The sequence below is a fragment of the Helianthus annuus genome, chromosome 13, assembly GCF_002127325.2.
Source record: "Helianthus annuus cultivar XRQ/B chromosome 13, HanXRQr2.0-SUNRISE, whole genome shotgun sequence".
Taxonomy (NCBI): Eukaryota; Viridiplantae; Streptophyta; class Magnoliopsida; order Asterales; family Asteraceae; genus Helianthus; species Helianthus annuus.
Window position 1 is genome coordinate 95,623,097 of NC_035445.2, and position 72,089 is coordinate 95,695,185.

A 72,089-nucleotide genomic window follows, 5' to 3' on the forward strand; every position below is an offset into this window, starting at 1 on the left:
AGCCACCACTTCAAGTTTGATAGTGCTCCGTAGCACATGTACTTATTTCAGTAGGTCACCTGAAACATGTTGTAAAAAGGTTTTGTCAGCGGGGAAATACTGAGTGAATCATTCATTTTGATAAAATGACACATAGTTATAAATTACAGCATAAGAGCGATTACTATGGCAGTATCTTAATTAATATCTGGCCTTGCCACCCGTGTGACGATGGTCATACCACTATTGGGTCCAGTCACCCAATTAGTGACGTTTTGTCACTGGTAGGTCTTATTAGCCTAACCCCTGTTAGGGCTTACTGCCTAACCGTGAGAAATTAGTAATGTGCACAATACCCCACTAGCCAACGGTCAAGATAACCACGACTTAATCCCTGTATTTATAACATTTTGAAAATAATTTGAGGTATTGTAAAACAGTTGATAAAAAGAGAATGACTCACATTGCAGATTTAACGGGCAAGGTATAAGCCTACTGATTAGCCTTGATTAAACCTAATTTGATAATAATGCACACACAATAGGTTAGTAACTTAATACTGCAGTTACGTCAATTCACGAGATTAAACCCTCACAATGATTAACAAGTGCAATACTTAATAATTCAATCGGATTTACAACGAATAACAGAGCATAGTCCGAATTCGAACAGCACTCAGATATTCAAGTCGAAATCACGACGAATAATCAAAGTAGAAGCTCAATTTGAGCAGCACTCGGACAATCGTTGGATAGTTATAATCGATCGGACGTTGAATCGTAATAGCGATCGAGTTATTACCCTGATTGTGGCAGTACTTCGTGATTAGTGTGTGTTTTTGTAGTAAACAGCTAATATCTCAACGTATACTTTGAATTTTTACGTCGAAATAGCACCGGAATTCAGGTCCCAGGCCCCTCTATTTATACCCAAAATTTGCATCTCCCGCATGTCGCGGAAGAATTCGTGGCACCTCCCGCGTATCGCCTGGGGTGACCAAGTAGGGTAGGGTAGGTTAGTCACCTGCCTAGCCTTGCTGAGTCGACAGTTTCGATAAATTCAAATTTTACAGCGAGTTATCTGGATAATCGTCAGCTAGGGTGTTACCCCCCTTGAGTTTTAGGGGCCCTGATCCTGATTCCAATTGTTTCAGAAATTTTAGGGTTTATGCAGAATCACTTGGGTGTCTCAATTAGGGCTTCCTTATTGGATAATTATCATCCTAATTGTTAATTTTAGTGAGAGTTGTTACATCCTCCCCATCTTAAGAAAAATCTCGTCCTCGAGATTTACTGGAATAGATGAGGGTATTCTCGCTTCATTTCTGATTCCAGTTTTTAGATATATTCGGGTCCTCCCTTTGAGTCCCACTTGACTTTGACTAATACTAGTCGTTTATGCTTAAGAAACTTGACCTTGCTATCTTCTATCTGTAGTGGTTTCTCTACGAACTTTAACTTTTCGTTTACCTCTACATCTTGAAGAGGTACTACCAGAGATTTGTTGGATAAACATTTCTTGAGATTGGATACATGAAATACATCATGTACTCCAGCTAGCTCTTCTGGTAGTTATAGGCTATTGGTTCTATAGGTTGAATTATCGGAATGGCCCAACGTACCTTGGGCTCAGTTTTTCCTTCTTACCGAATCGTACTACTCCTTTCCAAGGAGAAACTTTCAGAAAGTATTTTATCTCCGACTTGGAATTCTAATGGCTTGCGGAGATTGTCTGCCTAGTTTTTCTAGTTTTGGGTAACTTGGTAATAAAATCCATTGTTATGAGTCCTCATTTCCATACAGGGATCTTTTAATTGTGGTAGTAATCCTAAAGGTTTCTGGTGTTTGGCCTTAAATTGTGAATAGGTAAAATACTTAGATACGTATTTAACTACATCCTTTTTCATTTCTATCTATCAGGAATTGTTTCTTAAATCTTGGTATATCTTATTGTTTTCAGGGTGTATGGTATACCTAGATTTATGGGCTTCCTTTAAAATCCTATTCCTGGTACCCAACTTCATTTCTTGTGGAATTTCCAAATTCCATTACTTCCTTGTTCCAATTCTTTTGTTCGTCTTTTCATTCCTTTAGTATCATTCTTGATTGCTGTTGTTTGAACACTCTTTAATTGTTCCATTAAATCTAACTGTAGATTTACTCTAAGAGCACGAACTCGCTTTTGCTTCTCATGATACTTACGACTTAAGGCATCTACAACTACATTTGCCTTTTTCCTAGTGATATTGAATATCACAGTCGTAATCACTTATAATTTCCATTCATCTTCTGTGTCTCATGTTTAATTCTTTCTTTTGCCCAAATGTACTTTAAGCTTTTATGATCTGTATAGACTGTAAACTTACTTCCATACAGCTAATGTCTCCAAATCTTAAGGGCAAAAATTACTGCTCCTAATTCTAAGTCATGAGTCGTATAGTTTTTCCTTATGCTTTTTCAATTTCCTTGAGGCGTACGCAATTACCTTTTTGAGTTGCATTCACACACATCCTAATCTTAGATTAGAAGTATCACAATATACTTCAAAGTCTTCCGTTTCTTCTGGAAGTACTAAGATTGGTGCATTGGTTAATCTTTGCTTTAGAATCCTAAAGGCTTCTTCTTGTCTAGGACCCTACTTAACCTTAACTGTTTTACAGGTTAGCTTAGTTAATGGTACAGCTATCTTAGAAAAATCTTTGATAAAAACGCTTATAATATCCAGGTAACCCTAGATAACTCCTAACTTCTGCTACTGATTGCGGGGCCTTTTATTTGGTGATTGCTTCAATTTTGTGAATGTTTTCATGATTCATCATGTGTCCTAAGAATTGCACTTCTTGAAGCCAGAATTCACACTTTGAGAATTTGGCATACAACTTTTCTTTTCTTAACAAGGTTAAGAGTGCATGCAAATGCTTACAATAGTCTTCCTGATTTTTGGAATAAATAAGTATATCGTCGATGAAACAATTACGAATTTATCCAAATACGGTTTATATATTCTATTTATCATGTCCATAAATGCTACTAGAGCATTTTGTTAATCCGAAGGGCATGACTGTAAACTCGTAATGTTCATACCTAGTCCTGAAAGCAGTTTTAGGTATGTCTTCTTCTTGTACCTTCAATTGATGATATTCGGAGCGCAAATTTATCTTAGAAAAATACCTAGCTTCCTAAATCCTAGTTAATGGGTATCGATTCCTAATTGGAACTTTGTTTAATTCCCTATAATCGATACACATTCTCATTGATCCGTCCTTCTTCTTTGCAAACAACACTGGATCTCTCCACGGGGAGGAACTTGGTCGTATAAATCCTTTACTTATTAATTTATCTAATTGTTTCTTGAATTCTAATATTTCAGTAGGTGCTAATCGGTAGTGTGCCTTAGCTATCGGTACCGTTCCTGGAATTAGATGAATTCTAAATTCTATTTCTCTATTGGGTGATAATCCTGGTAGGTCTTGGGGGAAAATATCAGGATATTCCGATATAATCGGAATGTCTTCTATTTTCTTTTCTTTGGTATCAACAATTATCGATACCATATATATATGCTATTCCTTGTTTCTTTGAATAATTGGCCAACTTCATTACTGAAATTAAATTTCAGTGACTATTGTCGTTTATCTCCGGTTATTATTACTAATACTCTTGCGGTTCTATGGATTTCTATGGAACTTTTATTATAGAAAATTCAAGCATGGTTGGCTATTAACTAATCTACTCCTAATATAACATCGAATCCGGCTAAATTTATTAGTAACAAGTTTTGCATAAAATTTATATCCTAATTCTATCTTTGTTTCTCGCAAAATCTTATTTATTCTAACGGAATTCCCATCTGCCGTTTCAATCGTAAAAGTCTTCCTGAGGTTGGTTAAGGGTAATTTAAGGGCTTGGCAGAATGAAGTATTTATAAAACTTTGGTTTGCACCAGAGTCAAATAATACTTGCATAAACGTTTGTGAACTAAAACGTACCAACTATGATGTCAGGAATTAGTTCAGCTTCCTGCGTAGTTAATTGAAAAGCTCTTGCGTTTCTCTTGGTAGTTCCTTCTGCCGGTTTTGCCTTGTCGTCTGCTAGGTTGCCTAATTTCGGGCAGTTTGGTCTGAAATGCCCGGTTTCTCCACAATTGTAGCAGGTTATTGCCTTCTTTTTCTAGCAATCCTCTTCTCGATGTCCCGGAATTTTGCAGTAATTGCAGCATCCTTTGCATTTTCCAAAATGCTTTCCCTTGCAGTTATTGCAAAATGGGATAGTGGAAAATCGTCCGGTTCCTCTTTTTCTGAAATTGCTACTATTACCCACATGAAATTTGTTAGGGCTGGATTTTTACTATAAGTGATCCTTATACGTGATCCTAACCAGTGATCCTTGTTTCTTTGGCAGGCAGTGATCCTCAGCCGGACTTCAACATCAGGATCATGGGACGTTATGGTGATCCTTATACTAACGGTCACCTTTGCTTACTACAATATTGTTTTGCAGGAACATCTAGCAGGATATGCTCTAAAGATCATGATCCAGGGACGCGTCTTCACAAATATGGCAAGAGCTAAATCAGAGATAGGCGTTGCACAGGATATGGAAACATGGCTTAATTCATGGGCAGCGATTTAGGCTAGATTATCTTTATTTCTAAAGGGGTAATGAGCTGATATCTAGTCATTTTACCTAAAATAGGTCACCCACACATGTATAAGTACCACTCTTCTTCATTCGGAAGAACACACACGACATACGACACAACTCTCAAACACTTAGACACTCAGTGATCCTTGTACTCAGCTCATTATCATCCAAAGTTGTAACTACATTTTTATTATATTGAAGTTGGTGATCGGTAGTTGCCATCACCCGAGGTTTTTTATGCCGGAGATCATACATTGATCAAGGGCTTTTTCCTCGTATAAATCATTGTGTCTTTGCACATTTCACATTGAAGTGATCATTTACTTTCTCTACAAACCAAGCATCATACCCCGTTTACTTAAAGTTTGGTTGCATTATCCTTGTGTGATTTTTGACCAAAACAGTTTGGCGCCCACCGTGGGGCAATTGGTGCTTCATTCATAAGAAAATCTTTTGTTCGAAATCATTTCAAAGAGTTACATAGCTTCATCATTGAAGAACACGTCCACGGCGATGTCTGCGGTCACTTCATCACAGATCACCTTGCCTCCTCCACCGGCAGGATCTCAGAAAAATACTGAGAAGAGATCAACTCCCACTTTCTCTAAACCTCTATCTTCTTCTGCTATGAATTCTTCTATTCCCAGTACTAGTGATGTATTTGCTTTGATTTTGCAGATGAAGGATCGTATGCAGCGGCAAGATGAAACTAACGAAAGGATCCTCAGGGAAATTGGAGATCTCAAAAGACAAAAGAAAGCGGCAGAGGATCATTCTCCACTAATGCCCAAATCCTTGAGCTTTGATACTCCAATAATCACTTCCCAGTCATCAGGGATCCCGGACGTGCAAATCACAGGGGAGTCAAGAGGATCACGTCTCAACTCGGCAGCAATGACTCAGACATCAGATTCACATTTTCAGCCAATAGGATCCTATCCTCAGTACATGGGATCCTTCATGAATCCGGGAGCCTATCCGGGGGCACAGCAGTTTCAAGGATCCTACTTTATTCCAGGATCATTCCAGGGCCAAGGATCCTCCTTTGTTCCAGGATCATCCCAGGTTCAAGGATCCTCCTTTGTTCCAGGATCATCCCAGGTTCAAGGATCCTCCTTCGTTCCAGGATCATCCCAGATACCAGGATCATCCCAGATACCAGGATCCTTACAGATGCCAGGATCCCTAAAAAGTTTGCAAACAGGGAGTCTAGATGTCCATCAAGGGGACTTCATTCCAATGCAGACCATTGCTTCCACTGGTCCCTCCGTTGTTCCAGAATCCCAGCAATATGGATTCCCTAACTTGAACCCAATGGGAGGTAACACTTTAAATAATTATCCTACCACTAACCATGGATTCATGCAGGATACAGGTACCAATCACGCTATGGCCAGGGAATTACAGAAACTAAAGGACATGATCTCAAGTGTTCCAGGGGTAGTCAAGCCTATCCCAGAGATTGCAGATGGAAGCCACAAGGTATCTCGCTTTGCACCACCAATCTGTGATGCAGAGGTGCCCAAAAGGTTCCATATCCCTACCATGAAGCTGTATGATGGCACAACGGATCCAGAGGAGCATATAGCACAATACAGGGAAAGGATGGAAATCAATCCTATCCCAGAAAAGTTGAAGGAAGCATGCCTATGTAAAGGATTTGGATCCACTCTAACTGGATCAGCTCTTAAGTGGCTGCTAAGTCTTCCCCCTTACTCTATTACTTCATTTGCTAATTTAGTTAATTTATTCAATAACCAATTCTCTTGTAGTAGAAAATTTGAAAAATTAACTAGTGATTTGTACAGGATAACTCAAAATAATAATGAATCATTAAGGGATTATATAACTAAATTTAGTAAAGAATCCTTGGACATTCCCAACTTGGATATGGCTACGGCTGTTGAAGCCTTCAAAATGGGACTGCTTAAGGATTCATTATTCTATGATGATCTTGTTATGACACCATGCAGGAATTTAGATGAAGTAAGAACTCGAGCACTCAGGTTTATCCGGCTAGAGGATGACAAAAGGATCCAGGAGAGACAAGTAGGATCCTCAAAACAAGATAAGCAAGGATCCTCCTTCAAAAACAACAAGTTCAAATCCTACCATAGAAACGAGAACAAGAATGTGCATGCTGTCGACCAAGAAGAGGATGATGAAGAATATCCTCCCATCTCAGAATATTGTTTTTCCGTTGATAATCATGAACTAATCCTTGCAATGCAGAATCTAGGTGAAAAGGCTAGGTGGCCCAGGAAGAATGATAAACCATCCGGGACTAAAGACAAGTCCAAATGGTGTGCATACCATGAGGATTTCGGGCACCTAACTGAAGATTGCATAGCCTTAAGAAAAGAAATTGGATACCTGCTAAGCAAGGGGCATCTAAAAGAATTGTTGGGGAGAAAAAAGCAAAGGACCCAGGATCCTGAAAGGATCCCTGAAAAGGCTCCAGCACCTCCGGCAAACGCACAAGTGATTAACTTCATATCCGGAGGATCAGACATTTGTGGTACATCCTTCTCAGCGGCCAAAAGACATGCAAAAGAATCAAAAATGGATAATGGAGAAAGGCCTATTAGAACCTCAAGTGTCTCAGAAGGGAAGATGATAACATTTGATGAGGATGATCGCGTCAATGTTCAGGATCCTCACCATGATAGCTTAGTTATCACTCTCTTTATCTCTAACCATTTTGTCCGCAGGATCCTTATTGACGGAGGGAGCTCAGTGAACATTATCCAGCTTGATGTCTTGAAGAAGATGGGAATCCCAGAATCAGACATCACACCAAGATCCTCCATGCTTGTAGGATTCAGTGGGGAAACGAAGAAAACTCTGGGGGACATCAAACTCCCAATCTACGTGGAAGGATTACATAATTACCAAAAATTTTGTGTTATTGACTGTTTATCTTGTTGCAACGTTATCCTTGGCAGGCCTTGGATACATGACATGAAAGCAGTTCCATCTACCTACCATCAATGTGTGAAGCTCCCTAGCCCATGGGGGATAATCAAGATCGACAGTGATCAGCAAGAGGCTAAGGATTGCTATACCTCATCCATGAAGCCAACCTCGAAGCCAAGGGAGCAATAGCAATTACAGTATCCTCCGAGGAATGTCTTGGAGGCAAGGGAACAAGATGTAGATGAAATCCTCTTGGATCCTAGTGATCCTGAATCAAAAATCTATATCGGATCAGGGATCCTTGGCAAGATGAAAGAAGACATGATATCCTTCCTCAAAAGAAGAAAATCTACCTTTGCATGGAAACATGAAGATATGACAGGTATATCCAAGGATATTATTACTCACAAACTTGGCATTGACAGGTCTATCAAGCCAATCCATCAAAAAAGGAGGAAGTTTGCACCAGAAAGGAATGCCATTATCCAAGAAGAAGTAGAGAGACTACTTCGAGCAGGTATGATCAGAGAGGTAAAGTATCCAAAATGGTTAGCCAATGTGGTTGTTGTCCAAAAGAAAAACGGAAAGTGGAGGGTATGTGTCGATTTCACTGATTTGAATAAGGCATGTCCCAAGGATCCTTTCCCATTACCCCACATTGACTCCATGGTGGATGCAACAGCGGGGCATGAACTGTTAACCTTTATGGATGCATCATCTGGATTCCAACAAATCCAGATGGAACCATCTGACCAAGAGGATACAGCCTTTATGACCCCAACCGGTTTATATTGTTATATCGCCATGCCTTTTGGACTAAGAAATGCAGGTGCAACATATCAAAGGCTGGTAAATATGATGTTCAAAGATCAAATTGGAAAAACTATGGAGGTGTACATAGATGATATGGTGGTCAAGTCAAAGAAAGCTGAGGATCACCTAAGGGACTTGGAAGAAGCATTCGATATCCTTGATAGTTACAACATGAAACTAAATCCTTCGAAATGCCATTTTGGTGTTAAGGCAGGAAAGTTCTTAGGATACATGGTAACCCAGAGGGGCATTGAAGCAAGCCCGGAACAAATCAAAGCATTAATAAATATCAAATCTCCTGCCAATGCCAAGGATGTTCAAAGACTAACAGGCAGGATAGCAGCTTTGAACAGGTTCATATCGAAATCCTCAGAAAAGTGCAAAGAATTCTACGATATCCTAAGGAAGAATAAGAAGTTCGAATGGACTGAGAAGCATGAGAATGCTTTACAAGCCCTAAAAGAGTATATGTCCTCAGCACCAGCATTAGCAAAACCGGAAAAAGGAGATGTGTTATCCTTATATCTGGCGGTATCCTCAACCGCTGTAAGTGCTGTCCTTGTTAAGGATCACGAAGGTACACAATATCCTATCTACTATGTAAGTAAAAGTCTACTTGATGCCGAATCCAGGTACTCACACCTCGAAAAACTCATCCTTGCATTAATCATGGCATCCACTAAGTTAAGGCATTATTTTGAAACCCATACTATTGTTGTTAAAACTAATTTTCCAATTAAGAATGTCCTCAGGAAACCGGATATGTCAGGGAGAATGGCTAAGTGGGCAGTGAAGCTTAGTGCCCATGATATAAGATACGAACCAAGAACAGCCATTAAATCTCAAGCACTAGCTGACTTTGTGGCTGATTTCAGTAGTGATCTACAAAAAGAAGCAGAATTGGAGGTTCAGCAGTTGGATGAGACCAAGGATCCTTGGATCCTGCACACTGACGGATCCTCAAATATCAAAGGCACAGGGCTAGGGATCCTACTAAAATCGCCACAGGGGGACATAATACCCCACTCCATAGCCTGTGAATTCCAAGCAACTAACAATGAGGCTGAATATGAAGCCTTAATTGCTGGCTTACAGATTGCTAAGGATATGGGGGTAAGATATCTCGAAGTATATGTAGATTCATTATTGATCACCAATCACTTTAATGGATCCTATGCTGTTAAAGGTGAAAAACTAACCAAATATTTAGAGATAGTCAAAGAATTGGCACTCTCTTTTGTTTCTTTTAGCTTAACACAGGTACCAAGGGAGGATAACACGGAAGCTGATGCATTGGCCAACCTAGGATCATCCTTGAAGATTCCAGAAGATATAAGTATCCCTATCATCCATATCCTGGCTCCTGCTATTGAAAATCAGGTGGCCATGGAAATAGAAGAGGATACTGCAATGATCCCTAGTGAAGAAGCCCAATCTTATTCAGGATCATGGATCTCACCAATCATGAGATACTTGCAACATGGGGAGATTCCAACGGGAGAAAATCCTAGAGCCTTCAGGATTAAGGTATCTCAATTTGCAATCTTAAATAATGTGCTATATAAACGATCCCTTGCAGGACCATATTTAAGATGTATTGAAGATCCTGAAATTGAAGAAGTGTTGAGAGACTTCCACGAAGGAGATTGTGGAAACCACACTGGGGGCAGGGCATTATTCTCAAGGATCCTTAGAACAGGATACTACTGGCCAACCATGAAAAGGGATGCTATAGAGTATGCTAAGAGGTGTGATCCTTGCCAAAGACATAGCAATATCCTTCACCAACCAGCTGAATTACTACACCCCATACCATCCTCTTGGCCATTCATGAGATGGGGAATGGATATAGTTGGCAAGCTCCCTAAAGCACCTGGTGGAAAAGTATTTATGCTCGCCATGACTGACTATTTTTCCAAGTGGATAGAAGCTGAAGCCTTCGCTCAAGTCAGAGAAAAGGAAGTCATATCCTTCATTAAAAGAAACATTATAACTAGATTTGGCATTCCCTCTGAAATTGTATGTGATAATGGCTCCCAATTCATTGGAAGCAGAACCACTAACTTTTGTGACAGTTGGGGAATCAAGATGATCACATCAACACCAGTTCACCCACAAGCCAATGGTCAAGCAGAATCATCCAACAAGATCATCATCAACAATCTGAAGAAGAAGCTAGGATCCAAGAAAGGGAAATGGGCAGAAGAGTTACCTTATGTGCTATGGGCTGATAGGACAACTCCCAAGAATGCCACCGGTCAGACACCCTTCTCTTTAGTATTCGGGGCAGAAGCAGTGATCCCAACAGAGATGGTGATCCCAACTGCTAGAACAAGTGCTCGTGATCCTGAAGAAAATGCTACAATCCTGGCTCAGGATTTAGATACTATTGAGGAAAACAGGGATCTAGCCAGGATAAGGATGGCAAGCTACCAACAAAAGATGGCTGGTGCCTACAACAAGAATGTCAGGATAAGGAAGTTCCAAGTCGGAGATATGGTGTTGAGAAAAGCATTTCAAAATACTATCAATCCTGCTGACGGGAAGCTAGCACCAAAATGGGAAGGTCCCTACTTGATTGAAGCTGAAGCAGGAAAGGGGGCATACAGGTTGCTAACCATGGAAGGGAACTTGTTACCAAGAGCCTGGAATGCTGTTCACTTAAAGAAATATTTCATGTGAACATGATCCTTCCTGCATGTGATCCTTACATTGAAGTATCCTTGAAGGATCCTGGAGATATCGGTGATCCTTACTCTGGTAATATGCTTATCCTAAAAACTATTGCATTTTCTTACTTTTTGCCTAAGGATAAGGATCACGTATCCTTCATCCTCTACTCACAAACCATTTGAGTTATGATAGTTCAGGTATCTTCAGCAAATCATCAAAGATCTCCAAAAGCACCAAAGATCCTTGGGTACAACCCCAGTTATCCTTGGGATTATCCCCAGTTTCCGCCAGCAGCGCACGATGATCCTGGTATAGTTCACGTCTTTGGGACCAGTACCCACTTTCGGGGCTGACAACCTCATCGTACTGGCTATATTAGGGATCCTACGTATAATGGTGGACGCACCATACATCCGTTCCTAAGGTTTCTAACGTTTTCACGTTAGCTAAGGTTTTGACATTTTCATGTCACTAAGTTTGGATAGTTGCCAGAAAGGGCCATACTCCAGTTTACATACGATCCTTTGGGCTTGTCCCCAGTTATCCTATGGGCTTGTCCCCAGTGATCCTCCGGGATCGTCCCCAGTTATCCTTTGGGCTTGTCCCCAGTGATCCTCTGGGATCATTCTCAGTTATCCTTTGGGCTTGTCCCCAGTTACTAACTTATCTTTTATATTGGCTTAGTCCCAGGTTATGTTCCATTTTCTCAGGTTTTCGAAGTTAAACAATTAAGGATCCTTAATCCTTATTATCCATTAAAGTCTTACCTATGGTTGTTCCGATTAAAGGATAGGATCCTAACGTGGATCCTCAGGTATGATCCTTGACTATTTTTGATTATACTCTTTATCCTAACCAACCCTTATACTTTGACAACCGGACCTATGATCCTTGAACTAAAACGCTTTGAGAATTTTCAATATGAGGATATTTGATCCAGGATCATATCCTAAGTTCATTAAACACTTTGTCAACTCTTGTTATTTTAACAAACATATCAATTGAGAAATAAGAGGATTATTGAAGGATGACAACACAAGATAAGCCAAAAAAGTTAAGTTATATTATTAAACAAAAGGATCATTAACCCTTTCAAAAGATTGTCAAAATTGCCAACCCACATTTCTACCAGCAAAACGTGGCCCGTCCACATGGGTTGGCAAAGGGTGTCCATTGTCTATGCGGTCTTAGCATTTTTGCAGGAAAGTAAAAGCGGCAGGATCACAAAGGCTTCATCCCCCAAACAGAGGATCCCTCCACCTTTAGCAATCCTGCCCATTGTTCAAAGGATCCAGGATCCTTAACCCTAAGAAACTATTGTTCAGAAATTACAAACCATAATTGTTCACAAACACCACTACCACAAAAAACCACTACCAATCCTAAAAAATTGGGCTCCGGCCTAGTCTCGAAATATCCATCATCGCCCAATCATGCAGCCTACACCTTCGCTGCTTCATCACCACCAGCATCTCCACCTTGATCCTTCTCAGCATCACCACCTTCCAGCATGGGGATCTCCTCAGCCTCATCCTCGTCCTCCAGGTCTGCCAGCCTTGCCTTCCAACCTTCAACATCCCACGAGCCTTTGTCAAAGGTAGGATCCTGAGCCTCCTCGGCCATCTGAAGTTGAATCTTATACATAGCAATTGCCGCGGAGACCTTAGCATCTTGGGTGATCTCCTGCTTCTCGTTATCCATATCAATCAACCTCTGAGCAGCCTCAGCCTTCATGACCCGGAGTTCCTTCTCAAGATCTCCTATCTTGAGATCCTTAAGCACGCCCATTTGTTGAAGGTCAGCAATCTGGCTCTCCTGGTCCTCAACATTGCCAAGATAAGTTTCAATCTCAGCAAGTTTCTGCAAACAAGAGAATAAGGACAAGCTCAGACTCAGGTGATCCTCAAGAAAAGCAGGATACACAAACAGGATATGATAGGCGGATAACCTACAGGGGCAGTGATCCTTACCTCATTCACATAGTCAAGGAATTGCTGACGGAGGAGGGGAAATCCTTGTAGATCTTCAGTAGTCTTCCTCTTCTTCCCCTTGCCCCGGATAGACGCCTTGGGAGCTGAGACTGAAGGACTGGCAGCAGGAGCCTTCTTCTTTGAAGACGTGACATTGGCAAGATCACTGATCCCAAATTTGGAGGCTGATTTAACGGACCTGGCAGATTTTCCAGCACCTACACAATCAAAAAAAACAAGATAAGTTGCTTTATTAATCAAACAATCCTACATATAATTTATTTTCTGTAAGGATACTTACTTGACATAGTGGCAGATGCAGAGGATACTTCTTGAGAATCTTGGATGGTGACTTGGAAGCTTCTGACTTCAGGATCAAGCTTTTTAAAAGCTAACACTCTTTCTCTGGCAGCAGGGGTCAACTTTAAGTGAGCAACGGAGATAGCTGCATAAAAAAGACAAAAGAAAAAAGACATCAGTGATCCTCATCATATGAGAACAGGACTGATAGTGATCCTTCGAGGATCCTCTACCCTACCATGAGTGGCCCATTCCTTGGGCAGATCCTTCCCATCCGGGATGGAATCCCTCTTAACAAAGAAAAACCGACGTTTCCAGTTTGTATCATTCTTGGTAACTTTGAAGATAGGGTGATCCTCCCCAGCTTTCCGTTTCAGCAGATACCGATGTGATCCAAACGTAGTAAGATCATAGAGCTCAGCTAGCTCCGCCATCCCCAGGTCAATTCCTTCCTGCTCAATGATCCTCTCGAAGGTATAAAGAACCCTCCAGATCATCGGCATAGCTTGGATGTAAGAGATGCCGGTTAAAGAAAAGAAAGACTGGGTAAAGTCTGGAAAAGGATATGAGTAACCTATAGCAAACGGAGTAGCAGGAAAAGCCACCCAGACATCTGAGACAAAGTCGCTCAAAGCAGTAGGATCAAAGGATTTAAAAACAACATTCGCCGGAAAGCAATGGCGAATCTTGTCTATGTGGACATCAGTAAAGCAGCACCTCTCCGTAGGAGAATCCTTGATAATCCCCTGGCTTTTTAAGGGACTATCCTTCTTGGAATCATTGTGTGGAGAATTCCGGAGCAACATGTTTCGTGACGGAATAGAAACAGAGACGGAGTAGAAAAAACAGAGTAAAGAAAAGAAAGAAGGGAAAGAGAGAAGAAGAGGATACCTGGACAACCTTCGGTGCAGAATATAAGGAGAGTGTATCTTGAATTTAAACACAAACTGATCCTGACCCTATCTCCTATTTATAATGATGATTTGCAGGGATTGTCACATCTGTGACGTAATGATCATAACGGCTAGTCCGAGCATAACGGCTAGTTTCTTGGAGTCGCCCGTTAGAGATAAGATCATAACAAAATATAACTCGTCTATTTACAATTAACTCCTTATATTTTGGGGGCAATTGTTAGGGCTGGATTTTTACTATAAGTGATCCTTATACGTGATCCTAACCAGTGATCCTTGTTTCTTTGGCAGGCAGTGATCCTCAGCCGGACTTCAACATCAGGATCATGGGACGTTATGGTGATCCTTATACTAACGGTCACCTTTGCTTACTACAATATTGTTTTGCAGGAACATCTAGCAGGATATGCTCTAAAGATCATGATCCAGGGACGCGTCTTCACAAATATGGCAAGAGCTAAATCAGAGATAGGCGTTGCACAGGATATGGAAACATGGCTTAATTCATGGGCAGCGATTTAGGCTAGATTATCTTTATTTCTAAAGGGGTAATGAGCTGATATCTAGTCATTTTACCTAAAATAGGTCACCCACACATGTATAAGTACCACTCTTCTTCATTCGGAAGAACACACACACGACATACGACACAACTCTCAAACACTTAGACACTCAGTGATCCTTGTACTCAGCTCATTATCATCCAAAGTTGTAACTACATTTTTATTATATTGAAGTTGGTGATCGGTAGTTGCCATCACCCGAGGTTTTTTATGCCGGAGATCATACATTGATCAAGGGCTTTTTCCTCGTATAAATCATTGTGTCTTTGCACATTTCACATTGAAGTGATCCTTTACTTTCTCTACAAACCAAGCATCATACCCCGTTTACTTAAAGTTTGGTTGCATTATCCTTGTGTGATTTTTGACCAAAACAAAATTCATGGGAAATTTTCTGGGCTAACTCCTTCTTCCTATTTTCTTCCCGAGTGCGTACCAGTCCGTCAGTTAGAGTGTTGGCTAATTCTACCGCATCGTCAATCGTGCGGGGTCTCGCAGCTTTGACAATGTCACGAATCTCGCTAATCAAACCCCAGATATAGCGAGAGATAAGTACCGGTTCCGGCGAAGCCAGAGTAGGTACAATTCTGGCATACTCAAAGAATTTTGAGGTATACCCTCGACAATCTATATCTACCATTCGGTGACTTAAAAACTTATTCGCCATCCGCTCTTTTTCATATTCGGGACAGAATTTTCTTTCTATTAATTGCTTAAATTTTTCCCAACTTATGGCATAGGCCACGTCACTTCCTTTGGCTTGTAACACTGTGTTCCACCATTCTAACGCTTCTTCCTTGAAAAGGTGCGAAGCGTACATAACTTTATCTTCCTCAACACATTTACTTATTCAGATCACTGCCTTGGTTTTCTCTAACCAACGCAGTGCCGCAGTTGCCCCTTCATTGCCTGCGAACTCTACAGGTTTACAGGCAAGGAACTCCTTGTAAGTGCAACCAGACGTTGCAGCTTTCCTTTTCTTAGGGAGCGGAGCTTGTTGTGGTTCCTCATCATGATTAACATGATCATTGCCTCCGTTTACGCTATTACTGAAGTTATCTTCAGAATTACGTTTGCTAGGAATGATTGTTGTGGTTCTATTGGATTTTTAACAGCAGCAATGATTGCTGGAATAGCGTTGGCTATCCTTTGAGCAATTATTGTTGGAATAGTATTGGCTATCCCTCGAGCAACGATATTTTCTATATCCTGCCTAGTCATATATTGATCCCTAGGTTGTTGCTCAGATTGATTAACCTCGTTAACTGGTTCATTATTAGCGTTTTCCATCGGATAACTAATTTTATAGATAAATAATTAGTATACTGGAAGTAATCCAATATCACACTTAATTGCACACAATCACGTATACGAACAAAATTTATAAATTTTCTAAAATTTCATGCTTCTATGTTTTATTATTTATCTTACACGTACTGATTTTACTATCATAAATCCCCTATCATTTGTCAGATGATATTTTAGTAACGGCGTTCCTTCTCATCGTAATTCCAGGAGATCTGTCCCCTAATCTCTTGGATCCTATCCCCAGTATCCATTAGTTCTTCACTAAGGCAAAGTTCAGCCGTATTCTTGTTAAAGGTTCTAGATTGTACTAAGGGAAAAGCTTATAGGGATTGTTTTGTAACTGTATTTTATTAGTCAACCATTCGTCTATTTGTGAATGGATTGAAGGGTTTGGAATAGCTGGTTCTAAGTTTATTGGTAGTTGTGTTTCAAGAGAGCAATTAAAAATATTTTCATTAACAGGCTTAATAGTATTATAGCTTGTCATTATAAAATCTAACTCTTCCTGAGATGGTAACTCCTCAATTTTCCTAGAGCTTTCCCCAATTTCTATTTTCTTAGGCGTGGGTTTTTCGAGAGGTACAGCGTTGAATTCTATGGGTTCCTCTATGTCTATGTCTGGTATATATCTATTGAAATCTCTGGAAACTTCTATTCTTACTGGGTAGAGATTTAAATTCTGAGGGGCATCAAACAAGTCACTCATGCTGTTTAGCAACATACACACAATGACTAAATCAGAATTAATAATAAATTTGATAGAAAATTTTGAAATACTATTTCATACTGTTTAACAATCTAAACAAATGAAATTTAAAACATCCTAGGTTTTATTTATAAATTTATTTATTTACTGAATAAGATAAAGGTGCTAAAGCTTAGGTCAGGAATTGCATTATTTGCTACATTGGCTAGCCTATAAAGATCTGTCCATCCTATACTCAATTAATCAGATAATAAAACATATATTCATAGAATAATAGTTGGAAAGTTTAAATAAATACTTAATAGGCTTAAATCAGTGGCTTGACCAGTGGCTCTGATACCACCTTTTTCTGTCACGGCCCCCGTGCCCGGTTTGACCCGGTCCAGGAGCCGCGGGACAGAAAACCCGTGGTATTCATGTTTACAGCGGAAGTCTTAACAGGATCGTTTTAAATTTGAAAATATGCCCGAGTATTATTTATTTACACTTTGGGATAAACCCCGTAAATATCATAATTTCATTATTTTACAAACATGTTTATTTATTTATTTGAGCCACCACTTCAAGCTTGATAGTGCTCCGTAGCACATGTACTTAATTCAGTAGGTCACCTGAAACATGTTGTAAAAAGGTTTTGTCAACGGGGAAATACTGAGTGAATCATTCATTTTGATAAAATGACACATAGTTATAAATTACAGCATAAGAGCGATTACTATGGCAGTATCTTAATTAATATCTGGCCTTGCCACCCGTGTGACGATGGTCATACCACTATTGGGTCCAGTCACCCAATTAGTGACGTTTTGTCACTGGTAGGTCTTATTAGCCTAACCCCTGTTAGGGCTTACTGCCTAACCGTGAGAAATTAGTAATGTGCACAGTACCCCACTAGCCAGCGGTCAAGATAACCACGACTTAATCCCTGTATTTATAACATTTTGAAAATAATTTGAGGTATTGTAAAACAGTTGATAAAAAGAGAATGACTCACATTGCAGATTTAACGGGCAAGGTATAAGCCTACTGATTAGCCTTGATTAAACCTAATTTGATAATAATGCACACACAATAGGTTAGTAACTTAATACTGCAGTTACGTCAATTCACGAGATTAAACCCTCACAATGATTAACAAGTGCAATACTTAATAATTCAATCGGATTTACAACGAATAACAGAGCATAGTCCGAATTCGAACAGCACTCAGATATTCAAGTCGAAATCACGACGAATAATCAAAGTAGAAGCTCAATTTGAGCAGCACTCGGACAATCGTTGGATAGTTATAATCGATCGGACGTTGAATCGTAATAGCGATCGAGTTATTACCCTGATTGTGGCAGCACTTCGTGATTAGTGTGTGTTTTTGTAGTAAACAGCTAATATCTCAACGTATACTTAGAACTTTTACGTCGAAATAGCACCGGAATTCAAGTCCCAGGCCCCTCTATTTATACCCAAAATTTGCATCTCCCGCGTGTCGTGGAAGAATTCGTGGCACCTCCCGCGTATCGCCTGGGGTGACCAAGTAGGGTAGGGTAGGTTAGTCACCTGCCTTCCTTGCTGAGTCGACAGTTTTGATAAATTCAAATTTTACAGCGAGTTATCTGGATAATCGTCAGCTAGGGTTTTACCCCCCTTGAGTTTTAGGGGCCCTTATCCTGATTCCGATTGTTTCAGAAATTTTAGGGTTTATGCAGAATCACTTGGGTGTCTCAATTAGGGCTTCCTTATTGGATAATTATCATCCTAATTGTTAATTTTAGTGAGAGTTGTTACAGTGCTCGTAGAGGCTCACAGGTGACGTGGCACACGCGCAGGCACGCATGGACCTGAGTGAGTATGGCGCACGCGCGCATGGCATTGAGCCAAGTGGACGCACCGCGCGTGTGGGTGCAGACCTGCGCGCGCACCAGTGTGTCTTGCGCGCGCGCGCGGAAGCTTCCTGCTGCAGTTAATGCCAGTGCAGTTACATTCAGCATTTGAAACTGACGAAGTTAATGGGTTTGACTGAGAATTAAGTGACGAATTAAAGTGCATTAAAGACGTTTAATGCAGTTTAATTCACCCATTTAATTCGTTTTTCAGTTTCTTCAAGACCTGCAACTATAAGTAGGAGCATCCTATTGAAGACAAAATACACCGAAAAACACAAGCTCTCTACAATCTTCTCACTACAGAATTCTTCATCTTCTCTCAAGCAGCAAGGTACACCTTCGGGTTGGAGTCAAGACCGGCAGTGCAACTGCTTGCGGCTGTTGTATCCTGGAAACAAACATTTTCTCCTGGGAGACGCGAAATTTGTTTTAAGGGACCCGTGTCTAACACGATCCTCAGCCAAGAACAGTTTCTTCTGTTCGAGTTTCTGTTATTGTTTTCTCCCTTTTTCAGTTGTAATAGTATTATTCTTTCAGTTGTAATTCTGTTTTGTTCTTGTAATTCAAGTTAAGAAATTATTTTTATTTATTTTACACAAACAGATTCCTACAAACTTATCCTCTCACATAAGGATTCCTTCACACCTTACCTTCCACCAAAGATTTTTGGTTCAACTGTCTTTGTTTACATACCTAAGACGGATCGAACCAAGTTTGACCCATGTGCACGGAAATGTGTTTTTTTTGGTGTATGGGACTAATCAAAAAAGGTATCGGTGTTACCACCCACTAACCCGTCGCATGTATGTTACAATGGACTATGGCTTTGTTGAGTCGGAATATTATTACTCCAACCCACTAACGAATCAGGGGGAAAGTAGCACTACCGCTAATAATCCGCTTAGTTGGTTGTCCATACCCGACATGCCCGACTCACCTGAGGTGGTCCCAACAGAACAAATGCACGGTCCCGCCGAACCAACCTCTGATAACATTGTAGAACCAATTGAGCCAGTTCCATCTACCAATGAATCTCCTGAGGAAGAGACGACAGAGGTAATTAATCATGTCCCTAACAATACCCATGATCAAACTAACGTTGATATGTATCAGTCAGATGACACAACCAGTGACAACATAACACCAACAGAAACATCAGAAGTGGAAAGGGAAGAGCGATATGCGCTTCCACCAAGAACTACAAGAGGAATACCGGCAAAAAGATACTCGCCTGAACATGAACCAAGAAGCTCGAAATATCCAATTGGAAACATGGCTAAGGAAAACTTATCAAAAGATGCATATGCGTTTTCAACAGCCTTGCTTAGAGAAGACATCCCGAGAAATGTGGAAGAAGCCTTGTCTATTAGAGAATGGAAAGATGCAATGGAAGCTGAAATTAATGCCTTAAAAGATAATGAAACTTGGGAAATATGTGATCGACCGAGAGATAAGAAGCCGGTGGGGTGTAAATGGGTATTCACGATCAAACGAAAGTCAGACGGAACAGTAGAAAGGTACAATGCAAGGTTAGTGGCTAAGGGGTATACTGAAACATATGGGGTCGACTACTCAGAAACTTTTTCCCCTGTTGCAAAGATTGATACAATCAGGGTATTGTTCTCTGTTGCCGTTAATCAAGACTGACCCCTTCATCAATTCGATGTAAAAAATGCATTTCTCCATGGCGAACTAAAGGAGGAAGTATACATGGAAGGTCCTCCTGGATTTGTGAAAGAATTCAAAAACAACAAAGTGTGTCGGCTTAAAAGGGCTCTATATGGTTTAAAACAATCACCAAGAGCATGGTTTGGAAGATTCACTGCAACAATGAAGAGATTTGGATACAAGCAAAGTAATTCGGACCATACACAGTTTCTTAAGAAGAGGAGAAATTTGATAACATGTCTCATAATTTATGTTGATGACATGATTCTAACAGGAAGTGATTCAGAAGAAATCGCGGACCTCAAGAACAAACTGTTTGAAGAATTCAAAATGAAGGACCTTGGAGCCCTAAAGTATTTTTAGGGAATTGAGGTCCTAAGATCTGAAAATGCTATTTTCATATCACAAAGAAAATATGTCTTGGATCTTCTAGTTGAAACCGGGTTGATAGATTGCCAGCCAGCCGAAACGCCTATGGTAGTTAACCATGGGCTAAAGATGATAGAAGGAGGAAAACCAGCTAACAAAGGAGCATACCAAAGATTGGTTGGGAAACTGATATACCTTGCTCACACCCGCCCAGATTTGGCATATGTGGTCGGAATTGTGAGTCAATTTATGCACAACCCACAACAAGAACACATGGAAGCGGCTCTTCGAATTGTTAAGTACCTAAAGGGCACCCCAGACCATGGGGTAATCTTTCAGAAAAATGGCAATTTAGAGATACTAGGTTACATAGATTCAGATTGGGCTGGAAATCCAAATGATCGAAGGTCTACCGCAGGCTACTTCACCTTCGTGGGAGGGAACCTTGTTACATGGCGAAGCAAAAAACAAAAGGTCGTTACCTTATCAAGTGCATAGGCTGAGTTTAGAGGTATTGCTAAGGGAATTACTGAAATATTATGGCTAAGAAAGTTAATAGAAGAAATCGGCCTCCCATCTCAAATACCATGTAAGCTCTCGTGTGATAACAAGGCGGCTAAAAGCATATCAGAGAACCCTGTGCAACATGACCGAACAAAACACGTGGAAGTAGATAGACACTTCATAAAGGAGAAATTAGAAGATAAGTTAATTGAGCTGCCGTATACTCGATCTAAAGATCAGCTGGCTGACATTCTAACAAAGGCGGTGAACGGAAGAAGCTTCAAAAGTACACTTGCCAAGTTGGGTATCGGCAATCCCACTACTCAACTTGAGGGGAATGTTAGAATATGTTATTTTTTATTAAAGATTTAGTCAAATATTGAGTAATTATCTCCTTTGATACGTGGAGTAATTACCTACCATAAGTAGAGGTCCCAATGGTGTATGAATCAATTTGTATTTTTTCAGTAAATAATAACAATTACTTTCAGTGATTTCAAAGATCTTGAGTTTTTCATAATGATTACAATGATCAGAAAGTGTGGGTAGAAGAGAAGTGTGTAATGGAGAAGGGAGGAGAGAATGAGAAGTAGAAATGGTGGAAATGACGTTCTATTTATAGGAAGTTGCAGGCGAGGCACGGGTCGTGTCTCGTACACACGGGTTGTGATTAACTTTGTGGGCCCCACCGGATCTTCCAAATCTTATAGAAGCTTTCTTTGTCTTGTACTGCCGAGGCACGGGGCGTGCCTGACTTCTTCCGCCTGATCTTTGTGCGTTGGGGTTCTATAGGTGTCTGTGGCGGATCCATAATTTTTTTCCACGAGGTTCCTTTTGATAGATTATCACTAGATCTCATTATTTTTTTTTTCAAATCATACAAGGTTTCCGCTAACTTTTTTCATTTTTTTTCCAAACCGAGGGGGTTCCCGGGAACCCCCAAAACACCCCTGGATCCGAGACACGGGGTGTGTCTGGACAATTTCTTCTAATAATTCACTGTTTTTCGCCCAATTTTGCTTTCTTTGTTAATCTTGGGTTATTTTTGTCCTAAAATTCAATATAAACCAATTTAAGCCTATTTTGAACATTTCGTTAACAAAACATATTAGAAATAGGTGATAATTTAACTAAAAAACTTGTGCATTTTCGCTTACATCAGCTATATACTTTTAAACAAGTTTTTAGTTGATCAACTTGATTATCAATTAACTTTGATTATCAATTCGTTATATATAATACATAATAATTAATGTAATCATAACATTTTGTAGTCATAGCATTTGATTTTTGCCTTAATCTGCATCATCATTTATGTGGTTAAGTAGTTAGTTATTTGGTTATATGCATGCACATTCAATTAGTTATGCAAGTGATACAAAACCAGTTTTTGATGCTAAAACATGCGGGCAATTGAAATTAGTTATGCACATTCAGATTAGTTATGCAAGGTATACACATATCGGTTGTATTATAAGGTAAAAAGAACTCTCATTCATTTAAACAGATCCGGTAATCCAAAGGCGAAACAAATAGCTATCATCATCATCGACACGTCTCAAATTGGGAACTTCACTACAAGAACTTCTCTAAACCGTAAACGAGATTCTGCAAGATAACAATTGTAACGAAATTAAACTTTGAAAGCAGCTAAATGGTTATTGATGCGGGCCCAAGTGTGGAGGAGCGGGCCATCTTGTATTTGGAGGCCCAAGATCGCGTGACAAAAGGGGCTTCACTAAAATGGCTCTAACTTGGGCTACAGGTGTCCGTTTTGGGCGCGCGACCAGGCGAAACGATCTTGTGAACGAAGCCCATCTTTCTGTAGGTGGTTTGGGTCATCGTTCGGGCCCAAAAACGCTTATTTCTAAGAGTTATTTATATTTTCATGTTTTTAGTGCTTTTCGTGGACTTTTATTTCGTTCTAGCTTTTGGCCCAAGTGTGTTTTGAGGCCCGTTTTCAATTTACGTTATTATTTATATGGATGTAAAGGGAGGAAGATAATCAGTTTTGAAGTTTATGAAAAGTCATTTTTTCTGTCCCAATTCACTTGTGAGTGTTTTGAGTGTCAAACCCCAATTTTCGGTATTCTACGAGAATCAACGAATTTTGGAAGAATCGTTCCTGGTATTCTGTGTGAATCAACAGGTCCGATTTCATATCCCATTTTCTAGTCTACATCAGTTATATACTTTTCTCTTTAACTTACCTTTAGACGTACAACTTTTCTGATCGCTAGAATAAGTCCGGGCATGAGACACTCAACACTCGTGATATCATGTTTGATAGAGTACACCTGCCGTAACCAACAAGCGTACGCATTATATTTCTAGAAAAAAAAAAAAGTAAAGGTGTCAATTTCAACATTTTCTTTATATCTCACGCGTCAAATATGTTTTAATGTATACAACATATTTTTATAGTAATTTTTTAACTTTCTGGAAAAAAAAAGAATGTTAATCCAACTCGGCCCCACCTATCTTTTTGCAATTTTATATTAAAATATTACTCATTTAAACCCGTTACCTGACCCACCCACCCTGTCGACTTTTGAGAAAGCACATGCGTTATAGAAAAATACCTCTCCTGGTCCCGAAAAATGGACCGATGTACTAGACACAAGCCCGGGAAGAACTAAACTATGCACACGAATCCCATCTTCTCCTAGTCGTTGCCCTCTTGCCTGACACCAAAGATGATCTTATGTTACTTGATTTTAAGTCGTTTAACGTTCGATGTTTAACTGATTGTTTGAAGTAAACTTTACTGGAAGATCTGTTTCCAGATCGTCTCTATTGTAAAGCTGCCCGAGGTTCGAGAGGTTGTTGGCGATTTGCACCGAATCTTGCGACGGAAATGCCTGTCCATTGCCAATTATGTCAGTTTCAATCAGCTTGATTAGAGGTGGCAGTTATTAAATTTACTTATAAACTGTTCGATTCGAGGTTATTTTTTTTTTATTTTTTTAATGGGTCAAACATGTTTAATATAATATGTTTCTGATCAATCCAACTTGGTTTGTTATGTATAAACCTCAACTGTTTTGACCCGTTACTTAACCATATTTTTAACTTACTCCTGTGTTAGCTTTAGATTCGACAATCTCGACATTGTTATAGTGAAAAGAAGCCGAAATTGCAGCTTGCTGGAGTAGTATCGATCCTATCGACAACGTTGGTGCAACCAAACAGCCCTGAAACACAAATCCCACACTTTATTTCGGATTGGAAAGTAAATGTGTTTTGACAATTTTAAGGTTGACACGCAACGTCTCACCCGGTGCTCACCATGCTCGCTTTCTCACAGAAGCCGGATAATGCTGCTATCGTTTCAGGCTTAATTCGTGGTACGTAAACCACGCTGTTCATACCAAATGCCGTTGCCTGTTAACCTCAAACCGACAGCAAAACATCACAATAATCCGATTGTGTTCATTTGTTTGTTGTAAGGTTAGAAGTTGAGGATATAACAAACCTGTTTGACATTGTCATAGACTGTAGACGGATCGGTGAAATCGACTACAACTGATGTTGCTTTTGACTGTCAAAAAGTTACAAATTTGGTCACTAATTATAGTTATTACTTATCTGGTTTTTTATTTTTACTCTAAGCGGGCCAATTTTTAAAACGCCAGTTTAAGGAAAAGTTCCAATTCTTAAACGCCTGTTAAAGAGCATGTCCATCGTTTAAACGCCCATTTGAGAGCCCCTTTTTAACTTTTTAAACGCCTGTTTAAGTACAAGTTCCGAATTTTGATCACCCGTTTAAGGGCCTGATCGTCTCATTAACGCTCATTTTTATGACTGCCCATTGAAAAAGGTGTACATTGAGTAAGATCATTGTCTCTATGTGGCTTAAGTTTAGCACAACCCTTACTTCTTTAGAGCATAGTTTGACTTTAAGAGTCAAACCATTCATCATTTACCTTTCAAGTAATCACAAATTACTTTCTTTGGTGTAAAAGTCATAGAGTTATATCTAAACTCGTTAAAAATCATGCAAACTGAAAGATTCCAGAGACAAAATGAACAACACATAAAACTCAATTTTGAATTCAAAAACTACTAAGTTTGACTCTTGTATCACCTGAGATATAGAACCAAGAACCATCGTCAGATCGTTAATTATAGGTATCTCTAGAGCTTCTTCCATCCCACAAACCTTAAACAAACCAAACACTTTGATAAAACCAAACAAAACACTAACACATGTTTATAATGTAACAACCAGCACAAAAATAAAACTAGGGGTGCTAAACCGGTCGGGTTCACGGGTTGGCGGGTCCAACTCGACCTGAACCCGAAAATTTTAGACGAACCTGAACCCAACCCGAACCCGAAGACCTTGTGGTTGACCCGAACACAACCCGTTCAACCCGAATTTTCAATTTTTTTTTTGCAAATTAATATATTAAAATAAAAAATTTACATAAAAAACAAAAATGTATATAATACAATTGCATTTCAATTATAAAACTTTATAACAATATCTCTTTTTAAGTTATAATTATGCATAAAGTATACCCAAATTAATTTATAACATAAAACAAATTGTAAAAAAATAAAATAGAGTTAAACGCCATTTTAGTCCATGTGGTTTGGGTCATTTTGACAGTTTAGTCCAAAGGTTTCATTGTTCGCATGTGGGTCCAAAAAGGTTTCACCGTTGCCATTTTAGTCCACTGGATTAACTTCATCCATTTTTTCTGTTAACGAGAAGGGCAGTTCGGTCATTTTATATGGCGGAATTGCCCTTCTAGTTAACGAGAAGGGCAGTTCGGTCATTTATATGTAATTCTGTTAACTAGAAGGGCGATTCCGCCATATAAAATGACCGAGCTGCCCTTCTCATTAATAGAAAAAATAGTTAAAGTCAACCCAGTGGACTAAATGGCAACGGTGAAACCTTTTTGGACCTACATGCGAAGAACGAAACATTTGGACTAAACTGGCAAAATGGCTCAAACCACATGGACTATGGCATTTAACTCAATAAAATATCATATAAATGGGCTAAGCGGATTAACCCGACCGGGTTGACCCGAACCTGACCCGTTTAGCTAAACGGGTTCGCGGATTCAACCTGAAACTAACCCGAACCAATTAGACTAAACCTAAACCCGCGAACCCCTGTACCTTTCCGATGTCTTGACCGACAAGATGTGAGTCAACAGCTCCAGCAAGTTCCATACCTCTAGATTTTGTAACTGCTAATACAGCCGCCATTCCAATCTCTTTGGCGGCTCCATTGATGACCACCTGACGTCATCAGATAATTCATTAATGGTGGATATATATGTTGTTGAGAATGAGAATTATGGTTAATGTACCTACCTTAATGTTGGTTTGAGGTGGCTGTTGGATTGAACAAGAGATTAAGGGGGTGTATGTTTTTTGGTGAGAGTGAGTCTTGTGGGTTGTGGGATGGATTTGGATTCTGAGGGCAGCCATTGTTGTTGCTTTGCTCCTGGAAGATAAGCTTTTAAAGATGAGGTTTTTATAAGTTTGTTATGTTTTATTGTTGAATGAATATTTGTTCGGAGGTGTTCTTGTTACTTTTTTTGTAATATACATTGTGCGTTAAATAATAGTTAGAGTTACATATTTTATGTGTATTTATTACAAATAAACTTATGTGTTTTCAATTTGAGTAAATTTTAAGGATTGTTCTTTATTTTTATATTAATTTTCAGACGTTGTACTTTATGTTTAAAATTGTTGAGTTTTGTACTTTATCTTTTAAAATTCATCATGTTTTATCCTTTTAAAATCCCATCATGTGCAAATCTGATGTGAGGGTAGATTTGTCATTTACTGCCTCTTTTAGTACCCACCTACAGACTTCCCCCAATATGAACTCTAAACTTATCATTTCCCTCAGTTTCATCCTTTATCAATTTTATGGTTAGTTCAGTGAAAATAAAATAAGAGAATACTAAATTTTTCTCAAATTCCAACTGTTTTCACTCATCATCAGATTTTCCATGTAGGAAACACCCATCATACTAATCATCAGTTGGAATCTGTGCATACTGTCTAAACGAAAAGCTGATCGAGCTCGTTTGTGTCGAATGTGGAGAACAGAGACTCTGTTCTTGTTCTTGCTCTGATTTGGATTCATACAGGAATTCATCATGTACTGTTGATTGCTCGCTTAGTAGTTTTCATCATGTGGTTGGTAGTATCGCGTGTTCGAGTGCAAAAAATTCTGATTTTAACGAATTGAGTTGAGGAAGAATGGATTCAAAGGTGGATCGGTGGATTTTAAAAGTGGGTTTCGGGTAAAAGAAGCGGATTTTAGTTGAATTGATGATGATGAGTTTATTGATTTGAAAATTGATTTATCGAATAGGTTTAGGATGAAATTAAGGGAGATGATAAGTTTAGGGTTTATATTGGGGGGAAGTCTGCACGTGGTAGGTAGTTGGGTATTAAAAGAGGCGATAAATGACAGACCACCCTCACATGACCTGCACATGACCACATTTAACTGAAAAAACAAACTGGGTTATGCCTAACGGACAAAACGTGATGTATTTTAAAAGATAAAGTACAAAACTCATCAATTTTAAACATAAAAGACATCGCCTGAAAATGGGTATAAAAATAAAGGACAATCTTTGAAATTCACTCTTTCAATAATTAGACATGTGTTTTATAAAACAACAAATTGTGCAATTTCATAAAGTCATATGTAATGATTAATGCTCTCTAAGGGGTATTTTCTGTCACATCAATATTAAAACTCTCCTTAAAAATGTGTAATGGTTAACCCCCCCCCCCCCCTTAATGCCCTCATTCCATCATTACCTTCCAATTTTGTTACCCTCACTGAGCATTATATTAGAGATGCTCATTTCCTCTTCATGCCCATATAAAGCGCAGGAGGGTGGTGTTGGAGGCATTATCAAGCCACTTCACAACCTTATAATACCCATTACTCATGGTCTAAAGTGTGAGGGGCAATTAGTTTGGGGTGTTTTATGTGATGCCGATGATGAAAATGTTGTGCAATGCTTCTGTGGTGGCTCCTCATATTGTTATGGAGTGGAATTCATGGGTTATGAAGAAGGTTAATATATTCATGTGGAAGGTGGAACTGGATCGGCTTCCAAATTTAATAGCGTTGAGTAGGAGGCATGCGAACGTGGGCTCGGTGTCATGTAGGTTGTGTGCCAAGAATTATGAAACCAATGTGTAGGTCCCCTATTCCGATTGATCATTACAAGATTGATAATCAATCAAGGGTAGGGATGAGCTCGGTACCAACCTGTACCGAACCGGTACCGGTACCGAAAGAACCGGTACCGAAAATCCCCAAAAGTGGCTACCGGTACTGGTATCGAATATACCCGGTTCGTTTCGGTACCGGTACCGAAAATGTCAAAAGTCAGTACCGAATCAGTACCGAAAATGTACCCGGTTCGATAAATTCGGTACCGGTACCGGTTCGGAACCGGTACCCGGTACTATTTGCTCATCCCTAATCAAGGGTGTGGAATCCCCTTGATCAATCGAATAAACAGAAACAAGAAACTAGATGAAAAACACGAAACACATTTCACAAACTGATCTTCTGTGATTATCAAACCGATTGTTTACAATCACTCAAGATCACAAGAACTCACAGCCTTTCCCTGTGTTTTCTCTAACTCTCTCAAACTCTAGCACTTCTGTCAAACTGTCTAACCTCAACCCTATTGCAACAAGATGCTTATATACCTATACCCATATTTCGAACTAGGCTAGGCCCATAAACATTCTAAACAGAATTCGGGCTAGACACATATGGAATGCCCACAAGGTGTTTGATAGAATGTTTGAATGGATTAGATTGTGTTTTCCGATGTGATAATTGAATGAAGCATGGTTTATTCATTAGTTAACGATTGATTTAAATTGGCATAGTATTCCAAGTGTTTGTGAAATGCTTAAATGATGTCGGGAAAATTGAGATTGGTGATGTATTTGATTGTGTATTTAAAGGCAAGCAGAGATAGATGTCGAAAAGATGGGGGTTGGTGTTACTGCTGAGGCTCAGAGCATCTTTAATGGTTTGTCGAAAATTCATCTATCTCTTTGTCTGATAAATCATAGAGATAGGAGCGACTCTTGTATTACTCTCACTCTCGCCTTCATCCTTCGTCGGGCTGAGCTAATTTGGTTATTTGTTTTTTTCTTTATAGATGGAATGGAACTGTGAAAAAGATAAATCTTTTATAAATAGAACAAGATTACACAGCCTTTAAGCAAGAACACTACTCAAATAAGGTGTAATCACCGATTACAATCAGCAAAAACAGAACAGGTCATTCAACTGAATGATTCTTCACAATAAGACGATCAGCAGCGGCACTGGACACTCTCGAACAGGAGAAAGACGCCAAGACTTTGAGTCGATGTTCTTGAGAGCAAGAGAAAGAAGGCTGCAACTTTTTTATGATCTCCACAGGCTGAGGAACCGCTGAATAAAAAGCCGAGGGAACCCTAAGCTAGCCCAAAACAGCGAACAAAAGCAGCCCAAGAGAAAAAAAAAAGGCCCAACCATTGGAAACATCCCATTCTTTTCGAAAAAAGCCCAAGAGCACCTCAAGAAAAACAGCAACAAAAGGACAAAATATGAGAGAATTGAATTGGAAAGGATAAAGTTATTTATATATTTTAACACCCCCCCTCAATTCAATACTTGAAACAATCAAACATGTTAAGGAGAGAACAAACCTTTTCATGTGGACTTGTAGACAGCCCTTTGGTGAAAATATCGGCAGCTTGATCCTCTGATTTGATACCCATAGTTTGAATAACGCCTTTAGAGATTTTTCCTTAAGAAATAAAGATCTATTTCAAAGTGTTTCGTGCGTTCATGAAATACGGGATTGGCTGCTATAGAGATAACAGCCGAGTTGTCACAAAATAATTGAATATGTAGATTAACGTCAACCTTTAATTCTTTTAACAAGTTTGAAATCCACATAACCTCACATGTCGCAGCACACATTGACCGATATTCTGCTTCAGCAAAAGACCTTGAAACGGTGGACTGCTTTTTACTTTTCCATGAAACGAGATTATTACCTAAAAAACACCGAACCCAGTAATAGACTTCCGAGATCCTAAACATTTAGCCCAATCTGAGTCAGAGAAGGCCTTCATATCCAAAGAGTCCCCCCTTTGAAAGAGGATCCCTTTACCAGGAGCACCTTTTAAGTATCTTAACAGCCGTAAAGCAATTTTAAAATGAGCTTGAGTAGGAGAATGCATAAACTGACTAAGATAATGCACATAGTATGCAATATCTGGTCTAGTGTGTGAAAGATAAATTAATTTTCCAACAAGTTTTTGATAAACAGTTGTGTTGGTTAACAATTGATTATCCTTTTCACACAAATGTGTCAAAACATGATTGGATTCAATGGGGCAACTGACTGGTTTACAACCAGTCATACCAAATTCAGCAAGTAAATCCAAGCAATATTTCCTTTGAGTTAAACATAAACCAGCAGTATTTCTAACAACTTCAAGACCCAAAAAGTATTGCAATTTTCCTAAGTCTTTTATTGAAAATTTTGACTTAAGTAAGAGTTTGATTTCATTAACTTGTTTAGGACAGCTACCAGTTATAATAATATCATCCACGTAGACAAGAAGAATAGTAAAACTAGAGTCTTTTGTCATAGTAAACATGGAATGATCACACTTACTTTGTTCAAAACCAAGATTAAGAAGAACAGAAACGAGTTTTTCGTTCCACATCCTAGGAGCTTGCTTTAAGCCATAAAGGGACTTTTTTAATCTACAAACTTTAGTGCCGACAGATTGGTTATAACCATCAGGCAAACACATATAAACTTCTTCATTGAGCTCACCATAAAGGAATGCATTATTAATGTCAAGTTGGAATAGTTCCCAGTTAAAATGCACAACCATGGACAAAACACATCTAATAGTGACCATTTTTACGACAGGTGAAAAGGTATCAAAGAAGTCAATGCCTTCCTTTTGGCTGAACCCTTTAGCAACAAGTCTAGCCTTATATCTCTCTATTTCACCATTAGATTTATATTTTATCTTATAAACCCATTTACATCCAATTTTTTTCCTATTAGGAGGTAAATCAACAATTTCCCAAGTGTCATTTTTATGTAACGCTTCTAGTTCTAAGTTCATAGCATCAACCCAATTACTATCATTTTTTGCTTCAAAATAGTTTTTAGGTTCACAACTTTTGTTAAGGACAGAAGCAAAACACAGACCTTCAGGGGACAAGTTAGCATAATTTAAGACCCTTTCTAGACCATATTTAACCTTCCCATCTACTACAAAATCATCAAGTTTAGACGGAAATTTGATGTTTCTAGAAGACCTCCTAAGAGTAGTGCTTGGTTGATTCTCAATTCCTCCCTCAGAATTGTTATTGTCTTCATATTCAGTATCATGCTCAGCCCTGTCTGGTACTGATTCCTCATTACTAGGTTGCTGATTATCAGCCATCCCTAAAGTAACATCTGAATCTGTTCCAGACTGCTCAGACCCATGACCTGATGAAGTGCTTGTTTGAACATTCTCATCATTGGGAGTTGAGTCAACGCTAGGGCTTTGGGTATAGTTTAAATCAGATAAATCAAAGAAATTTAAGGTATTAACTTCAGAAGAAGTATCAAGATCAAAAGACATTTTCTTTTCTTTAAAAGGAAAAACGGTTTCATAGAACCTAACATCCCTAGAATAAAACATCAATTTTTGATCAAGACTCCAAAGTTTATACCCCTTTTTTTCATTTGAATATCCAATTAAGACACATTTTTCAGCATGTATGTCAAACTTATCAGAATTATTTAACACCGTGCCGAAACAAAGACACCCTATCACCCTAAGTTGACTTAATACAGGAGCAAAACCAAACACTAGGTCGTATAGAGACTTCCCACTTAGAACTGATGACGGGGTCCTGTTTATTAGATAAGCAGCAGTTAGAACACATTCAGACCAGGATTTAAGAGGGAAACCCCCTTGAAAAAGTAAAGTTCTAGCAACATTTAACAGATGTCTATGTTTTCTTTCAACAACCCCGTTTTGCTGTGGGGTATGAACGCATGAAGTTTGATGTATGATACCATTTTCATAGCAAAAATTATTCATTTGTTTGTTAATAAATTCAGTACCATTATCGCTCCTGAATATTTTAACTGTTTTGCTAAACTGAGTTTTGATCATATTATAAAAGCCTTTAATATTGTAAAAGACTTCATCTTTTGACTTCATGAGATATACCCACACAGCTCTAGTAAAGTCATCAACAATAGTAAGGAAGTATCTAAACCCATCCCTACTTGAAACCCTATAGGGACCCCAAACATCAAGGTGAACTAGGTCACCTAACAACTTAGATTTATGGTCACTTAAAGGAAAAGGTTCCCTATGTTGTTTAGCCCTATGACACGTTTAACAAGGTTCTATTTTAGTGCTAGTTTTAATATTTAATTTATCTTTTAACACATGCAGAACAGGTTGAGCAGGATGTCCTAATCTAGCATGCCAAAGATTAACATCACAACTAGCATTGCACACCTTATTTGAAACAGAAGAACTACCACAGAAGTATAGACCATCAAACTGATTACCAGTCACAAGGACTTTCTTTAGATGAGAATCCTGAATATAGCAATTATGTTCATCAAAAGAAACAGTAAGTTTACAATCTCTAGCAAGTTTATGAACAGAGATTAAGTTAACACAGTAATTAGGCACAACAAACACATCATAAAGAATGACTTGGTCACTTAATTTGATATCACCAATTTTAGTTACCAAGGCACTAGTGCCATTAGGGTGTTTAACTTTAATGTTGAATTCGGTGACATCCTTTTGATTAATAAGACAATCATCAGTCACTACCATATGCTGGTTAGCACCAGAGTCAATTATCCATCCTACCCTTTTCCCATTGTCAACAAAGTTTGAGAAACAGTAGATAGGTTTAAATTCACAGGTAGGTTCGGATGAGAAATTGACAAAACTATTTACACATATAGAATTTGCACACATACCAGCAAAGTTACTACTCTGAGGATCACCCTTAGGTTTATCATTCAAGAGACTAAGCAGCTGAGCTACCTGATCATTTGTTAGCGAACTCACAACAGAGGAAGTATCAGTAGTATCAGCAGTAACATTATTACTAACCCTGTTACCCTTGTTCCCACCAGGTTTAGATAAGGATAGCCAACAAGTTCAAAACACTTTTCAATGGTATGACCAGTTTTATTACAATGAGAACATTTGAGATTAGGATTAAGAGTTTTTGCACCTTTTTTCTTTGAATCAATAGTTTGATTAGCCCTAGCAGCAAAGCCAACATCACTATTAGGGGTTTTATCAGAAAATTTTTTTGAGTGTAAATGAGACTCTTCTCTAGAGATGACTGAAAAGGCATCCTTCACAGACGGAAGAGTTTCTCTAGTTAATAAATTTGTTCTCACAGATTGATATGAACTATCAAGACCCATCAAGAATTGCATCAACTTTATAAGATGATTAAAGTCATTAAATTGTTTAGATGCATCACAAGAACAAGCAGGTAAGGCAAGTAATTGGTCTAATTGCTTCCACATACAATTCAACTTATGATAATATTCTGAGACAGGCATGCCATTTTGACTAAAAGAGTTGATTTTTTGATATAGATTAAACACAACAGAACCATCTATCTTATCATAAGTCTCTTTTAAATCATTCCATACATCAGAAGCAATTTTAGCGTAAACTAGACCAAGATATAGCTCCTCAGACACAGAGTTAAGAATCCATGTAAGAACAATAGAGTTGCACCTATCCCATTGTCTACCCAAGACCTCATCAGTTTTTGACCTAGGACAAGTACCATCAACAAACCCTATCTTATTTTTCACCTGTAAGGCAAGATACATGGCATTGGACCAGATTCTATAGTTTTCTGACCCCTTAAGTTTTACACTGACTATGGATAAATTGGCAGAGTCACTAGGGTGAAGAAACATGGATCACCGGCAGAGTTACTAGGAGATGTCAAAACAGTATTATCACCAGACGTAGTTGAAACCACAGAATAATCAAGAACAATAACCAATACAAATAACAAGAAAAAGAAAGAAGCAAATAAATTCGGAAATAGATAAAAAACAGAGATAGAACGATCTCACAGTGGGTGCGTGTGACTTCGATAGTCTGATTATAGGTAAAGAAGACCAGCGAAAGTTCTGTTGGTTTGCTCTGTAACAGAGACCAACAAGAACCCCTTCAATAGGCACGAACACCAATTCTGCCGTAAGCAGTTTTAAAAACACGGCCGTACAAAAAACCTGTATAATCTGCGCAACCAGTAAATTAGACACAGCGGATCAATAGGTCTGTACAGCTCCAAACACAGCTGTAATACTAACAACAAAGCGCCGCAAACCAGAAACAAACACCGCTGTAAAACTGTCTTCAAAGTGCCGTAAACTAGGAACGGACACAGCAGATTATCAACGGATAATCTGCGTAACTGATGATAAAAAACGTGGCAGCAATAAACTCTCGAACACACAGGAAATTAACGATCTTCAGATGTTCTAGAAAGTAATACAAAGCAGAGAAACAGCAGCGGCAGAGATTATGAGCAGTGAGTAACGAACAGCAGAATCGGAAGAACCCTAGATCCAAACGGATCTGTTTATCAATATGAAGTAGCAGCGGATTGAAATGCACAGCACAGAGCCAATTATGGCTCTGATACCATGTGAAAAAGATAATTCTTTTATAAATAGAACAAGATTACACAGCCTTTAAGCAATAACACTACTCAAATAAGGTGTAATCACCGATTACAATCAGCAAAAATAGAACAGATCATTCAACTGAATGATTTTGCACAGTAAGACGATCAGCAACGGCACTGGACACTCTCGAACAGGAGAAAGACGCCAAGACTTTGAGTCGATGTTCTTGAGAGCAAGAGAAAGAAGGCTGCAACTTTTTGATGATCTCCACAGGCTGAGGAGCGGCTGAATAAAAAGCCGAGGGAACCTAAGCTAGCCCAAAACAGCGAACAAAAGCAGCCCAAGAGAAAAAAAAAAGGCCCAACCGTTGGAAACATCCCATTCTTTTAGAAAAAAGCCCAAGAGCACCTCAAGAAAAACAGCAACAAAAGGAACAAAATATGAGAGAATTGAATTGGAAAGGATAAAGTTATTTATATATTTTAACAAGAACACAATAGTTGCCCTGTTGTAAGTCTTATTTATATTGCACAATTGTGTGTATTAATTCATGGATATTTTTCTCTCTTTTAGACTTACATCGTTAACTTTTTTTGTAGGGTGTTGATGTCATTTTCACTCTACAACCTCATTCAAGATCTTTATTATTTTTTTAGGTAAACCTTAAAACCAGGCATTTTCTTGAAATTTACGTTTTGAATTCTTAATTTCAATGAAGGTTGACATGCGGATATATGAATTTCCATTATTTTTTTTATCTTTCTAGAAATGGTATTGAAAAGGATCTGATCAGCAAACAAGACCTGCACCACCTATGTTAAATTTATTCTGTTAATGAAGTAACTTTTTCTTATGTTATTATTGTTTGGATTTGAGAGTATTTACATATCCCTTTGTTCAGTTTATGGCAGGATATTCAAGTTTGGATGATTCTTTGACGCGATGAATTTTATTGAATTAATCAACCTTAGGTTGAATCAATCGAAATTAGTGGTGTAGACTGATCTGGAAGTGCTTGAAACTAATTATAGGTTATAATGACTTGTCTTTTTGCTTTCATCTCAATAATTAGCTCATAGAGCAACTTTTCTATACATATAATAAGATTATTTTGACATTGAATGCTCACGAAGATGAATGATTATTGACTAATGACTACACTTTATATAAACATCCACTCTCAACTTCATTTGTGCAGAAAGTAGCAAAAACGTAGTTCACACTAAATCGTTTAAACTCTAAAAAGACCGAAACTGCAGAATTTGTGTCGGAGAAGGTGGAGGTGGAGGTGCGCGTGAAAACTTGATGTATTCTCTACCAACAACAATTTTGTATTCTTGATTTTAGTTTGATATGAAGATGCAAGATGGTCGCAACAATGAAGCCCGAGTGAGTAGTACCGGCCGCAACATGCCGGGTACTACTTCTAGTTCTCTAAAAATAGGATGAAATAGTATTTTCATAAAATACACACTGTCACCCTTTTTGTTTTCTCAAAATACAACACAAAAAAGTTATAGTCTAAAAAATCTAGTACAAAAAAAAAATATAGCACGGAAAATCTAGTACAAAAAATATAGTAAAGAAAATAGTACAAAAAATTCAGAAAAAATAGTACAAAAATCTAGCACAAAAATGTAATACAACGTAAAAATACAACACAAAATTTGGGTTTTTTTTAGTTGTCATATTTTATATAGCAATGTGATATTAAAATTAAAGATAAAAAGATGCTCAATTTCATGGTGCATTTTTTTATATAAAAATAACGTCATATCGGAAAAGTTATGAACGCTTTAAAAAATGAGAAGGGGGGGGGGGGGGGAGGGGATGCATGTGCCTTACATGTAAAAAAAGAAATCAACAAATAGGCTATTTCAAAAATACCCTTGCACCCCTTTATTTTCCTACATTTTCATTTTCCCTATTGATTTGGAAAATAAAATGTTAAATATCTTCTTATCTTACTTCGGCAAAATCAACTTTTTACTTGATCATACCAATTTATTTGTATTTTATATATTTAATAAATACATCATCATAAATTAAGGTGAGTTTTATAAAATCTTACATGGTATCAACCTTCTTTAAGACCATCCGTAATGGGGCGTGATCTTTCAAAAATTCTCGAAAAAAACGCCGCATAACGCCGACACCGCCATTACATCCGGCGTGTTCGGGCGTTTTTTTGGTAAAATTCGATTTAGCGTTTTTTAAATAACGCTTCAAGGGTGTTTGACTGGCCAATCAAATGAGGCCATGTGGGTTTAGAGAGAGAGATGGAATGTGGGGTTTGATTTGGCCGGATTTTTGGCCGGAATTTCAAGGGGGTTTGCAAGTCACAGGCACGAAGAAGAAGGGCCTTTGTTTTAAAACTTTGATATTGACACATTAGGCCCCTATAGTTTTAAACTTTAATATTTTCTGTTTTGACACATTAGGCCCAAAAGTAATTTTTTAGTATTGTATTTTTTTAATTTAATGAATTATTTTAAGTTTTTTTCGGTTTTTTTATTTTCTGGTTTTTTTCGGGTTTTTTTTTTTAATTTCAAGTAGTGTAATTTTTATTTTAAATTAATGAAGATTGCATGGGCGTTATTGGAATAATGCCCCACTACGCCACTTTTGCAATAATGTCACATGCTGACTAGACTGCCACGTGTCGAATAATGCCCCATGGTGGGGGCATTATTTTGTTTAACCACTACACATGGTCTAAATCCAATACTTGATTACTAACTTTTATTTGTCAGTCTCCTCAAGTTCTCATGGGTGACGACCCTCCTTTGTCATCCCAAACCACCATCGTTGTTCTGTCACTCTAATCACCTAATTGCAGAGTCATCATGCTATCTAGGCCTGTCAATGAATTGGATATTGATATATATCCAATCCGATCCGATCCATTTATATGAATATAAAAAATATCCACCAATCCGTTAGTTAATTCAATGGACCGATCCATTTATCCAATTAATTATATGGATCAATCCATGATCCATCCGGATCGATCCATTACTAAGACCATGCGTAGTGGTGTAAATTTTGGTGTTTTTTTATCCCCAAACACTTTTTTATTTTTATTTAATTCTCTACACCCTTTTTATTTAATTCTAGGGTTTCGTTTTGTTCGTAATCGTTGTTAGACTTGTTATGTTGATCTATGTGGCTTACGACGTTCGGATAACATCTCAAACCCTAGCTTTCAGTTTCAGGTCGTAATTTTCATACGAATCGCTTTTAAAATCGAAGAAATAATCCATCATTCCACTTATTCACACTAGGAAAATTCAGGACTCAAATCAATGTTGTCGCTGCTCAATCTAACTTTTTCAGAGGTATTTAATTCATGAACTCAGTTTCAATTTCTGTTAGAATTATGATGTTGGTAGTATCCGATTGTATACATTAAATTATGAAATTATTATGTAAATTGACTGTATAATATGGTAGATAAATTTAAACATTTGAGCCATCAGCTATATGACTTTAATTGGGGGAACATTTGAGTGATGTGCCAAACTGAACTGGTAAAAAATGGGTCAAAGAAGTCAACAAATGACTTTTTGTGAGACACGGAATGGAAAATCACTTTTTTGTGCACCAGTTTAGCATTTCATAATCAAATGCTTGTATTAGTATGTGCTATACAAGTTACATATTATTATCAGTTTTCAGATTGGTTAATAGCTTTGTCAAAACTGGATAGTTGACTGAACAGTTAGGGATGGCAATGGGCCTTGTTCTGGCCAGGTATTGGTAATCTCATACTCGGTTGTAAAATTTTGTCTCATACCGGGTCCAATACCCTTCGTGTATTTAGAAAAGTAATAATATTTTTAGATGTAATTTTTATGTGCATTGTAAAATAATAGTATTGTACAATATCAATGGGTATATTAGTATAAAGCATTGTAAAATAAAAGTGCATCCACATACAATACTTACATACGAATTTGTGCAACAATTGACCCACTAATTTATACAGTTAAAAAACAAGCATTTTCTATCCTAGAGCACATGTAATAAGTTAGGAAATGGAATGATCTATACCTTATAACAAAACAAAAAAAAAAAAAAACTTATGCCATTTGTCCTATTCTTAAAAACCTTATTGCAATGTATTGTAGGTCTTTTGGCATCCCGCTTTTCACTTTCATTTTATCTCAAATAATGAAAGTTTCCATCCTTCTCTCATATTATCTCAAATAATTCTACAAGAGATTCGAATTCCATCTTTCTCTATGATCATTTTCCAAAATATGAATGAGTTTCCATATTTAAGGATCATTGGTTGCATAAACCCTAGATCTATAAATCCATACGTATTCAGTCGTTTCTTCACATCGATTCGGTTGTTAATCGATTTATCAACATCCTCTGTTTCTTCACATCGATTTGGCTGTCAATCGATTTGTCAAGCATTATTTAAAGTACGATTCTTTAATCTGTATGCATATTTCTCTGGTCTTTAATCTGTATCAATTTTTAGGGCTTTTTTTGAATATGTTTTTGTATCAATCTCTGATTTTGTATCGATTTCCACTAAATAACATAAGTAAACATATGAATCTTTTGTGAAGCTTCTGATTTGTATTAATTTTTAGGGCTCTAATATTAGGGTTTTCTTATATTGACTTATTCTGATGTTGTATAAATTTTTAGGGTTTTTTTTAATATGTTTTTGTATCAATCTCTGATTTTGTATCGATTTCCACTGAATAACATAAGTAAACATATGAATCTTTTGTGAAGCTTCTGATTTGTATCAATTTTTAGGGCTCTTATATTAGGGTTTTCTTATATTGACTTATTCTGATGTTGTATAAATTTTTAGGGCTTTTTTTTTTAATATGTTTTTGTATCAATCTCTGATTTTGTATCGATTTCCACTGAATAACATAAGTAAACATATGAATCTTTTGTGAAGCTTCTGATTTGTATAAATTTTTAGGGCTCTTATATTCGAAAAATATTTACTACGAAACTTGGTTCTATCCCATTTAATAGCTTTTATTTCTAATGAATGAAAACTAAAAGGATAGCATGTTATTGGTTTCAAACTAATTTATGGTTGGATCGTTCATATAATTTTATTTCAAACTAATTTATACATTTTTGCCAACTTCTTATATGTTTTACAATTAAAGTGCAAGCATGATAGTCTGAAAACTTAAAAAAAAAATAGAAACATGAGAAATTACAACTTTTTGTGCTTCTATTTTGTTGGTAATTATAGTAATAGTTCATATTTTATATTGCGTTTTTTATTGTAACTAGCATCTGATAACATTTTTTCATTTTGTAACGGGTCTCTAATAGGTCATGTTGATTTAAATTTTTGGCAGCTTCCATGTGAATTTTTGGGTCAGAGCATTGCTTCTATTAGCTTGCAGGTAACACATCCTTCGACTCAAATAATGTTCTGTTAGCTTGCACGTACAAGTAAAAATACCATGTAAATGATAAATTTAGCCAACTCAGATGTAGAATAATGTTCTTTTGTGCTTAAATATGTCTATAAAGGTTCATTTAGTAAATTTAAAGCATTGGAAGTTATGACATGTCGTTTTGACCATTTTAAGTTGTATCTTGATTATTATAACCACATAAATTGTCTATGAGTCATTTTGACCCATTTAAGTTGTATTTTGATTATTATAACCACATGAAATGTCTATGGGTCGTCTTGACCCATTTAGTTTGTATTTGAATAAAGTGACCTCATAGATGTAGAAAAATGTTCTTTTGGGCTTAGCTCGAATGGAATTGAGTTTAACCGAGCCCGAGTCTAAATATGAGCACCACATTAAATGACTAAGACATTACACTTTTTTACCAATTCACCAACCAACCAAAACATTTCATGCATATTATTCTCATTGTTTTCCTTTTTTCAGGGTCTTGTTGTCACTCTCCTTTGGGATGAAGCTAGGCACCAGACTTCAGGGAAGTTAACCACATCATACTACATTCTTATTTTGATGGAGGTACGACACATGCTTAGTATGGTATTACTCTAAAAACACGCACTTGCCGTATGTATTTAGTGTTTTTTTCCAATTGGTTTTCATGTCGCAGTTAGACAATGTTGTTTCAAGTTTCCAATCTTCTCAAGTGACTCTCATCTATCAAGGTTTGTGGATTGATTGATGTTGGTGATCTTCTTCGCCGAGTTTTGCCTCTCACGTTTTCTGGTGAGTTGTGTTTGTATAATGTTTAGGTTAATATCTTTATTGAAAGTTGAGCTTTGTATTTGTAGTTTGATTTTCGTCTTTGGGTTTGAGTCTGCATTCGAGGTTAAGTTCCAATTTGTGGGGTGCTCTTTTCCATTTGTGCATTGGTTTCCTTCTTAAGATTGGGCTTGCATTTGGAACTAATTTTCCGCTTGGGGGGTTTTAGCAATACGTTTGGGCATGATTTTTTGTGTAGTTAACAAGGTTTAGGAGTTCTTCCTTTGGGATTTATATGTATACTTTTTTTTAAGTTTTAAATTGTAATTATTACTTACCACACTCATTCTTAGGTCTTTATTTTTAGAAGGAGATTGACTTTTTTTTTTCATAACAACTGTGTGTTTAGGTTTAGAAGAATATAATGTTAAATTTTGTTGGATTTAAGTATTGATTATTTAATATACATAAGTTTTTTAACCAAAGAATCCATGTTTGGTCGGTGGTTCCATCACCTTTTTTTTTGAATGGCTAAACTTGCACACCATGAGGATTGAACCCATGACCTCCTACTATTCTACACCTTATCTAACTCATCAACACCATTGGGCTATTCCCAATGGATCCATCACTTACTTACCTGGTCATTGTTTAGCTAAGTCAAAACTACGTGTTCTACCCCCCATCTAAGGTCAAACCCATCAATGTTACTTGACATTGTCAAACCATCTATTGACCTATTGCCCACTATGTCAACTACCTAATCTGTTGACACTCCCCTGTATAGAGACATACTTAAATAGTTTACATTATCAAGTATATTGAGGTCTGCATCCTACCTCCAAAGATGTTGTTCATATCTAATCTATATACACACATGCATTATTCATATTATTTGATTTTTTTTGACATATTATTTGAAACTTTTCTTTATCTTGACATGTTATTTGAAACTTTTCTTTTATTTAAGCAAACATCAAAAGACCTTCATGATGACCAATCAAGAGTATAGGACTTGGACGTATGATTTTGAATCGCGGTCTCCCTTATGTCCAAAGCCGAAAATTGACCAGGTAAGATGTTCATTGTATTTTTTCACATTTTTAAATGTAGCAAATTTATTTTAGTATTTATGGACCAAACAATTTTTGTAATTTTTTTTCATTTTCTTAGATTATAATTGTCACAAACAATTTGTGATCGAAAGCTAAATATTTAACTTCTTAGCTAAGAGGATCCCAACTTCAAACTTTGCTTTACGCCTCTAAAATGGTTGAGCCGACCGTAGATACAGTCTTTGGTGGCAAGCGGATGGGATGGTATATGGTGGTTGAAGAAATTAAGGAGCTGTATTTTTTTTTTTGTTTGGCTCACGAGGAGATCGAAGATAAAATGTGAAGACTTGCCTATTTGGAGGGGATTTGATGTTGGGTTGCAAGGGGTGGGCATATAGTTTGTTTTATTTTTACTGTTTTAATGGAACGAAATAAACTTTTCATGTACTCATTTATCTATAATTTTTTATTTCAGTAACATTTTATACGTTTATATTGAAAAGTTCTTTCATTACAAAGATCATCTCAATGCCAGTAGATATTATATGTTTCTGTTAAGCCACCCGCGAAACTCGCGGGATCTTAAACTAGTTAGTTTATATAAGCTCTGGTCTCTAGCCTCAGAAGTGTTAAAATAGGGTTTATTTCCATCTTTAAATCTAGCATAGTTTAGGGTTTTTTTTATTGTAACATCAAACCCCATGGCTTAGTATCAGTTCTATGAATGGAACTGTAACATTGTCTTAATTATGAATGAAACACGTGTTAATGAGAACTACTTTTTGTTGACACATATTATCATGCTATATAAAAGAAAATTGTCATGGAGCTAGCCAAGCACTTTGAGTTGCCTTAGATTAAAAGAATGAAAAAAGAGTGTGCATGGTACATACCTGAACTTGAGACAGACATGTTTGTATTTATTGTACATTTCACCAAAAAGATCGTCTTTGCAAAATCCAATATTACTCAAAACCATCAACAGTTTATATGCTTCACAACATAAACTATAAAAAATATACGGTTTAACTTGCAACTAGTTCGACATAATTATGGCCAAGTATCTATTGACTGTGAAGAAAATAATATGTTAATTGCTACTTGGTTTTCTTTATACCAGCGTTTGTCCGAGTTACCTGATTTTCTCATTATACGAGTTGACGCAACCCGGGCGTTGCAGCGGAATGTTGATTATGAATGTCTTTAATATCAATATATGGGATGTGAAAATTTTGAAGTCTATTATTTTCATTTAGCAACACGTTATAGCAGTTTACTTCATCATCAATATGGGTTTTCCTTTGTTTATGCAATACCAATAGTTTTCATATCATTTTTCTAGAAATACACTTTTATCTTTTATATTAGTACTTGTTCTATTTATTATAGATGTTCTTTCTTATAGAGTGATTTTGTTTTCATAATAATTATTTAGTAAACGTTATCCCGCATGTTCAGTGGCGAAGCTTGAATTTTTTACCGGGGGGCGAAAACGTATATACCCAAAAAAATTCTATATAACCCGGGGGGGCGAAAACGTATATACCCAAAAATTTCTATATAACCCGGGGGTCGAAAACATATATACCCAAAAATTTCTATACGAAAACTACATGTATAACACTACTGGCCGAAAAGTTTGGGGGGTCGGGCGCCCCTCCCGGCCCCTTCAAAGCATCGCCCCTGCGCATGTTGCTGCGGGATGTTGGTTATAAAAGTCTTAAGTATGCATGCACCAATAACATAACAAACCAAACTACATAACGTACCAAATCGTCTCACACGATTTTGAAATTTTATAACAATGATTCATGCGAAAGAATTAATATAACGGTACTAAATAAATAAATTAAATTGTTGCGGCTTCTATATTTTTTTGGTAAAGGAGAACAAAATCACTCTCATTCTTCCCTTGATGGTTCACAAAGTACTACAACAAAAAACATGGCCATAAACTCTCTATCTCCATCAAATTCATAGGTTTATTATTCTTGTTTTATTTTTGTTCTTCTTCTTAACATTACAGTTACAAAAGTATCAATCAAAGGAAGGCAACATTTGTAGCCGTAAACGGTTGAACCATGGCCTGATCCATCGCTCATAGCAAACACGTTTAAGACAACCGATGCAGCCATCACGGATGATGATTAAAAGTCGTGTCGTCAATGCATGCCTATGCCAGAGGTTCATTTTGAAAATATAAATAAAATGAACACTGATGATTATGTTTGTAACTTTTGTAACTGTTATGGACTTATGGTATTATGATGCAACAAAAATAATATATTTTTCATTGCATGAAAACAAACGTTAATATTAAACTTGCTAACTTGCCCACCCAGTTCTAACCCACTACATGCATAACATGCATACACTTGCATGGCAAGTTTGGACATATACTGCAATTTTGGACATAAATGACTTCATAAATTCCTAAAATAACATAAAGAAAATAACATAAATAAATAACAACAATTCTAATAACAATTTTGAACAATAACCGATCCTTCTTCATCACTTTCGTAACCGATCCGCAATCAAATTATGCTGCAAATCTTTCGTATCTTTGTTGAAAATTTTCGTCGCGTCACTCGCCACCATTGATACGCTGTCGCACAACCACTAAGACCGACGCCTGGTTCAAATCTGAAAGGGATAACGACAAACATAGTAAGTGCACATAATTTGATCCTCCAAATCGAAATTGTTAAAGTAATTGCGTTTCGAGAAGGAAAAGTAACAATTATGGAAAAGGCATATTGTTGAATCGATTGAACAAAGTGTAAACAATACCGTTGATGTTGAACGTGGCTGACGAATTGTTGGTTGCGATTAACGAATGGCGCTTGAAGTGGCTGGAAATTGATTGAATGAGTTTCTAAATGGGACGATGGGGGTTATATAGGGTGTGAAACAACGGAAACGGTGTTGGAGGAGACGCGTCAGTTTGATTATAACGGTAAAGTCATGACGGTAGGAACGGTGTGCCAGAGACGGGAAAGGATGGTGTTCAATTGTGGTGAACTTTAATTGTGAAAGAAGCGGTAATTGAGTAATGTTGGTGATGCGATGGTTGTTTGGAATAGTCAAATGGTGGTGTGAAAGAAAGCGGTGGGGCTTGGAGTTAGACAGAAACCGGTTGTGTGAGCGGTTACTGTAACGGTGGTGGTTATCGTTAAGTTGCTTTATGAAGACAACATCGGAGGCTTGGAGTTTCTTTTTAAACGGCACGTTGCTTTATTTCTTTTCAAATGGCGCGTTTTGTAAACTGGTGACCCAAGTTACTTTTTGTTATGTATAGTAATTTCTAAGCAATCATATCTGTTGAAAGTTCATGGTCAACATACTAAATAGTCTAAATATTGAGATTAAACATTCAAATTTTGATGTGCTACTGAAAGTCACTCTTTTCCATTCAACCAAACAGGATGTGAACAAATGATCTACGGTTTCCTCCCCTGTCTTGCATAATTTGCATAATGTTTCACCCCGGTGAGTGTTATGCTTGTGCAGGCCAACCAATGTAGCTAACCTGTTTTTTTCTGCCCTCCAATTTATCCATTCAAACGGATAGAACGGGACTGCATATCAAGACAAGAAGACCCAAATGGATTTAACCAAAAACTGCCCATTAGGATCCAAATCTCACTTCCAGCAATCCTTTTCATCAGAAAGTTTAACCCCACCTAATAAACCATTAAGATTGTTGAGTTCTTGAATTTCCAACGAGGTCATCGATTCCCTACGCCACCCCGAGATCCAACTCCATTTTTGATTCCGACTAGAGAACCTGTCTGCCACTGTAACATTCTTATTTGTCTCTAATTCAAAAAGCTTTGGAAACTGGTCCTTTAGAGGTTCATCCCCAATCCATCTATCAATCCACATCCGAATCTTTGAATCATCACCCACCTCTTATGTTTAGGGGTGTTTGACCTGGCTTTTTTTTTTTTTTTTTTTTTTTTTTTGGCTTATGCTTATATTTTAAAGTAGCTTATGCTTATTTTCTTTCATTTGATAAGTTATTTTTAAGTGTTTGTATTAGCTTATATTCTGCAAGTTGATAATTAATAATTAATCTTTAGTTGTTTGTTAAATTATTTTGTATTATGGGAAGAGGTATAATATCATTGTGTGTAATGAGTAAAAAACCATCTTCTTCAAATAAGCTTATTCAAATAAGCTAAAAAACCATGTTCCCATAAGCTTCTTGGAATCTAACTACTATAATAAAAGAAACCAACTTTTGGACGCGTTTTATTCATTGAAGGTATCCTTAAATTTATATTTATCTAAATAAATAATAAATTAATATTAAATCTTATCATACTTTAATAAAATATTATCCTCAAATTTAAATTGTTAATTTATTATATTTTTAAAACAAATACCTCTCTTATTTACTTATCATATATTAAATATATAAATAATAAATTAACATTAAATGTTATCCTAATTATTTAAAAACATAACTTTTTTTTTATTATTTGGTATACAAAATTATGTTTATTCAACTCGAGTAAAACGCGAGGTTTTTAAGGATATAATTTTTTTATTATTTGGTAGATTTTCAACTCGACTATACACGAGTTTTTTTTTAAGATACGGCGTTTTTAGTATTTAATATATAAAATTACATTTATTTAACGCGAGGTCTTTAAGGATATATTTTTTTATTATTTGGTAGATTTTTCAACTCGACTATACACAGGTTTTTTTAAAGATACGGCGTTTTTAGTATTTAATATATAAAATTACATTTATTTAGGATATAATTTTTTCATTATTTGGTAGATTTTTCAACCCGACTATACACGGGTTTTTTAAAGATATGATGTTTTTAGTATTTAATATACAAAAATACATTTATTTAATCTGTGTAATACACATGATTTTTAAAGATATAACTCTTTTTTTATATCTATTCAACACATGTAATATACGGGGTTTTTAAGGATGTAATTTTTTATTATTTGGTAGATTTATTCAACCCGATTATACAGGGGTTTTTAAGGATGTAATTTTTTATTATTTGGTAGATTTATTCAACCCGATTATACACGGGTTTTTTTTAAAGATACGACGTTTTTAGTATTTAGTATACAAAATTACATTTATTTAATCTGTGTAATACACATGGTTTTAAAGATAGGGGTATTGGATTTTAATAATCCCAAGTTTCACTGATTGGCCGGTAATAATCTCAACTTCAAAAATTGCCTACAACAGTCCCAACTTGTAAGATTTTGGTCACCAATGATCCTTGTCTAACTGGGTTATAACCCAGTTAGTTTTTTGAAGTTTTGAGCGGCGGAGAAGGTAACTAGAGGTTCGAGATGACAAGTGGTGGTCTCCTTTGGTGGTTTCAGGGGTAAAAAAGGTCGTCGGAATAAGTTGCAGGTCACCGGAGTTGCGTAGATGGTGGAAATTTTAAACTTTTGAGAAACGGAGAAGATTATAGGAGGTCGGAGATGATTGGTGGTGGTCTCGTTTGGTGGTTTCAGGGGTAAAACGGGTCGCCGGAATAAGTTGCAGGTCACCAGCCCAACAAGGTTATAACCCAGTTAGACAAGGATCATTGGTGGCCAAAATCTTTCAAGTTGGGACTGTTGTAGGCAAGTTTTGAAGTTGGGATTATTACCGGCCAATTAGTGAAACTTGGGATTATTAAAATCCAATACCCCTTAAAGATATAACTTTTTTATTATTTGATATAACATTTATTTAACCCGTACAATTTACAAGGTTCATAAAGATATAAGTTTTTATTATTTAATATATAAAATTACATTTATTCAACCCGTGTAATACACGGGGTTCTAACCTAGTTAGCTTATATAAGCTAATAAGCATAAGCTTAAAAAGCTAAATCAAACATCCATTAGTGCTTATTTTGTAAAAATAAGCTAAAAAAGCTATAAGCTTGGATAAAAAAGCTAGGCCAAACACCCCCCTTAAATTTGTAAAATCAGCCCATACTTTTTAGGGGTATTGGATTTTAATAATCCCAAGTTTCACTAATTGGCCGGTAATAATCCCAACTTCAAAAATTGCCTACAACAGTCCCAACTTGTAAGATTTTGTCCACCAATGATCCTTGCCTAACTGGGTTATAACCCAGTTAGTTTTTTGAAGTTTTGAGCGGCGGAGAAGGTCACTAGAGGTTGGAGATGACAAGTGGTGGTCTCCTTTGGTGGTTTCAGGGGTAAAGAAGGTCGTCGGAATAAGTTGCAGGTCACCGAAGTTGCGTAGATGGTGGAAATTTTAAACTTTTGAGAAGCGGAGAAGATTACAGGAGGTCGGAGATGTTTGGTGGTGGTCTCGTTTGGTGGTTTCAGGGGTAAAACGGGTCGCCGGAATAAGTTGCAGGTCACCAGCCCAACAAAGTTATAACCCAGTTAGACAAGGATCATTGGTGGCCAAAATCTTACAAGTTGGGACTGTTGTAGGCAATTTTTGAAGTTGGGATTATTACCGGCCAATTAGTGAAACTTGGGATTATTAAAATCCAATACCCCTACTTTTTATAATAGCATTCTACACACCTATTATACCATTTTGGATTGGAAGAAATGACCATGACTGTGCATTAAAGTGAATAGCCTTCATTAATTCCCTCCACAAACTCCATTATCCACTCTATAGCGCCATCACCACTTCAGCAGGCGGCTTACGTTCATATCTCGTAATGATCCAAGTCCAATTCCACCTTTTCCTTAGGACCCACTGTGCGTTCCCAACAAACCCAACTTGTTTTTTTTCCCTCATCGGCACCCCAGAAAAATCTCCTCCCCGTTCCTTCCAACATCTCAATTACACATTTAGGCGCCCTAAATAATGAGAAAAAATGTAACGGGAGGTTGTCCAAGACAAATTTCATTAAAATTACCCTTCCACCCATTGACAACAATTTTTCCTTCCATTTTGATAATCTTGATTTTATTGCATCTATTATGCCCTTCCAGTTACGAGCCAAATTCATGTTCGCCCCAAGTAAGAGGCCAAGATATTTACATGGGAATGCCCCCACGTTTCCGTTAATTCTAGAAGCTACTCTTCCACTGATGCCTCGTCAACCCCTACCCCAAAGAGACTGGATTTCTGATGATTTATTTTCAGACCCGAAACGAGGTTAAAACACCTCATTAGGCTTATGACATTTTTGATGTTTTCTTCATTCCATTCGACCGTGAAAACGATGTCATCCGTGTACATAAGATGTGTTGGAAATTTGGTGAATGGATATTTAATATATTTATAATTTAATGAAATTATAAATATTAATGAGAATCTTCATGTGATAAATAAAAGAGAAACGCTTGAGTAGAGCTTCTTAATGACATTTAATTAGTTTTATTAGAGTTTTTAAGTCTCTAATTAAGTGACTTATTAAGTGAAACCTTTCACTAATCCTTAAGTCTTGTACAAATAGTAGGCTATGTGCTTCTTTTGTTACAACAAGAATATGTAATTGCTTGATACATGAAGAATACTAGAAGGAGGATGAACACTTGAAGACCAACTAGAGAGATGAGTACTCTCTACTTGTTTTCCACCACATGAATTCAAACACTACAATTACCAGATGTAACGTTGGGGCCGTGAGCCATCTCCGGCAGTACAGACTGCTTCGGTTGTTGTACCCTGGGAGACAGACGCGTTGTCTTTAGTAGAGGCGCAAAAATCTGTTTTAAGGGAAGCGTGTTGAACACGTGCCTCAACCAAAATCGTTAACGTTTTACTATGATATTTCCTACGAATAACGAGAGTCTCGTTATTATATATTTTGTATTTATATTTTACAAAAGGTGAACTTAATTCCTACAAACTTAAAACAGATTTCGTGATATTGTTGGTACAATCTTAAAAACCTTATTTATAAGGATTTTGAGTTTACGAAAGGATTTATAGTAGAAAAAAATATTTTTAGAGGTTATGATCTTATAAATATTTAATTTGGGAAATATGTATGTAGTACAACTTGTTGTGTTTGGATTTTTTGAGATTGAGATACAATCTTAAATCCTATACCGTGGTACAAAACGAGTAGTTTTGGTTCCAACATTTGGTTTTGAAACGATTTTGGGAATCGTTAATTTTTCTAACTTTTGTGTTAGAACGGGTTTATTAGTGTAAACCATACATTTTTTGTAAACATTAAATTCTCTAACATATGTATTAGACCGGAATTATTGGTGTAAACCATACATTTTTTTGTAAACGTTAAATTCTCTTAAGTAGAGTTTTTTATGTCTTTAAATAAGAGTTTTATATTACTTTATTAGAGTTTTATGTCTCTAATTAAGTCTTTATTTAAAGTAGACTCTTCATCCACCCATGGATTGATATGAACAAATAAGTCTTATAATGATTTTTGTAATCATTTGTCTTCTAACATATGTGTTAGAAACGTTCATGAAAAGCGTTAGTTCGGAAGCAATTTTTTTTAATTGTTTAGTTTCTAACGTGTGCATTAGAAATGACTTATTTATTTGAACCATATATGTGTTTTTAGCAAGTCGAATTGACATTTTGTGGAAATGTTAATATTTCTAACGTGCGTTAGAATTTCTTTCATTTTAACATGATTGTTAAAATGGTTAAAATACAAATGCTTTGAAATGTTTTATGTAGACATTTTATATAAGCAATTTGTTGTAGCATTGTTTTTAATGCTTTGTATGATTTAGAAATAAAATGTCATACATTGAAGTTGATGTTTGATTGGCTTCAAAGAATTAAATCACCATAAAGTGATGGTGTGGTATTTATATGAATTTAATGAAATTAAAATCATTTACTAGACTCTTCATATAGAAGATAAACTCTTAAGGAGAGTTTCATGTCAATTTATTAGTTTTTATTAGAATTTATGTCTCTAATAAAATCTTTAATTAAGTGAGAGTTATCTCCACCCTATGTCTCTTGTATTAAAAGTAGGTTATGTGCCTAACTTGATGAGATTGAAAAAAAAAATACAAGAGTAAGAATACAAGAATTAAATCACAATAAAGTGATGGTGTAGTTGTGTGTGATTTTATCACCAACTTTAATTTGTGATTTGTCATGTTTTATATAAAATGACTTAAATTTTCTGACACGTGTGTTAGAAAATGTGTATCACGAGTATCAGGTTAGAGATTGTTCATAATGAACAGAAACGTTTTATGTAAACATTTAATTGCCTGTAAGTGCATTAAAAATGATGAGAAATGTTTTATTTTATAAACTATATATTTGGAAAACGTTTTATGTAAACGTTCGATTCTATAATGTGCTTGTTATAACATTTTTTTAACATGCATATTAGAAAATGTTTAGTACGTGTATAGTAAGACTAAACAATATAAAACCATTTGATATTTTGGGTTTGATCTATATTTTCATAACCCTAATTGAGATTATTAATATTGTATATTGCAAAACTAAGAAACTGTTTTGAATTATTTTTAAAACAAAGTTTTTTATAAAACTGATAATTCAAATGGTTCGCTACTCTTACTAGAAGTAGCAATGGTGAACAAAGTAACAGTCTGGTGGATGTTATTTGGTGAAAAACAACGTGGTGTTGTTGTGAACAAATTTAATTGTTCAACTTTACTACTTATAAATGTAGTATTTGGAACAACTTGGTGTTGTTTTGAGCATAATTGTCCAAGTTTAAAGTTTCAAGATGAAATGGGGAACTTGTACTTACAAGTGCATGGAATCTTATTGAGGGAGTACCTCAAGACATGCCATGGGACGATATTGTTGAGAAGATTTCGGTCAGATTATAAAGTGTTGAAGAAAATATCACTTTGCTATTTGATGTCTACATATTGTCTATGCTTCCATTTAAATTTCCAAAGTGATTGGCACTTATGATTTAGTTTCCAAAGTATTTTATTGTTTTGTGTTCAATATCTTCGGATAACACATGCAATGTTTTACAAAGAAATAAATCACTAATGGTTGTGACATATAAATTATTTTTGTGGAAAATAATTATAACGTCGGTTATACATTGTTTAAAAGAATATGGTTTTAAACGTATAGTACATGAAAATACTTGGACATAAACAACTTGAGAATTGTTACATTGACTAAAAGTCAAAGACGAAACATCAAATGTATAACCACATCATGAATGAGTAATGAAAGAACGTAGTGAATGTATTGAGGTGAAATACACTAACGACATTCATGTCGCATACTTCATTAGAAGTCATTGAAAATTCACAAGTGTGAATTCTAACATATGAAAGTAAAAGTACTATATGTTATTGTATATCTTTAATAAATCTTGCGAGATTTATAAGTAGATGCGTCTACCACTTGATTATTGTTAGATCTATATGGAGATTTTACCTTCATTTGGGAGAGTATCCTAAATATACATATCTTCTAATGAATAACAATATATGTGTGCAAATCACTTATGGCAAAATTATGAATGCCATGTTGTTGAGTGTCGATCTAGTTGACTCTATCTCACACATAATAGTGATTGTAGACAAGAAACATTCATCTTGTTGGTGATGAATGTGTTCACCAAGTGACTTGGATTAAGACTTATGTTTAAGTACTTATGAGTCAATGGTAGATTGTTGGAGATCAAAGGTAATCAAGTTATGTTCCTTAAATGAATGATGAGATTTAGCTATGTGCTATATACAATAATTTGTGAGACCTTCCTAAATATTGATGTTTCAGGATTATGAATAAGTCTCATTATTTTGTCTTAACAAGGGATGAATGTTGCAAAGTGATATTATGATATCCTTAGGGCTGTGAAGAATCAGAATGATGCATCTTCTGTTCACATGCTAAAGTATTGTAGTCTAAAGCATGCTAGACTAGAACTTGGTTAATTATGGGTCTTGAAGGAGACTAATTAACTCTAAACATTCAAATGTGTATGAACTCAAAAAGAATTTGTGTATAGACAAAGTTGAGGGAAAATTTTCATTCATTAAAAGGAAAAGACATGTAACTTTTTAAGAGTTTGTTCGAAAAGCTAATGAGGAGAACTCATTGTCTAAGCTTATTCTAGATGTTAAATTAGAATTATTCTAAGTTGGTGACAAACTTATGACAATGTCATGTGTAGCTTTGGTCAACTCGGAATGCAATATGAGTTGAATTCACACTATGAGGTTGATCTTGATCAAATGGCAAGAAATGTGGGGGAGGATCCATTTAGAAACAACCCTATGAGGATATGTAGAAATGGTTTTCATTACCCCATCTGGATCATATCCTATAACACTTAAATGTGGGGGTGTCTTGCATTTGTATCATAAAAGTTTGGCAATAAAGATTTTGTAATCCAATCTAACATTGCAAACAGACGACTATGTGGAGGACACAAAGGTCGTAGTACATAATGGAGATGTGTTTGCCTTAAACGATAAGCGTATCTTACAAAGACATATATTATAACCAGATTCAAATAGCCACTGAGGTTATAGTCTTAGAAGTTGACAATAGGCAAAATTAACTTACGAGTTAAGAACACATCATGACAACTGATCTCAAATATGCAAACTTATTTGTTAATATTATGGATCCAACAACCTGAGGGTTTATTAGAGATCAAGTTGTGGAATGAGACTGAAGCCCATGGAAAAAGGGTATGTGAAGGACACCTAACTTAGTTCAATAGGACAACTAACTCATATGCCTAAAGGTGGTCACTGTGGGGGCATAAATGATATGCATAAGCTAGTATATATGGTTATACATACCCCAAAGTATAAAAGGGTGTTTAAATACGTCCTAGTCTATTCCTATGATATTCAGTGACAAAGAGTGAGGCTAATCATAATATGTGGTAAATGATTTGGATAAATCACGATAACCACAATGCTTTCAATGATCTAAGGAGAATCACCTATGTTAGAGAGAAGTGGGGTCGCTTCGAATGGAATTGGGGGCACAATTCCTAGAGCTCTCGCAGAACCAGGAAATTGTTCCACGACCATTATTGGACACGACTATGAGGAGATGACCCAGCTAGGGAGAGTATTGTGTGAAGTGTATTGTCGTCTACACAAATGGTAGACGAGTTCAAAGACATCGAGATCTACTCAGAGCTAGTGGGCTAAGTGCATTTCATAAGCGAAGGTTCAAAGGGTAACACCTACCTATCGTATGCAAAACTCAACTGTTGAGGTTACATTGGAAATTTTAAGTGTTTTGAACGATCTCCATTCATGTGGGGGATTGAATTTGGTGAATGGATATTTAATATATTTATAATTTAATAAAATTATAAATATTAATTAGAATCTTCATGTGGTAAATAAAAGAGAAACTCTTGAGTAGAGCTTCTTAATGACATTTAATTAGTTTTATTAGAGTTTTTAAGTCTCTAATTAAGTGACTAATTAAGTGAAACCTTTCACTAATCCTTAAGTCTTGTACAAATAGTAGGCTATGTGCTTCTTTTGGTACAACAAGAATATGGTATTGCTTGATACATGAAGAATACTAGGAGGATGAACACTTGAAGACCAACTAGAGAGATGAGTACTCTCTACTTGTTTTCCACCACATGAGTTCAAACACTACAATTACCAGATGTAACCTTGGGCCCGTGAGCCATCTCCGGCAATAAAGACTGCTTCAGCTGTTGTACCCTGGGAGGCAGACGCGTTGTCTTTAGTAGAGGCGCGAAATCTGTTTTAAGGGAAGCGTGTTGAACACGTGCCTCAACCAAAATCGTCAACGTTTTAGTGTGCTCTTTGTTGCAGTCAAGGAGTATTTTTCAAGACTCAAGATGATGATACTCGAGTATAGGATGCTATCAAGTGCGCGTGAAGAACCCACCAGAGATGCGGCTTGAATTAAGATTGGTATATATAATTATATTTTATATTCTTTTTATTTAGTTATTGCAACCGGTATTGTACTATGATATTTCCTACGAATAACGAGAGTCTCGTTATTATATATTTTGTAATTATATTTTACAAAAGGTGAACCTAATTCGTACAAGATGTGTGAGACATGACCCGTTATTTGGAAATTTAATCCTATGTATTATCCCTATCGATTCCGCCTTTCTAACAAAACCAGTGAGAGCTTCCATCGCGAGTATGAAAAGAAAAGGAGACAAGGGATCCCCTGCCTCACACCCCTCCCACATTGGAATCCCCACGTCGGGGATCCATTAATTAGCACGGATGCCCTTGCCGTTTTGAGAATGCCCCTCATCCAAATGCGCCATAGACTCGGGAAACCCATATGATCAAGGACCGCATCAATGTAACGCCAATTGATAGTATCGTATGCTTTATCTTTATCAATCTTAAATAAGAAGGCTTTATTCTTAGATTTTTTAACCCAAGATATTACCTCGTTTAAGTTTAGAGGGATATCCAAAATGTTAAGGTTATGATACTTACCCTTGAGCGTCCTTCCTCCCTCAACCCGATTACTTTTGACTATTACATTGTACACTTATTTATTTGTTTAACTCAAAGCTAAAAGTATAATCATCAGTAAATTAGATAATCAAAGTTTTTATAATATTTTAGAAATCCTATTGTTCCACAGTTCGCAATTGTCGGTAGACTAAACTTTTCCAAATGCACAAGAAAAGGTTTACCTCATTTGTCAGCTTTGTGAATGATTGAAAATTAAATATTATAATTTTATTTTATACTTACAATGTGTTTGGTTTGTTTGATAAGCCTATTAAATATGATTAACTTACAAATTTCAATAATAGTGGGGTCTTCCTCTTCTCCCCCATCCCTGTCAACAATCATCAAAAATTAATTTTTAATTAACTTATTTTTTCAATTTTTAAACAAACTAGGTTTATCATCGTCGCCGCATTGCGACGAACTTCTTTTGTTATTGAGTCTGTGTTTACATGTATTTTGAAATCACTACAAGTGCGTTGCGCACGGAACCGTTGACAATAATAAAAAGAAAATGTAGAAAAAACACTAAAAGATAACCGAAAGAAAATTAACCAAAAAGTTGTACGTCTGAAACATAAAAAAAATTATTAAAAGTTGAAGAAGATCAACAAAAAAAATTTGTGGGTGATGATAACTGATGTGTAATTAGGGTTCTTATCAACTGAATCTGATGTTTCAAATATTATGTTATGTACACCTTGTTCATGGATTAGGGTCATTACCGTTGTTCGTACGGTACCCGTGATCAGGGATGAGTAAATAATACCGATAGCATTTATCTCAACCCGTGATAAAAAGAAATCATTAAAATTAAGAAAAAAAATAAAGTAATAGAAGTGTTAAAAAAAACTATGTATATTATTATAAAAATAAAAGTACCATTCATTAGGTTTTAAGAAAAATAATACGGAAATAAATGTGTTAAAAAAACTATTTATATTATTATAATAATAAAAGTACTATTCATAATGGAAAACATATAGATAATACATGTTATAGCAGACATGCTAGCAGATAGTCCAGATACAAATGTATCCATGGAGTTCGACATGCTAGTCAGCGTGATTTGGTTCCCGTTTAGAGTGTATATTCTTGATGGTAGTACCGAGTTCTTTAGGGTGAAGAACTCATGAATGGAGAGAGATGGCAGGTCGGAATTATGTTTGTGATGTTATTGTTACGAGAGTCTAACCCTAATCCCTCTCTAGTAATCTCCTTAAATACACCTAAGGGAAAACCTAATTGGTTAATAAGGGTAGATCGGTCCATCAACAATTACTAACTAATATATTATAAGGTTTTAATACATTTTGATCTATATTATATAAATGATAACGATGGCTACTAGATTAAATACATATTTAATCTTACAGTTGTTGGCTAAGATACTTGTTGGCTTGCTTAAGTGGTTAAGAAAGTTTTCTTCCGAGAGCCAGACTTGTGATGTTGGTGAGGATTTGACTTAGTATTGTAAGCTTCTGCCATCCTACACATCCGAGCTTAATTATTTAACTGTTTTGTTGAGGGTCATAGCAGTTTGTGTATCTTCAGTGCATTGTTGACCATGGTCATGTGCTTTATTTGCCTTTCATATTGTCATCATTAACTATGCAGCCATGACGTATTTATCCGTTTATCTCGGCGGGGCATCCCACCTGGTGATATGATTGTGTAATGTGTGATAGCCATCTGGATTCTCAACAACTAGGCCTCTTGTAAAACTTTGATATGGTTATTTATGCATATGTCCTTAAACTATTGTAATTTTCATATGTCTTAGCGTTCTTGATTCTTTGTTTCAACAATTTGGTGTTTTTTTATTGTTTATTTCAGTTTGCAACATAGGTAGCCTACATTTAAATGTGTGTGATGATTTATTATTTTTCTTATATTATATTGCAGTTTTTGGTTCTCGACTTCATTTGAAAGCTATTATTATGTCACATTGGTAGGCTTTCTACTTTTCATCTCTGTTTTCTTTGTACCCGTTTATGGATTTCAATGTGAGCCTGCGAACCTACGTCGGCCTTCTTTTCCGGTTCCTGGGGCCAAATGGCGGAACTATAAGGCTGAACAAAAATTAGCCTGCGGTGTTTTTTAAACGAAGAAGGAAGGTTGAGGTCCAAAAAATGACCCACCAGCAAGGGAATGCCGGGTTCCAAAACGAGATCGACAGGCTAGACCAATTGGAAGGCCAACCACTTAACGAAGACGGATAACCAGTTGTGTCACGAAGATGCATTAGCAAAGGTTAGGCACATTAGGTTTAGTCGTGTAGTATAAAAAGAAAATTGTTGACGATGTATATTTTTAAAAGTGTTTATAATAATAATTTGTCTTTAAATGTGTTGTGTTTTATTGTAGCTTGTATAATAATAATTAACATATGATAAAAAACAAAGTGAATGAACAGTTATTTTAGATTAGGGGCATTTAAGGTATTTAACCCAACACACGTGCGCGTCTTCTCCGCCTCCACCTCTTCCCATCCCATTTTCTTCTTCAGTATCAACACACAGATTAGGGAGATAGAGAGGAGCAGGAGAGAGACAAGGTTTAGACAGCTAGAGAGAGCTGAGCGACGGTGATGGAGGAACGGGTGGTGCTCTCCGTCCGGCCACCGACCGGTGGCGATGGTCCCCTCTTCTGCGAACACACTTGCCAGGGATCCAAAAACCCACCGCCCCTTCTCAATGACATCTCATTTCCACCCGCTCCGGTTTACTTTTCCCTCCGCCACCACAACCGTCGTACGTTCACCGGCAAATCGATTAGAAGCCGTTTTAAAGAGATCGGTTGAAGATTTCATCGTGATTTTCATTCGTAAAAGGCTTAAGCGATAGTTACAGATCTGATTCTGAATAGGTATATTTTTAACTGCTTTGTCATCAATTTGATATGTAGCGATACTAATGATTTATGTATTCAGGTGTATGTAATCATGCTTTTTTAGGTTTTCTATTATTGAATGAGTGTTTTCGTGGAGATTTATATGTGTTTTGTGCATTTAGGGGTTGGCCGTTGATGACGAAGTTGACGGTGGATTTGAGGTAACAGTGAGGGTTTACAACTGATTCGAGGTTATTTGATTTATTCGGTATGTTTCGATTTTGATTATTACGGGTGGTATGCAGAATAACATCCCCTTTAAAATAACCTAAATATCTAAGAGTTCCTTCCAAGATAACCTCACATGTTAACAGGTTATACCAAACAGTATATAACATCCCCACGATGGTAATGTCTGTCAAAACTGCAGGTCTTTCAATTTGTCTGACCTTAGTACCTGAAGACAACCGTATGTTTGTTTATTCATGTATAACTTGTGAATATGAAGGAATTGTGTGGATGATTTTGCTATGACCAAAAATAAATTACTCATATGCATGTTATCTCATATAATAGGTCTTTGTTGGAAGATATGAGGCATGAGAAAATCCACTTCTGCTTGGTGCCTGGTGCACACGAGGCTGTGATGAGTTATCAAAATTCGGTCAATATGTTTCCATAGCGTGGCAGCTATGGAGGATGGCAGGTTGTCGCCTGCAACCCCTACTGCAGCCATGGTGGCTTCGTACTTTTGCTTTCTCTGAGCCTCATGAATCGATTAAATGTTGCCTTTGAGGTTGGCAATGGTGATTTGGAGGGAAAAAATGTCGGCTGCAGAGGCGATTCACCGGTTGGGTGTTGTCGGTCGGGTTCTTGGTACTTGAACATTAAGTAAATTAATGGTTTTAGAACAAAGAACTATGGAAGGTGGTCTATGATATATTTTCGATTAATGTAAACTGATTGTTAGAAACTTACAGTTACAGCTATGAACTATAAATTTATCATTATTGTTTGGTTTAGTTCTCATATGTTTTATATGTGTTGGCATTTAAATCGTTGTTTTGTATAATCTGATTGAGTGGATCAACATCTAATACAGTAAGGTGAGCGACGGATAGTTTCTTTCACGCGCTGTGCTTTTGGATCTGGAGCCTGGAACGATGGACAGTATCATATCTGCCCTGTACGATATGATCTTCAAGCCTGGTAACTTTGTGTTTGGTGTTAAGTTTTGTAAACAATTATAAAGACTTTAGTGGGAGACCACAATACATTGAGTGGGTTAGAAACTCGGGAGTTCAGCCCAGAAATGACTAATGAGGACGATTTCTACACAAATATGGTAGTCACAGGGTATTACAAGAACCATGTTTAAGTAAGTAAAAAGGTTATAAAATATGTGTTTACTGTATGTAAATATGTTTATATAGCTACTAATATGTATAACTATGACTGCAGAGTTATTACAAGAGTAAATACAATCACCAAATTCCCTTGCAAAAACGAAAACACAATCATAGCATGGGAACTCATCAACGACCCCCCTGCCAACTAGATTACTCGGGACGAATGGTTAATGTGAGTGAATATTTTTTGGTTTTTTTAGTAATTACATGATTCTTTAAATGAAGCTGTAAAATTAATATGGTTAAACTTAATTATGTTTTTCTTCAGGCTTGGTACAAGAAAAAGAAATGGCTACGTTTGTTAAATTATTGGCATTCCCGGATGATAGAGTTGACTTCCTCTGGTAGCTCATCATGGGGGCAATGGCATGAACAAGACAAAACGAATGCCATAACTAATACTTAAAGGTGGGAAAACGAGCAGCTAAATGTAACTTGTGAGTTAAACATGATTACACAAATTATATTGTTCAATAATAATTAATTCTTTTAAGAAAATGATTTAAACATTGGGAGAGCTCTGACCCAGTTCCTTTTTATTTTCATCTTTTTTATCCATTTGGGATAAAAGCACAACCCAAATCGATAAGTAAATGGGTCGATTAAACAAAAATAAACCAACGCTATAAATAAAAAAAAATGTTAAGGCTAAATAAATACTGTGAAAATTGAAAGGTTGCAAAAACAATAACTAATTTCTATGTGTACCGCTCTTATTATTTAAATTTCCAAGCTTCAGACCCGAAAATTACTTATAGTAAAAAAGTATAGAAATTTTATTGGTTGTATGTGGCCTAGGCCTTGGTCCTATAAGTCTGGATCCGCCCATGGTGATTAGTTAATAAGTTATGAAATTAATCCAAAAGTAATCAATTTTATGTTTATTGTGATTATTTTTCACTAGATCAAATGCAGTAGAGTGCCTTATTGCTCTACCAAACCAGTTACAGTGACAATAACTGATGAATGCCCGTGTGGATGCAACGATGTTCCCTTTCATTTTGACCTAAGCGGAACAGCTTTTGGTACCATGGCAAATCTAGGACAAGCTATGAATCTTCGTAATCTTGGTCAGGTTGATATTCAAATTCGAAGGTATACACATCATCAATTTTAACATATATCACCACTAGAAAACTAGCATGTTCTTCAAGTTTGTTTATAGTTATATATGCATATGACAGAAGGTTATCCTCTATTGAAAGACATGCTTATTTATTTTAAGGGGTGTAAATTGGTCTGTCGCGAGTAAGAAGCGAAAACATTAACATTCACCAATTTTGTTTGTTGTTGAGATGTATATGTAGCTCAGTTTGAAGATTCACAAGGATTTTGTTGGTTGTGTGCAAAGCATATTTACATAAGAACACCGCCCTTGGAAGAGGATCAAGCTTCCAGTGGGATTGTTAGTGAGGAGTCATGGAGAGGAGTTGCATATTACAAAGGGTACAAACAGAAGTTTTATAACATAACAAATAGGAATTTAATTTGGTAAAAGTTTCAAAAAAATAACACTCTTTATGAAAGACTAAGATTATTAGGAAATTGCAAAGCTGAACATGAGTGTGTGGGGATTGCCTAACCTGAACATGATTTCTATTTATATTTGTGCTACCAACGTCAACTTAAACCCGCATGCACTCAAAATAGTGCAACTCGAACTAGACCTGTTTATTCCAGTAACCTAACATGCCGAACCAATACCAGTCAACTAAATAATGCAACTCGAGGACGGAGAGATACCGCCTCGCGCGAGGTGGAATGCGTAGTGTGGGGAATTACCCGGCGCAACGCGCCGGTTTCAAAACCACTAGTTAGACTTTAAATGTATTTTGTATAAAAATAATCATCGATTGTAACGAACCCTGCCGCATTATGATGGATACTAATTCTAGTTTTTTTTTTTTCAGTTTTAAACCTATTTAAGTATCGATGCTATGTAAAAAAATCATAACATGTTTAAGTTAATTATGTGTATGGTCTTTGTGGCATGATTATATTATGATTGTGATTTCTAAATTCTAAATTTCATTTATTACACTCTAATCTTCACTATTCATTTGGAGTAACACAAATGATTCTTAAAATAGATGTCACCTAGATTTTTGGAATTGAATCTACTAATATGTAAGGGTATACGGAGTGGTGCGGTAAAGGAGTTCGGCAAGGGGGTTTGCTGCGTGGGAACACCGCCGCCGACCCCCCTTTGCCACTCGGTTTCGTTAATCAGCGGTGACCAAATGCCGATGTGGGAAAGTTGTTTTCAAACGGATATAGTGCCGTGGGCATTAATAAAAAAAATTCATTTTTTACCTTTATAAATTATACAAATTCATTTCCATTTTCACTTAACAAACTCAACATCCATATTCACTACATTTCACACTCATTCTTTCAAATCTTTTCAAAAAATGGAAGGCTCAAACAAAGGTGAAGGCAAGAAAAAATGGTAAGGTCCGGTTCGAGGACGAGGGCTCAAGATAAACGCCGGTGGTTCGGGTGGTTCTAGTGTGCCGTTTCATCCCCAACTTGGGTTTGTGAATCAAACCCAACCTCCATTTTATTTTAACCAACCCATGCATCCACCTTTCGGTTATGATAGCCAACCCCTCCAAAACTGGATGCAACACGGTCCGACGATGGTTCGACCCGGTTATTATGATTACTCCCTAGACGCCCAAAATGCTTTTGACACGTTTGCTTTTCAAACCCCAAGCTCACAATCACCGAGAGCTTTTCAAACCCCAAGCTCACAATCACCGAGAGACATACAAGATGACTCCGATGAAGAGGTCGTGTCGGATACCCAAGAGCAACATTATGATGAGGATGAAGATGTTGCGGTTCAAGAAAATCCCGTGAACCAAAATGAAGCCGCACCTGAAAGAAAATAAAAAGCGAAACGGGAAAATTAGACGCCTAAACAAGAAGAGGCGTTTGCAAAGGCTTTTGTTCATTGCACTTTGAATAAAAAGAAAGGCAATCAACAAAAGGCGGATGGGTTTTGGAAGCAAGTTCTAAACCACTTTAATCAAATGGTCAGAGGAAGTAACCGAACCCACCACCAAGTTCGATCAAAATGGCTCACAATGCAAACAAAATTGAACACATTCAACGGTCTATATCATCAAGCGGTATACTTTATTATTTATATACGGTTTATTTTTTAATGAAGTATTTGGATTAAGTTGTTGATAATTTATTGTTTTAGGATCTTTTACGTCCTAGCGGGAGTGACGATGCTTTTGTAATGAAGCAAGCGCTAAAGGATTACAAAGGCAAAGAAAAAATTGATTTTGCTCATATTACGGCTTAGGAGGTTGTTAGAACAAATCAAAAGTGGTTGCCGGTACTTTTGTTGGGTGAAGAAAGCTCCGGCTCGAGTCAAAAAAGAAAGTCTTCGGATTCGGGAAATTATAGAGCGGATACACCGAATGTCGAAGTCTCAAGCGGATTCGGTATTCCCGACATAAACGAGGATCCCTCACCAAGACGACAAACGAGAAAGGAGAAAAAGGACAAAGGGCCGTCATCAAGAAACGAAGATCCAAGAGATATAACCGGTAAATTCGAAGAATATAAGGCCATGAAAAAAGAGTTAATGGATATTAAACGTATACGAGAAGAAAAATACTTGACCTTGGCGGATGAGCTACGAGAGGCGTTGCGGCAAACAATGTACGACAAGGACTTGGAGACGTTTAATCGGCCTACCGACAATGTTCACCCTGCGATGTTGGAAATCACTATCGCTAGAAAACGTGAGATCGAAAAAAAATATGGATGGCCTTATGATTTTTAGTTTTTTTTAAACTTAGATTTTATTTATAATGTAGTGCTTTATTTTTATTTATAAAAGTTTGATGGTTTTTCCATTTTATCTTAAATTAAAAAAAAACAAAAAAATAAAAAAAAAGTTACCACTTCAGCAAGTGTCTAACCATTGCCAACACTTTTCAGCATAGTTTAAACACTTTTCACTGATTGACGTGGCGCACTCTCATTGGTTGATTTTTTAGTTTGCCACTCTCAAGTGTCTAACCACTCCTTATACCCTAACACTTGAGAGTGGTAAATTTAAAAATCAACCAATCAGACTGTGCCACGTCAATCAGTGAAAAGTGTTTAAACTATGCTGAAAAGTGTTGGCAATGGTTAGACACTTGCTGAAGTGGTAAATTTTTTTTTTGTTTTTTTAATTTAAGATAAAATGGAAAAAATATCAAACTTTTATAAATAAAAATAAAGCATTACATTAAAATCTAAGTTTAAAAAAACTAAAAATTACAAGACCATCCATATTTTTTTTTTGCGATCTCACGTTTTCTAGCGAGTGTGATTTCCAACATCGAAGGGTGAACATTGTCGGTAGGCCGATTAAACGTCTCCAAGTCTTTGTCGTACATTGTTTGTCGCAACGCCTCTCGTTGCTCATCCGCCAAGGTCAAGTATTTTTCTTTTCGTATACGTTTAATATCCATTAACTCTTTTTTCATGGCCTTGTATTCTTCGAATCTACCGGTTATATCTCTTGGATCTTCGTTTCTTGAAGACGGCCCTTTGTCCTTTTTCTCTTTTCTCTTTTGTCGTCTTGGCGTGTCACACCCCAACCGATGGCGGAATCATCGGGGCATGGCACTGAGCGAAACAGATTGTCCAGAAGTTTCCATAACAACCTTCATTACTATTCAGTTTAAATGATACGTCCCATACCGTATCCCAAACAATAAAACAAGTTATTACAGACAAGCATCTAGTCAAATATTCTGTTCCGACAACTCAGATTTTAAATAAAATAGAAATATTGTTCAAATACTTCTAGAGACTCGATCTGCAAGATCTACAGACAACTATGCTCTAGACGCTTATTCCTAGCTCGCTTTCCTAGCAGGTAAGCATCCTAATTGCCTGCCACATACGTTAAAATAAAGTCAATACATATAATGTAAAGGTGAGCATACAAGTTTGATAATAGCATATAGAGTTCGAAATAGTTTACGCGTAACCAGCACATACACAGAAGAAAACGAAGCATGTTAACTATCGACATGGACCTATCAATACCAGTGACTGCGGGTTGACCGTCCGAGACAGTTCGCAATACATGGTTACCACCGTAATCCATGCAAGTAATTGTCCTTAACAACCCCCGTGTGAACGGGTGCTGAGTCCAAACTATAGTACTACGTCGTTAAGGCAGGTAGACAGTATTCCACGTGTAAACACAATCAACAAGCATTCATTTAGTCACGTAATACATGCAATTTGGTTAGCGTTCAAACAATTGAGTAGTGTGTTCGGTAGTGATTTTGATAAGTAACGTATGTAACACCCAAAAGTGCTAAAAGCAAAAAGGGATCGAGTATACTCACAGCGATTGATTGATGGATTGAAGGGAGCGCTTGGGAGTAGGGTTAGCCTGGATAGTTCGATAGCATAACGATGAATAACACGTAAAGTGGAAACAAGTATAAGTGGGTCGAACAGCCTGGTTGATCGAACAGTTGGTTCGATCAAGTGGGTTGTTCATTCGGCTGGACAATCCGTTCGAACAGTCCGTTCGATCGGCCGGTAAGTTCGATCGGCTGGACTGTTCGAGTGGATTGTTTCTTCCTTTGAGTAAGATGTGTTTGTGTGTGAGGATTTGAACTTTTGAAGTTTTCGTTGTAGCATTTGAGAACGCTGAAGTGTTCTTACCTTTCAGGTCGATCGATCGAACGATCCGTTCGATCGGTCGGCATAACCGTTCTGATAGCATGTTCGATCGGGTGGCACTCCAATGCGTCGAACGAGTTGGAAATCGATTAAGTGTTGAAGCATAGTATCTCATGATCCGAAGAGTAATGTTGACGAACAACTGTTCGATCGAACAGTACCTCGTTCAATACCATACTTCATGAAATTGTTAAGTTGTGGGGCCACATGCTAGCCGATCGGTTGGCCTGGTCGATCGACTGACCTGTCCGATCGGTTGGGTTGTTCGTTCGAACAACCTAACCGTTCGGACATTATCCTGACCTGGTCGGCCTGTTCGTCTAACACTTGGCTGTTCTGGTTATTTGACGTTATATCGAGGTAGTTTGACAACGAGCTAAACCATGGAACTTCCATTCTTACTTGTTTCACCTGTTCGGACAGGAATCACCCAAATCCGGCCAGTGAACGGTTTGGAACGGTAGTTTAATGTTTAACCCGAAATCGGTGAACCTCGTAGATAGAATCCGAATCCTGAACCACTCATCCACTAGAATATTTGGTGAGTTGACTCAAGCTCCGTTTCTACCGGTTTGAAGGCATTGAGCGTAAAAGAGTTGAAAGAAAGTTGGAATTCCTTCATTCAATCCTTCACATCATGTAAATTTTTAGATCTTTGATAGATCTTAGCTTATTTATGTGGAAATCGGTTAGATCTAGGCTATTCATAGTGGATTAAGGTCAAAACATGGTGTTCTTGAAGAACACCATGATGACATCATCCAAGAATGCTTAGATCTTGGTGATTTCACGGTTAAAAATCAAGATTCGAAAGATAGAAAGGTGTAGGAGCATGTTCTGTTCAAGAAAGTACAAGATTTAGGATGGAAACTTACCGGAATCGGAAGAAATCTGAGAAAAGAAGAGGAGCACGGGCTGGTCGGTCAGAGATTTCCAAAAGTGGTAAAGAGTGACAATGACAGCCCTATTTATAGGCTCCAAAAGAGGAAAGGGCTGGCCGATCGGCTGGCATCCCGATCGGACAGCCTGCTCGATCGAACAGTCTGTTCGATCGGCTGGGTTGTTCGATCGGCTGACAGCCTGATCGAATAGCAGCCTGGTTCGAGTGTTCGGTGCGACGATTTTCGATGTTTCGATTTCGATTGAAGACGTTACGAGTGCGATAGAGTTTCCTATTCAAATTACTTTCAGTCCCAACTACTATATCTAACATACAATCATCTATAATTCACCCTATCCTAACGTTACTATTTGTTGTATTTCGATTTCGATTGTATTCGATTTGAGTTTCGAGTTTCGATTCGAGTTTCGATTGGTTACCACACAAAACGTAAAGTAAACACGCACAGGTAACACATAAGGCACACACACACGTATAGCAACAAACAAAGTTCGCGTATTCCGAGATTCGAGTTCGATGATAGTTAGATCGGTTTGATTACTGATTAGTTAACTTTATCGCATTGTTACTTCCTACTATTCACAGTCGTAAATTGGTTCGCGTTAAAACATTCGATTACTTCGATTCTTTCTGATTACAACACTTACTCCACATAATATAAATAAAATATAAAATAGACTATTTACAGTCAAAGAAAGTCAAAGTTGACTTGGACTTTGACTTTGACTTTGACATTCGAAAACACGGGGTGTTACATGGCGAGGGACCCTCGTTTATGTCGGGAATACCGAATTCGCTCGAGACTTCGACATTCGGTGTATCCGCTCTATAATTTCCCGAATCTGAAGACTTTCTTTTTTGACTCGAGCCGGAGCTTTCTTCACCCAACAAGGGTACCGGCGACCACTTTTGATTTGTTCTAACAACCTCCCAAGCCGCAATATGAGCAAAGTCATATCCTTCTTTGCTTTTGTAATCCTTTAGCGCTTGATTCATTATAAAAGCATCATCATTCCCGCTAGAACGTAAACGATCCTAAAATAATAAATTATCAACAACTTAATCCAAATACTTCATTAAAAAATAAACCATATATAGATAATAAAGTATACCGCTTGATGATATAAACCATTGAATGTGTTCAATTTTATTTGCATCGCGAGCCATTTTGATCGAAGTTGGTGGTGGGTTCGGTTACTTCCTCCGACCGTTTGATTGAAGTGGTTTGGAACTTGCTTCCAAAAACCATCCGCCTTTTGTTGATTTCCTTTCTTTTTATTCAAAGTGCAATGAACATAAGCCTTTGCCAACGCCTCTTCTTGTTTAGGCGTCCAATTTTCCCGTTTTGCTTTTCCTCTTCTTTCCGGTGCGGCTTCATTTTGGTTCACGGGATTTTCTTGAACCGCAACATCTTCATCCTCATCATAATGTTGCTCTTGGGTATCCGACATGAACTCTTCATCGGAGTCATCTTGTATGTCTCTCGGTGATTGTGAGCTTAGGGTTTGAAAAGCTCTCGGTGATTGTGAGCTTGGGGTTTGAAAAGCAAACGGGTCAAAAGCATTTTGGGCATCTAGGGAGTAATCATAATAACCGGGTCGAACCATCGTTGGACCGTGTTGCATCCAATTTTGGAGGGGTTGGCTATCATAACCGAAATTTGGATGCATGGGTTGGTTAAAAAAATGGAGGTTGGGTTTGATTCGCAAACCCAAGTTGGGGATGAAACGGCACACTAGAATCACCGCGTTTATCTTGAGCCCTCGTCTTCGAACCGGACTTTACATTTTTTTTCTTGCCTTCATCTTTGTTTGAGCCTTCCATTTTTTTGAAAAGATTTGAAAGAATGAGTGTGAAATGTAGTGAATATGGAGGTTGAGTTTGTTTGATGAAAATGGAAATGAATTTGTTTAATTTATAAAGTTAAAAATTGAATTTTTTTTTAATGTCAACGGCTATATAGCCGTTTTAATCATCTTTCCCGAGCGGCATTTGGTCCCCGATCGACATTAACACCGAGCGGCAAAGGGGGGTAGGCGGCGGTGTTCCCGCGCGGCAAACCCCTTTGCCGATCCCCTTTGCCGCACCACTCTGTATCCCCTAAATAATCCTGACTCCAAATCCTCCTCATCTTTCCTGCTGGCCAACACCTACCTAAGTTTTTTTTAAAGGTAACGCTGACTTTTATATTCCACCCCATTTTTCCTGCTGGCCAACACCTACCCATGTTTTTTTTAAAGGTAACACCTACCCATGTTTTTTTTTAAAGGTAACGCTGACTTTTATATTACTAAAAACATATAAAGGCCCATAGCAAGAATCTACCAACCCAATTACAAATTACATCAACTTACCCAAACGCATATTATTTTTTTTTTTGCAACCGTTTTTCCCGGCAATCCACCATAACCAAAAGCATAATCATTCGGAAAAAAAAAACATAAATCATAATCAATCAACCAACATAATCGTCATAGAAATTGCGGGTAACTCCTATCAATGTCTATGCATATAACAAAGGTCAAAGAAACACGATTTGCTTTTATTCAGATTTGATATTCAAGAGACCAATTTTTTGTTGTTCGGAATCAAATTCGTCCACTCCGCCAAAAGGAACAAAGCTTATCAAAAAAGTTAAGGACGAAGATGGATTATTCGTATAGTTAACTATGAGAAGAATAAAACATGATGACTATTTAGTAATATTTTTTACATTATTTATTACTTTAAATCAAAGGGAAAGCAATTATCAATAATACCAAAAAGTCAAGTTTATCGCGGTTTACTATTTTACGATTGTTCCACAAATTTGCAATTGTCGGTTGACTTATTTTTTAAGAGTTAAATCTCTGCATAGATATATATAAAACCACATCTGTAGACATATATAGAAGAGGTGGATCAATCTCTGCACTCTGTAAGAAGAAGTCTGAATGTATGTAGACTTCTAAAATAAACTGGTGATGGTGTACGGACGGTGGTGGTAGACGGTGGTGCTAGACGGTGGTGGGTAGTGGACGGTGGTGGTAGACGGTGATCGGTGGTGTACGGTGATGGGTGGTGGACGGTGGTGGTGGGTGGGGGTGTTTAACCCTCTGCAGACCTTAGAAGATCTTAAAAGTTGTTGGACCAAGTCTGCACCAAAAAGAGCTCGTGCAGACGTTTTTTTAATAAATGTCTTCAGAAAAACAAACAGTCTGCAAATTGTATCATATGCACGGCGCAGACAGTAGAGCATGCGCATATATTTTTTAAAGAAACAAACACCACCTTAGGATAGTGGTTTTGAATGTTGGATTGGAGGTGGATAACATGATGCTGATGTTACGGGTCATGGTGGTTATGAGGGTCATGAATACACTCTTTAACCCAAGTCTTATCCCAGCCCAAAAATAATACTAGGCTATAATGCGATGGGATAGAAATTATATTGTCTTGTAGATTTGCAATTATGTCGGTTTAATATTTTAGAAAGTTTGTTGTTACACGGATTTGCAATTGTCGGTAGACTTGTACCTCTAAGAATGATTGACAGATTGAGAATTAAATATTTGATACCATAAATACTACAAAGTGTTTGGTTTGTGATATTATGTTGGGTAAGCGTATTTAATATTGATCAACTTTTAAAATTTCAGTTATAAGATAGTCCGTAATGATTGATATTTTTTAATATGTATCTTTCGTCACATCATTATCATAACGTCTCTTTAAAAAATATGTAACAATAAATGTTTATTAATGCTCATTTCATTCAATACTTCTAATTTTTTTTCTTCTCCTTGGACATTATTCTAGAAATGCAAACCCTCTTCAAGCCTCTATAACGCTCAAAGGGATGGTGCTGGGAGCCTTATCAAAGTTTTTCACGCCCCTATAATATCTATTAGCATGGCCTAACTGTGAACTTTCGTATCAATGGTTATGCATTGATGGTTCATTGACAAATGTAAAAAAATTTAAATGCATTAACATTTGAAGGTTTTAAATTTAAGTCGTAAGAAATGATTAAAAAAATACGCCTTAAAAAAAGTGTGCCCTTCTTCTTCTCGTCCAGCTCTATCTTTTATTACTAGGGATGGGCTTTTTTTCCCAAATACCCGTACTCGTACCCGTACCCGTACCTGTACCCGTACCAATTTTAGGTACTTGGTACATGTATCGGTACCCAGTTTTATTGATTTTGGTATTCGGTACTTTCGGTATTAGTACGGGTACGGGTAAAAACGGGTACTGGTACCGAATTCTATGTATACCTTTAAAAGTTTTTTTGTATTTTTTATTTCATATTATGGTATTTATAGTGTACTCGTATTGATTTTACCTATATGGTACCCGTATCGTATTGGTACTCGTACCAATTTTACCTATTTGGTACTCGTTCTATATTGGTACTCATGTCAATTTTACCTATTTAGTACTCGTACAAGTGCTCAAAAAGTAAATAAAAACAAAATGGTACCAAGCGGGTACTGTACCGAAAATACCTGTACCAGTACCCGTACTCGTACTCGTACCGTACCTATATATTTGGTACGGTATTTGGTACCTAGTTTTGTTCAAATTCGGTACCGGTATTTTCGGTACTGGTACGGGTATAGGTACAGGTACTGTACCAATCCCATCCCTAATTAATACTAGAACAAAATTACATGTTAATTAATTTTAGTTTAGGTTTATTTACATGTTAATTAATTTTAGTTTAGGTTTATTTACATGTTAATTACTTTTAGTATTGATTAGTTTGTGGTATGTGCCTCAACAAATAAGGTTAATATTCTTAATCTTTTCTAAGCTGTGATCGGCATCTTCCTGCAAAACGCTAAGCACCCCGTTAAGCTCGTTAAGAGGAGGGGAATAGGGGGGTTCTCCTCTTAACCACTCTTCGGTGTGAGAATAAGTATGCGTTTTGAGGAAATAAGTGTGTGATTAATAGTGAGAGAGCAAGTGATAGAATGAATAAACCTGTAGGTGAAGGCACCTATTTATAGTCGGAGTAGTGAGGAAAGAGATGGGCTGATGGGCCTTGGGTCTGGAGTTGACAACAAGGAATATCCTTCTTGTCCCCTCTACAGCAACCGTTAGTGCTTCTGGGTGAGGATGGAGTTAGCGCACGTTGAATGGATCCACGTGTCCCGACCGTTGTCCTTGTTGTCTCTCCGACATCAGCGGCAGAATGGAGATCGAGGAGCAGATGTCGGCGCACGCTGATTGGTGCCACGTATGCGTCCTTGTGTACTCTCTTGTCTCCTGTACGATTGTTAATCGTGGAGCACGATCGGATATAGCTTGTTGGACGCTCATTGGTCCATTGCTCTGCCACTCGTACCTTTGGTACTTGTCCTAAGATGACCCGCGCTTCTGTCCTCCACGCGACCCATGGGGGAGACCCAAGTAGCCGGTGCAAGGTCCAGGAAGTGATGGCCTTTATCCAAGAAGCTAAGTGTGAAATCTGGTCTTGTCTTTGCTTGGGCCTCGCGCGCGACCTAGGTTTCACATGATTGGTTGGCGCGGGGTTGAGAAAGATGCCAGATTAGTATGATAGGAGTATGGTCCCGCGCGCGACCTGATTGGTTGGCGCAGGTTTTTGGGACCATACCCCTTCAAGTCCACCCAGTCCAGTGCTGCTTCCATGCGCGAGGCAAGTGGT

General features: G+C 37.1%; 2 protein-coding genes and 1 long non-coding RNA gene across 8 annotated transcripts; 2 read left to right on the plus strand and 1 right to left on the minus strand.

Annotated features, from left to right (window-relative positions):
- Positions 1-22,593: 22,593 nt before the first annotated feature.
- On the minus strand, positions 22,594-26,740 carry LOC110898770 (dihydrodipicolinate reductase-like protein CRR1, chloroplastic). The gene is made up of 10 exons (XM_022145605.2): positions 26,541-26,740; positions 26,343-26,465; positions 25,294-25,368; positions 24,682-24,747; positions 24,495-24,590; positions 24,284-24,400; positions 23,975-24,067; positions 23,789-23,890; positions 23,417-23,503; positions 22,594-22,814 (listed from the first exon to the last, which is right to left on the minus strand). Exons 1-10 carry the CDS (start codon positions 26,655-26,657, stop codon positions 22,782-22,784), a joined length of 909 nt encoding a protein of 302 aa, XP_022001297.1. The 5' UTR covers positions 26,658-26,740; the 3' UTR covers positions 22,594-22,781.
- An 11,325-nt stretch (positions 26,741-38,065) lies between these two features.
- LOC110898769 lies at positions 38,066-42,663 on the plus strand. 5 transcript variants are annotated; one of them, XR_002569610.2, is made up of 6 exons: positions 38,066-38,280; positions 40,265-40,338; positions 40,843-40,932; positions 41,024-41,139; positions 42,086-42,188; positions 42,289-42,663. XR_002569610.2 is itself a non-coding variant. In XM_035982105.1 (5 exons), the coding sequence occupies exons 1-4, from the start codon at positions 39,187-39,189 to the stop codon at positions 41,093-41,095; spliced, it is 399 nt and encodes a 132-aa protein (XP_035837998.1). In that variant the 5' UTR covers positions 39,062-39,186; the 3' UTR covers positions 41,096-41,139; positions 42,086-42,241. The 5 variants fall into 5 exon arrangements, 1 of the variants encoding a protein (XP_035837998.1); XR_002569608.2 differs by having other exon boundaries at positions 38,068-38,280; positions 40,291-40,338; XR_002569612.2 differs by having other exon boundaries at positions 38,068-38,280; positions 40,291-40,338; positions 42,343-42,663.
- A 15,379-nt stretch (positions 42,664-58,042) lies between these two features.
- LOC110898767 lies at positions 58,043-61,426 on the plus strand. 2 transcript variants are annotated; one of them, XR_002569603.2, is made up of 5 exons: positions 58,043-58,450; positions 58,597-59,792; positions 59,876-59,995; positions 60,092-60,260; positions 60,728-61,426. It is a non-coding gene; the product is annotated as an uncharacterized LOC110898767 (long non-coding RNA). The 2 variants fall into 2 exon arrangements; XR_002569602.2 differs by having other exon boundaries at positions 58,044-58,450; positions 60,092-60,231.
- The last annotated feature ends 10,663 nt before the right edge of the window (positions 61,427-72,089 follow it).

Coding starts and splice junctions, on each gene's coding strand:
- LOC110898770 (XM_022145605.2), bottom strand. CDS start 26,657: ATGGCTGCCCTCAGAATCCAAATCCATCCCACAACCCACAAGACTCAC. Junction 24,591..24,681: donor TCTATGACAATGTCAAACAG/GTTTGTTATATC, acceptor TGAGGTTAACAG/GCAACGGCATTTGGTATGAA. Junction 23,504..23,788: donor ATTTTTCGGGACCAGGAGAG/GTATTTTTCTAT, acceptor TGGTTACGGCAG/GTGTACTCTATCAAACATGA.
- LOC110898769 (XM_035982105.1), top strand. CDS start 39,187: ATGATCATTTTCCAAAATATGAATGAGTTTCCATATTTAAGGATCATT. Junction 39,376..40,290: donor TTTGTCAAGCATTATTTAAA/GTACGATTCTTT, acceptor AATTTTTGGCAG/CTTCCATGTGAATTTTTGGG. Junction 40,933..41,023: donor ACATTCTTATTTTGATGGAG/GTACGACACATG, acceptor TTCATGTCGCAG/TTAGACAATGTTGTTTCAAG.